The 72,089-nt window shown below is 40.5% G+C and overlaps 3 protein-coding genes and 2 pseudogenes across 5 annotated transcripts; 1 reads left to right on the forward strand and 4 right to left on the reverse strand.

The window, feature by feature from the left end:
• Positions 1 to 2,577: 2,577 nt before the first annotated feature.
• LOC306646164 (olfactory receptor 7E24-like) lies at positions 2,578 to 56,439 on the reverse strand. Its single transcript, XM_079114617.1, has 4 exons — positions 56,392 to 56,439; positions 9,372 to 9,500; positions 6,345 to 6,415; positions 2,578 to 3,945 (listed from the first exon to the last, which is right to left on the reverse strand). The coding sequence occupies exon 4, from the start codon at positions 3,831 to 3,833 to the stop codon at positions 3,003 to 3,005; it is 831 nt and encodes a 276-aa protein (XP_078970743.1). The 5' UTR covers positions 3,834 to 3,945; positions 6,345 to 6,415; positions 9,372 to 9,500; positions 56,392 to 56,439; the 3' UTR covers positions 2,578 to 3,002.
• Positions 5,110 to 6,116, forward strand: LOC306646170 (proteasome subunit alpha type-1-like; annotated as a pseudogene). Its single transcript has one exon. The product of its transcript is annotated as a proteasome subunit alpha type-1-like (transcript).
• On the reverse strand, positions 19,434 to 20,390 carry LOC306646180 (olfactory receptor 7E24-like; the record flags this gene model as incomplete). The annotated part of the gene is made up of 1 exon (XM_079114631.1): positions 19,434 to 20,390. The coding sequence occupies exon 1, from the start codon at positions 20,361 to 20,363 to the stop codon at positions 19,434 to 19,436; it is 930 nt and encodes a 309-aa protein (XP_078970757.1). The 5' UTR covers positions 20,364 to 20,390.
• On the reverse strand, positions 25,726 to 28,531 carry LOC306646909 (cyclin-dependent kinase 8-like; annotated as a pseudogene). Its single transcript has one exon. The product of its transcript is annotated as a cyclin-dependent kinase 8-like (transcript).
• Positions 33,909 to 34,949, reverse strand: LOC306646355 (olfactory receptor 7E24-like; the record flags this gene model as incomplete). The annotated part of the gene is made up of 1 exon (XM_079115014.1): positions 33,909 to 34,949. Exon 1 carries the CDS (start codon positions 34,737 to 34,739, stop codon positions 33,909 to 33,911), a length of 831 nt encoding a protein of 276 aa, XP_078971140.1. The 5' UTR covers positions 34,740 to 34,949.
• Positions 56,440 to 72,089: the final 15,650 nt, after the last annotated feature.

Here is a 72,089-nt window from a genome sequence, read left to right on the forward strand (position 1 = left end):
CTGAAAAATAAGCAAACAATTGACAGATGAGGTAGACAGGCTTTATACTCTCCACCTGTTGATGGATTCTCAGAATGGAGGAAATAATTTTACAGTAAGAGAACAGGATCCTTGAGTTGGAGGGGAGCCATAAATATGACCAATAAGGTACTTTATAATGTTATTAGGAAAGGTGTTCAACAGGTAAGATAAAGAAGTTGAAACTAGAAAATTTCACACCCTTGAAGTCAGTAAATTATATGACAATCAAATTTTAAGCTAATAATCCAAAAAGCCAAACAAAAAACATGAAAATTAATAAGCCACAGAGGCCAAAGTTCATGATGACTAGGTAATGCAGGATGACAGAAGGCCAAAAACTCGTCAAAGGCCACATGGTCAGAAGCAGATCAGCCATGTACCCAATAATGATAAAAAGAGACATCTGTGTCAAGCACTGCATACAAGTTATGACTCCGATTCTGGATGGTGGTGATTTTAAAATTCAAGGAAAAGACATTTTGGAGAGGAAGAAATATATTAACGAGGATGTGGCAGGTCATGTTTGATGACCAGAATGATGAGCAGGTTCCCAACCAATGTGGCCATGAATAGGGACAGGAACAGCCCCAAGAGGGTGGGCTGTAGTTCTGGGTCCTCTGAGAGTTCCAGGAGATGTGATTTTGAGGCACATGTTGGATTCTCTGCCTCTATATTGCTTCTATACATTCCAGCTAGAAAAGAGGGAGGCAAGAAGGAAACATGCAAGCCCAAACACTCTGCGTATATTTTTCATAAAAATATTTATGATTAAAGTATTCAGGCATGAGGTCCATACAACCTGAGTCACATCTCACAGTTGTGAGGAACCCAACCTTTCTGGGATTATTTCATGATTTTTTGACATATCGTTCACCTCCTTATACACATCTCCATTTTTTAGTTAAGAGGGAGAGAACCCTCAAAGCCTGTGTCCAAAGTATCCAAAGCCTGGATAGCACCCTCTCCTTTCTACCCCCACCTAGCTTCTCTCTAGGCCCATTTTTCTACTCTTCATCGACCCTTCTTATGTTCTGGAGCAATATTCCCCACCTGAAATCATCATTTTTTCCTAGGCACCCTTTTCTCTGTTCTTCGACCCCAATGCAGGCTTCAGTACTTCCTTCCTGCCTTCCAGTTCTCTTAAGCAAGCCATCCACAAGTGACACGTTAAATGGCTAATTGGGTCATAAAAGCCCAAGGAATGACCTCTGCTGCTTGGTTTTGGATGGCATTGCAGGGATCTTATTTTGACACACACATCTTCAGTCATGTGATTTTTAACTGTGGCATTCGTCCTGTGGTATTTTGGAGATGGCTTGTGAAATTTAGCATGTTGGTGTCCTCTAATTTGGCTAACCAAACTGTGATGTTTGGCCTGAGGAAGAGGAAACAACATTTCTAATGGACCCCCCTCCATACCATGTCTACCTCAGGACTTACCAGTGTAGGCTGCATCTCTGCTGGATCATAACCAAAGAGCACAAATCTATTGTCCCTCTCCTATCTGGTGCCCAATGAGTGCCTGCACAGTCCCCCACACTGATATCAATTCAGTCTCAAATAGGAGCTTCCTGATACAGACAACCATGGGAGGAGGAAACACAGGCATGGAGACCAATGGATCAGAGATCAAGCTGAAGGGCTACAGGCACAGGCTGATAATTGATATTCATATGACCTTGGAGGCTCAATGCAAAAAGCTCAGAGTTAGATAAATTGGCCCATGTTACCCCAATCCTGAAGAACTTCAAAATTTCAATACATTCAGTATTGCGATGCCTCCAACTCTACTCTGCTTTGGTTATTCTGGGTCTGAGTTGCACTAGCTAATTTGGGTCTTTTGTTCTTCCACATAGATTTTAGGATGGTTATTTCTAGTTCTGCAAAGAATACCATTAGTATTTTCATGAGTATTGCACCGAATCTGTAGATTGCTTTTGGTGATATGGCCATTTTAACAATATTAATTTTGCCTATCCCTGAACATGGGAGGAATTTCCATTTTTTTGGTACCTTTTTTTCATTACTTTTTTCAGCTTTCCATACTTTTCTTTGAGGAGGTCTTTCATCTTTTTGGTTAGATTAACTCTAAAGTTTTTATTTTTTTTTAGGTTATTGCGAATGGAATTATTTTCCTGATTTCTTTCTCAACATATTCATATTGGTATGAAAGAGGGCTACTGATTATTTTTAGTGAGGGTACGGGGGATTGAATTCAGTGGCACTTGACCACTGAACCACCTCTCCAGCCCTATTTTCTATTTTATTTAAAGACAGGGTCTTACAGAGTTGGTTAGCTCCTTACATTTTCTGAGGCCAGCTTTGAACTTACAACACTCCTGCCTCAGCCTCCCGAGCCACTGGGATTACAGGCATGTGCCACAGCACCTAGCAGTTGCTGATTTTTGTATACTGATTTTGTATCTTATAAAATTGCTCAATTTTTTATAAGCTCTAGAAGTCCATTGGTACACTTCGTAGGATCTTCTAAGGTTATGATCATGTCATCAGCAAAGATACAAATGGACTTCTTTCACTCTATTTTTCTCTTTAATTTCCTTCCCTATAATCAGGAACAAGACAAAATGTACACTTTCACCACTTCTATTCAATAATGTCCTTGAAAGTTTTGTTAGAGAAATTAGAAAAGAAAAATAAATTATGATAACTTTAAATCTCAAAACAGTTTTTGCCATTTTCAAGTTCACAGCACAGCAGCATTAATCACATTGACATTGTTCTCAAACTATCACCATCATCCATCTCTAGAAATTTTTCACAATCCCAAAGTGAAATTTTGTTCCCATTTTGAAAACTCCCCAGGCCTCCTTTATCAATACTGGTTAAACCATTCTAATATGAGAGATGATGAGAAGTTAAAGTCATTGATGTTATCAAGAAGACAAGATTGAAAGGACTAGATGTTAAACTTTACTACATTTTCCAAAATACATAGCTGCTGGACACCAAAGTTCCTAAGATTAGACAGTTCTGCTGTGAAGCCTCCTCAGGGCACCTTTAATGTCCTTGTTCCTCAGGCTGTAGATGAAGGGATTCAACATGGGGGTGACCACAGTGTACATCACTGAAGCCAACACAACTTTTCTGGGAGAATGTGAAACAGCCGATCCAAGGTACACTCCAAAGGCTGTTGCATAAAATAAGCAAACAACTGAGAGGTGAGACCCACAGGTGGAGAAGGCTTTGTACTTCCCACCTGAGGATGGGATTCGTAGAATGGACGAAACAATTTTATAGTAAGAGAAAAGGATCCCAGAGATGGGAAAAAGGCCATATACGACACCAAGAAAATACTTGAGAATGTTATTAGAGAAGGTGTCAGGACAGGCAAGGTTAAGGAGTTGAGAAGGGTCACAGAAGAAATTAGAAATTTCTACATCTTTGAAGTTAGTAAATTGTAAGACAATCAAATTGTGCAGTTGGGAGTCAAAAAGGCTAACCAAAAAAGAAACAAGAACTAAGAAGCCACAGAGACGAGGGTTCATGATGACTAAGTAATGTAGTGGGTGACAGATGGCCACAAACCGGTCATAGGCCATCACAGTCAAAAGCATATCATCCATACAAGCAAAAATGGCAAAAATAGACATCTGTGTCAGGCAGCCCTCATAGGAGATGACTCTGCTGTGTGTTTGGATGTCCACAATCATCTTTGGGACTGTGGTGGAGATAAAACAGATGTCAGTGAAGGACAGGTTGGAGAGGAAGAAGTACATGGGGGTGTGGAGGTGGGAGTCAGAGCTGACAGCCAGGATGATGAGCAGGTTCCCAAGCACTGTGACCAGGTACATGGACAGGAACAGTCCAACAAGGATGGGCTGCAGGTCTGGATCCTCTGAGAAGCTCACAAGTTGAAATTCAGACACATGTGTTATATTTTGTGCTTCTGTATTGCTTGGACACCTTTCAAAAAAGAAAAGAGCTTGAGGAAAAGGGAACACATTAACAGGTACCTAATACATTTGAATTCATGTATTCACAAGTAATGTATTTATACTTGAAGTCCATAAGACTTCAATCATAACTCTCAATAGTGAAAAATCTAGCTCTCTCGAACACTCTCCTTGTTGCTTTATGTGTTATTCACCCCTTCCATGTGCACTTTAGAGACATTGACGAGAACATTAAGCAGAATGTTAGAAGTACGGGAGCACTAGACAGAACAAGTACATAAGCACAGTAAAATCAAGTCTATTCTTTCTGGAAAACGTTAGAGAATAATAGCCTTCCTCATTATGAAAGCAATGCTTTAATAAAGGAAGTTAAGAAGCAATCTAATATGCTTTATTGTGTTGTGGACCTTGGACAAATTCTTTTGTCCTATATTAGAAACAGTGTGTGAGGCCTCCATACTCTGACAACTGAATTAAGGTTAATGATTCATAATCAGAAGATATTGTTATGTGCCTGTCACTATCTAGGGTTTTCATCTGTCTTTGGTTTTCTGATTTTCTTCCTTTGTGGATTTAAGTTTTTCCTTTCAAATCATGTAAGATTCTACAGGTGAATGGAAAAGAAAATGTGGCATATATACACTATAGAGTTTCACTCATCCACTAAGAAGAATGAAATTGTGGCATTTGCTGGTCAATGGATGGACCCAAGAACATCCAACTAAGTGAAATAAGCTAGACTCAGAAAGTCAAGAATCAAATATTTTCTCTCTTATGTAGAAGCTAGAACAAAATAAGGAAAAGAGGTGGGGCTGGAATCCCATGAAAATAGAACATATATCAGTGGAGTTGAGTAAAATGTTTGATGGGGAGAGAGGAGGGATGGGAAATGGGAAGAATGTTGGAGTGAAATTGAACAAACTATTCGAGTACATATATGAATACACCACAGTGAATTTCACCATTATCTATATCCATAACACATTAATTTTAAAAACTATGCATAAATAGAGAAAAGACCAGTGGGCAGGTAACAGGGAGAGGAAGGAAAGAAAGGGGAAGTAATGGAGATTGAATTGGAACAAATTATATTTCATCTTCTATAATTATGTCAAAATGAATCCTAATATTATGTACAACTACAACACACTAATAAAAATTTTAGAAATCAGCGCTCCTGAATTCGTCCGCTTTGCCGGAGCTCACAGCCAGGTCCGCGCCGGAATTATGTTTCGCAACCAGTATGACAATGATGTCACTGTTTGGAGCCCTCAGGGCAGGATTCATCAAATTGAATATGCAATGGAAGCTGTTAAACAAGGTTCAGCCACAGTTGGTCTGAAATCGAAAACCCACGCAGTGTTGGTTGCACTGAAGAGGGCACAGTCAGAGCTTGCAGCTCACCAGAAAAAAATTCTTCACGTTGACAACCATATTGGTATCTCAATTGCCGGGCTTACTGCTGATGCTAGACTGTTATGGATATGGGCCCTCACATTTTCCAAACCTGTCCATCTGCTAATTATTTTGACTGCAGAGCTATGTCCATTGGAGCCCGTTCTCAATCAGCTCGTACTTACTTGGAGAGACATATGTCTGAGTTTATGGAGTGCAACTTAAATGAACTGGTTAAACATGGTCTTCGTGCCTTAAGAGAGACACTTCCTGCAGAGCAGGACCTAACTACAAAGAATGTTTCTATTGGAATTGTTGGTAAAGACTTGGAGTTTACAATCTATGATGATGATGATGTGTCTCCGTTCCTGGAAGGTCTTGAAGAACGACCTCAGAGAAAGGCACAGCCTGCACAACCTGCTGATGAGCCTGCAGAAAAGGCTGATGAACCAATGGAACATTAAGTGATAAACTTACATTATGTGTATTATTGAATATTTGAGAATGCGGAAACACATACTGATGACAGTAATGTATACTTTGAACTAAAAGATGCAGGGGTGGAGCTATCAGTCCAAACTGATTTTAGGAATCAGTCCAAATGTGTTTTTTCCAAGTAACTTCCCCAAACCATATAATGGGGTACATTTTTCTTTGAGAGGGTCTATATAATCATTTTCTAGAAAATATAGGTATACCAGTGTTTTTATATGAAGAAAATAGTGTCTTTGGGGTTTTAAAGACAATTGTGAAATAAAATTGTTTCACCTTAAAAAAAAAAAAAAATTTTAGAAATCAAAAAAAAATTTCATTATTTTTTTAGAGGAGGAAAAGTTTATTTGGGGGCTCAGCTCATAGTTTCAGAGGTCTTAGTCCATAGACATCCAACTCCATTTTTCCAGGCTGGAGATAAGACAGAACATCAAGGTGGAAGAGTGTGGTAGAGGGAAGCAGTTTACATGATGATTGGCATGCAGAAAGGGAGACTCCACTCACCAGATACAAAGTGTATACCCCAGATGGGCTGGGGTTGTGGCTCAGTGATAGAGCAAGCATCTAGCATACATGAGGCCCTGGGTTCAATCCTCAGTACCACATAAAAATAAAATAAAACTATATATATATATATATATATATATATATATACACACACACACACACACACACACACACACACACCAGAGGCATTTCTCATTTTTTTGTGCAAAAGTGTTACTTTATTTAATTCTTCTTATCAATGCTTTTACTATGATTCATTATTTAACCTTTTAGAGGTAGATTTCAGTTGTCACTTTCCATTTTATTTCTCTCATCTCTTTTTTAAATTGTTTGAACAACTATTAGCATATGTTGTTTCCATAACAATGAATCATGCCTGGAAGTGAAAACAATCATGGAAATTAAATCAAGTACCCTTGGCTTTGTTGGACTTCAAATAGTGATTGATAACTCTCATTAAATGCACCTAATCAATATCATCACTTAAGAAATGTGAAATTAGTGTACACATTATCTCTCAAAGACATAAAAATAATAAATGATAGAAAATACCTTTGAATAGTTTAATTTTATACTGGTTTATTTGCATAAACACATACAATACCAATCCATACAATTACAACAAAGTATCTGGTATGAGAGAGGCATTTGTTTCTCCCTTTTTCTTCATTCTGTATTCCATTGTGGCCTGCCAATTCTGCTACTGTTGTTCTAATGTTAACCCATCAAATTCACATTTATGTATTTTAGCACCAGAGAAAATCCCAAAGCTCAGGTTTTGTCCCAACCTTCATATATTTTCTAGTCAATCTTTCCTGATACATATATTGCAAATTCTCTTACTTCAGCCACATGAAGGAAACCCAGGTTCATTATTTGACAGCTCTGTGACCAAATTGGAAAACAAGGTAAAAGAGAATGGGACAGGAAATAATGAAAATGCTTCTGGCAAATTTTCTCAGCCTACAAAATGGCACTAAAACTCACCTAATTTATATGGATATTACAAAACCTTCTTTGAAATTCTCTAAATTGTACAAGTAATAATTCTGTCTCACTTATTAATACATTCACCTATAAAAATCATTCACTATTCAAATACCCTGACCTCAGGTCAAGCAATTATATCAGAGTTCTTGGTGGTATGTTCTTATACCAGCTTTGAGATACAATACCTTAAAATATTTCCTGGCTCTTAGAACTGGAACCATGAATATCTCTTATTATCACCAATAATATACACTACCTATACTGAAATAAAAGCATTTGATAATACTCGTCTCCACTTAAAATGATGAATAATCATCAATGAAGTCTGAGTTCTTTGGGTATCACTGCATGACTCCATTCTTTTGCACAGCTGTGTTCCAAACACAGTTACTGTCATGAATTTGGAGGTTATTATTTCCTGTCAATGCCTCCATAATAGTATTAACAAATCCATAAGCAGTTTTCCTTAAAATATGGCCTAAAATGTACTTAAAGCTCATCTAAGTAGTCTACAACACAATGCTTCTTCTGAAATGTGCTATTTCACGTGAACATGTGATTTTAAGTCTGTGAAGTACATTCCTCTACTTCAAAGGCTTTATCTGATTAAACGTGACCTAATGGAAGGACATCATTTAACCTGCAAGTTTATTATATTGTTATGGGCAAGGACCAAACAGACTCCATTTCACCCTAAGACTCCGTGTCATGTAGGAAATGCTTCTCCCATGAGAAAACTCTGCCTCTGTACCCACCAACAGTTGAACAGTTGCCTAGCATAGCATGTTTGGCAACACAAAATGACAATTCTTATACAATGTAAGATTGTTCTCCCTCTGGGTTCCATTTTTCTTGGGCAGAGTACCCTAACATTTATTTAAATGTTAGTGACCATTCTCTGATTGTCATGGCAACAGCCACTTATGATTAATGTATTAAAATGCTTTGCTTATGGTATAAAAGGTGTACTCTGACCCTTGGAAGGGGTTGAAGGGTACAGACCTGCAGCCTGCCCCTCCAGCCAGCCAGCAGGTGAATAAAGATGGTTCCACCTCCTGCTTTAAGATGGCCTCAGTGATTTATTGCCATCTCGCCATAACAATATCACAATGATTTTTAAATGCCTGTGCCTCTCCCTGATCAGAAAACTCAGTTCAAACAGGATTTCAGAGTTTTCAACCTAACATCCTACTCAAATAACATAAAAATATGTTTTTAAATTTTATTTCCTATAAAATTAAAATCATGTACTTTTAATGTCGGGAAAACTATGGGAAAAAAATTGATACAATCTGTATACAGTGCAGAGTAAAAGCCTGGTACTCAGAAATCTCCCAATAATCGTCCATGATGAGAGAAACAAGGTTCAGAAGAAGGGAGGAGTGGGGTTTCAGTGGAAGTATGGAGATTGAAGTTGACCAAATTATACTATATGCATGTATGAATGTGTTACAATGAAACCCACTATTCTGTGTCATTAATATTGGCCAATAAAAATATTTTAAAAGCTAAGATTTGAGTCAGGTAGACATGTTTTTGAATCCTAAAATTTTGTCTCCAATTCTGTGAAAGGGGTTAATTATTTATAAAGGGCTCATCATTTTAAAAGACTTGGTATGTATAAAATGCCCCCACCAATCACTGGCACACCATAGTACTTAATTATTATTAAAGGGAAAGGTGAATTTCAATAGTAAATTTAATAAAAATGAAAAATTTTAAGGACTAATTAAGGATGCTTCATGATGTTATGGTCACTATTCTCATCCTCATCATCACCTTCATAAACTTCTTGGAGAGCTTAGGAAAGTGTTTACTGGGACCTATTTTCTGTTATTGTCTGAGAGCTGTCCATGGAAAGTAGAACCAGTGTGGGAAGAAAGCAAGACTCTGAAGAGATTTCCAGGACCCTGCCACAACCAAGACCTTAAACAATCCTGGTAACCGAAAATTTACACATCCTTTTTCTCCCTTCTGGCCACCCAAAATGCATGTTTTGGAAACAATATTCAGACAGCTCATGCTCCGTCATTCACCTCCCTCGGCACTTACCGATTTGCACTGGGACTCTGGTGGGTCATGGCCAAGGAGTGAAGATCCAAAGCCCATCTAATGCCTGGTACTCAATGAAGGCTCAGGCTTTGTCCCCAGGATTTCTATCCCTGCAGTCTCAGATAGGAGCTTCCTGATGCAGTCAAACACAGAAGGAGGAGACACAGGTATGGAGCTCCCTGGACTTGGAGCCATCAACCTGAAGGGCTCTGCAGGCACAGCCTGATTGTTGATTATTATATGGACTTGGAGACTCAATGCACACTTCCTAATTAGCCAAATTGGTCCAGGTTATCACAAACTCTAAAGGCTTCCTCATGTTAGTGGAAGATGAGGAAGAGAAAATAAATGTCCACAAATGCTCTTGGGCTCTTCCTCTACACAGGAGAAAGCTCCTGGGTATTCTTCATTTTGTTCATTAGTTTTTGTTTTTTTTTTCCTTTGCCTTTTCTCCATTTTTATGATGGTGAAATTTAATTTTGTTCCAAAAATGACAATTTCCTCCAGATTATCAGCATTAATCACACTCACACTGTTGGGCATCCATCACCAACACCCATATCCAAACTGAAAATTTCTACACAATGTAAAACACTTTTCATTCCTCCCAGCCACAAAATTGACTTCCAACATTCTGCCATCAAAAAGAATGACTAATTGGAACCTTTACACCACAATGATAATGTGACCGAGAGGCTGGCTAGATTCCAGGTCTGTATTTGTAGTTCAGTTGCCTTTTCTACTTTACACTTAAACCCATTGCTCAGGTCCTGACAGTTCTGCTGTGAAGGACACTTTTTATGTCCCTGTTCCTCAGGTTTTAGGTGAAGGGATTCAGGGTAGGGATGAGCAAGGTGTAAATAACTAAGGTCACCAAATGCTTTCTGGGAGATTGACACAACAGAACCAAGGAACACTCCAATGATAGTTCCACATTATAAGCTAACAACTGACAGAAGAGACTCAGAGGCACCTCCCACATGATGATGGGATTCTCAAAATGGAGGAAACAATATTTTAGAAAGATAAAAGAACCCAAAAGATTGGAAAAAACACAAATATGGCTCCATACCTAACAATGTTATTAGAGAAGGTGTCAGGACGGGTGAGATTAAGGAGTTGAGAAGGACCCTTGAAGAATTGGAAATTTCTACATCCATAGAGTAAAACAATTATAATACAGTCAAATCGTGTACCTGAGTGTCCAAAGGCTTACCAAAAAGACACCAAACTAAGAAGCCACAGAGTCAAGGGTTGGTGATGATTGGGAAATGCAGGGGGAGACACACAGTCACAACATGTCCTAGGCAATGATAGTAGCATGTGATCTATATTTCAAAAGGCAAGACCAAAAGAGCCATCTGTGTAATGCACTCCACATGGGGGATGATTCTACTGTGAGTTCAGATGTTCATGATCATCTTTGGGACCCTGGCAAGGTGAAACAGAGTCAGCCAGTAGCAGGTTTGGAGAGAAGAAGTACATGGGGGTGTGGAGGTGGGAGTCAGAGCTGACAGCCAGGATGATGAGCGGGTTCCCAAGCACTGTGACCAGGTACATGACAGGAACGGTCCAAGGAGGGATGATTAACCTGGACCACCAGAGGTTCCCAGGAGAAGGAACTGTGTGACACATATAAGGTTTTCTAATCTATTGTTTGGAAACATTCTGGGAAAATAAAGAGTGTTGGATAAAAGAACAAATAAACAAACCCCACCACTCAGTGTATATTTTGAGTAGGTATTCAAAGGAAGGTACTCACTCCTGAGGTACATGCACCCTCTGCAATACTGCTCAGCTGTGACTAAATAAATCTTTTTACAACCCTTACGTGATTGTATCCTGTGTTATTGTCTGCAAACATCTACTTTAGAGACACTCAGCTGAGCATGCATAAAAGGCCAAGAGCATTAGAGATAAATTCACGGTAACTAAAATAAATACCACTCTTTGAAGAAAAATATAGAGAACAGTAAATATATTTCCCCTTTTAATAAAAGTCACTTTTAGAATTGGGATGTAACTCAATGGTAAAGTGTTTGCCTAGTATGCACAAGGCCCTGGATTTTTATTCCCAGGACCATCAAAAAAAAGAAAAAGAAAGAAAGAAAGTTACTTATTAAGGAAAGTTAAAGAGCAGTTCAATACACCTAACTTCTTCTACAAAAATGGCACCTACCATTTGTGTTTAGAATGCTTGTGAACGTATTCCCAGCAGCTCAGGTGGCTGAGGCAGGAGAATCACGAGTTCAAAACCAGCCTTAGCAACTTAGCAAGGCACTGAGCAACTCAGCAAGAACCTGTTTCTACATAAAATATTTTTTTAAATGACTTGGTATGTGGCTCAGTGATTAAGTGCCCCTGGGTTCAATTCTCAGAACAAAGAAGAATAAAAACAGAATGCTTGTGAACACTCTGTGAGAATTAGGGCTACCTTATCCAAAACCCTTTTACAATCAATAGTGAACAGAAAACACTGTCGTGTGCCAGGAATTCCAGCAGGTTTTCAACATTTTGAGGTTTTCTCACTTCCCTTCTTTCTACATGAAGTGCTCAGTCAAATAATATGTATCTTTTAAAAATCAAATGACTCATTTGCCATGGTGTACTTTGATACAGTTTAGTTAAAGCTACAAATACATCATACATCGCTGACCACAAATGTAGCATCAGTGTACACTGTACCTCTCAATAATTAAAACATAATGAAGTTTGAAGTAACATTTTTGAAATTTTTATTTAATCCAGGTTTTTTCGCATTTTTATCGGTGCCTTGTAGTTGTATAAAGGTGGAATCTGTTACACGTACTCACGTATGCACCCAACAGGACAACATGATGTGGTCAACATCATCTCCAGTATTTCCACTTTCCCTCCCCCCACTCTCCCTGGTCCCTTTCCTCCATGCTACTGATCTCTTTTCAATATTCATGAAGTCCCCCACCTTTCTTTTCTTTTTTTTCTCCTTAGTTTTCGCATATGAGAGAAAACATGAGACCCTTGACCTTCTAAATTTGACTTATTTCATTTAACATAATGATCTGAAGTTCCATCCATTTTCCTGCAAAAAACATAATTTCATTTTTACTTATGGATGAATGAGACTCGTGTGTGTGCATGTGTGTGTGTATGCCATTTTCTTTATCCACTCATCTGTTGATGAACACCTCGGCTGGTTTCATAGTTTGGGTATTGAGAATTGTACTGCTATAGACATGGGTACGCATGTATCACTGTAGCATGATGACTTTAATTTCTTAGGATAAATACCAAGGAGTGAGTACAGCTGAGTCTTATGGTGGTTCCATGCCTACTCTTTTGAGGACTCTCCATACTGATTTCTATAGTTGTTGTACTAATTTACAGTCCTATCTAGTGTAAAAGTGTTTCTTTTTCTCCACATCCTCTCCAGCATTTACTATGATTCGAATTCTTCATAGCTGCCATCCGTATAGGTTTGTTTTTATCAGTCCATTAAATCTTAGTAAAGTATTTGTTGTGTAAGATATCTCTTGGCAATTTCACATTGATTCTCCATTTTATTGTCATCTGGTAATACTTTTCTTTATTTTTGTTTGTTTTTGTTGTTGTTTGTTTACTTTTCTCCTCACAAACCCTCCGTTTTGTAGTTGAAGACTTTGGCAACAGGGAAACCCCTAAGCCCCAAAGTTTGGGTGCTAATTTTCATGTACCTGCTTACTAGACTTTCTGGTCAGTACTTCCTGATATATGGACTACTTGCTTGCTTGAGAGACCTGAAGGCAACTCTGATTTAGTTGGGAAAAAAAAAGCAAAAGAGAAAATAACAGGAAAAAATATCAACATACCTGGGCAGTTTGCTCATGTATAAAATGGGAATAACAATTGCTTAAGTTATATGACTGTTTTAAAATTTTTATTAATTTTGTGGTTTTGATGGTGCATTATAATCATACATAATACTGGAATTCATTGTGAAATATTCATACATGCATATTTTTTTTAGTCTCATTCCCCAGTACCTCCCCTTTCCCTAATCTTCTCTCTCACCTTCATCCCCTTCCTCTACTCTGCTGGTCTCCCTTATGGTGTTTTTTAATTAGTGCAGTAAAATTACACACATCAGTAGAATTCATTGTGGTGTGTTTGCGATGGACATAACATAGTTTGGTCAACTCTGTTCCCTAGTACCTCCCCTACCTCTCCCCTCCTCCCTGCTTCTCAATCCCCTTCATCTCTTGGGCACTCCATACAGGGAAGGAAGAAAATTTGTATTAGAGCTCTTAAATCAAGTAGAGTAGTGGTCCTTAGTTCTATTTAACAATATATTGACCTGTGGATATTTGAAATATCTAGATACTTTGGCTTCACACACCACCAACTTAATCATAACATCTGCTTTGTTCTATGGTTGTACACAATGTAGATTCATACCCATTTGTTTAATCATACATGTACATAGGGTAATGATGTCTGTCTCATCCCAACATGTTTCATCCCCTCATTTCCCTCTACATAATCTAAAGTTCCTCCATTCACCCCTCACCCCTCCACACCCATTATATAGCATCATCCATTCTTCAGGGAAAACATTCGACCTTTGGTTTTTTGAGATTGGCTTATTTCACTTAGCATGGTATTCTCCAATTCCATCCATTTATTTGCAAATGCCATAATATTATTCTTCTTTATGGCTTTAATAATTTTCCAATGTGCACATACACCCCATTTGTGTACAATGAATCAAAATGCAGTCTGTAAAAATTTTTTTTAAATAAATAATTAAATTTTTTTTAAAAATTTTAAAAATGAAAAACCTAAGAAAATCCACACACACACACACACACACACACACACACACACACAAAAAAAATCTGCTTTGTTTTTTGGTTTTTGTTTTGGACTTTTTTTTTTTTTTTGAACCAGCAATTCAAAGTTGCTTAAGGTCACCCTAAGTTGTTGGGGCTGGCTTTGAACTATACCCTTCTCTTTGTGCTACATTTTCTTTTCTTTTTATATTCATGGTAATAGCCTTTTTTTTTTTTTTTTTTTTTTTTTTTTGCTAACAAGTTCTTTATTGAGGATGACTTGTTAAAATGGGATACATACACATGGAATTATTGTGGAAACAAAGAAATGATTAATAAGGATGCCCTTATATCAGTATTTAGGGATCTTTATATTATTTAACAAGAAAAGCAAGGTGCCAAACAGTGTAACTTGTTAGACTTTTGTGTAATGTCTGAAAGAATGAGTGTGATTTTTTGTGTATGTGTTTGTGGAAGTCAGCAAGGAACTAATGAAGATAATCATGCATGCAGAAGAGGAAAAGGAGTAAAGAGGAAGGTAACTGGGAAGGGCACCCCACGCCCCAAGTTTTCATAAAGATGCCAGCAGGTCAGGAAGCATTCATTTTAGGGGATGAAATGAAGCAGATGTGAACGTAGGTGAATGTAGCCTCATGTAGCCTCGTATGAAGACACATTCTTTCCTCACTTGTAAAGTCTATACATTTATAAAGAGACCAACAAAGAGAAACCTGGAAAAAACAAAGCCCTCATTGCTGTTTGAGATGTTCATTAAAACACTTTCAAATTGATAATTGTAAAAATAAAGTATTTCTCTGGCCTTTTTGGAGGACTTTTTTTTTTTTTTTTTGTATAAACAAGCAGATTTTGATGAGAGGGAAGGTGTGTTTTGCAGAGGATGGCGAGTTCATGAGAGCTGAAGAGTGACACAGTCTGAATGTCATCATTTCACAATTACAACACTGGGAAAGTATTGCCAGTTAGCACTAAGATAATTAAGTAGTGATTGATGGTGGATTGGACATTTGCATAGTGTGGATGACTTCATAATTGGAATGAGAAATCTGTAACTGCAGAATGAAGGACTCAGAGTGGCGTTCTCTTGATGAAGTGGCCAATCTTAGCACCTTCACTGCTGGACTGCTAGATATCATCATGCAGTTTCTTTTATAAAATAGTATCATCGGTGACATCAGATTGGAAGAGGATTTGAAGGGCAACAGGAAATTATCTCTCCATCTCTTAATTTACACTTCATCTTATTGAAGTGATAATTGGCCAAATGAAGTCATTAAACTGATTATCACCACTCTCCTAAACATTTATTTTACGGTATCACAATGATTATTTTTCCATAGTTGAGCTCATGCAATTTGCAGGAGCCAAATTAAACACAGACTATGGATTGGTTGTGTTTGCATTGAAAAAATATTTCAATTCACCCGAAAAGAAGCCCCATATTTGATAAGAAGAACTCCAGAAATGAAAGGTTAAAAAACGTAGAAGGCAGACTGTATTCTTTTTAGACTTACTGAGAAAGTAGAGAGCAAATATAGTTTCCAGAGTTGGCCATCACTTCTCTCAGAATGCCTTTTTCTTTTCAAATTGATGCTCATATTTAGATGTCATCAGGTTTGTGTTAGAAAAGGCCACATTCCTACAAATATAAAAGTAAACCAAAGGTGTTGTATCAAGCAGCAATGAGAGAAAGAATCTGCCTCTAGTTCACAATTCTTTTTTATTTTTCTTATTTAATATATTAGTGACATTCTAACCCATTATTCATTTTGCATACTAAAATGCTGTTTTACCTTTAAAGGAAAAACTGTTAGCAATATAATTGCTATTAAATGATAAACATAAGCATAGAGTGAATTTTTCATAACATCAACAAGAGTGTATTTGAAATCTTATTTTATTAAAATACAATAAAAGAGATAATATTTTATTTTGCCAAACATAGTTGTGAAAAATGTAAATAGAGCCTTTTGGGCTTCTGCAACTTATATTTTGGGCTTGCTTTATTCACACATGTGAAGTCTGTATTCTCCTACTACCTGTATATAATGACCACACAGCTTGTCCTTGACAATGTTGCTCCATCTTATTTCCTTTTTTAAATCCATGAATTTTCAAAGCAACTTCTAGGTTTCTATCAATTTCAGCAGTCTTTTCATTGAAGATAATGTTTCTGGCATCCAGTTTATAATTCTAGAGTGATCTATTTTTGAAACATTTGTAAACAACTGGGCTATTGAAATTGGGTGCATTTCTATGATACAATCTGTTTTAAAAGGAGAAAACAAAAGACAATATCTACACTAAATACAGCTGCCAAAATAATTTGACATTGAGAATGCTGTGGCTACAAAACATGAGATAAACATGAGATAAAAATGCAAAACATCCTAATGTTTAATTCATTGTGACTCTAATTTTCTGTAAACAGGAAGGTCAAGTATAGAACGACCTTTATCTCATTTCTAGTCAGGAGGCACAATCCTGGTAACATCTGGGTCTCCACTGACTTCCCAGCATATCGGCTTTAGCTTAGGAATCTATCATCAAATCTCTCAGGAAGTCCACTTATATTCCAATAAATTTTCTTTGCAGGTTTTTACACTGAATTGTGGAGTAATAGAATTCATAATCATTATAGATAGAAACTTTATTTTCTCTTCTATCTCTTCAGTAATTTTTGGATGGCAGATACTGGTAAACAACTGATACATATTATACAAACCTGCTGTCCATCAATTGTTAAAGAATATTCATTACTCTAAGTCATAGCCTTTGAGCAGCTAATCCATGTGCAGCTCTGCAGCTCAACACCACTGTAGTGATGCTCCTTCCCCTTGTCTGTCCATCTGTCCACGCAGTGGCTGGCATCAGGTAAGGACGCAATGCCCCTTCCCACCACTGCTCTGCTTGAGCCATCTAGTCAACATGCTTTCCAAGGGAGGATTGCTTGCCTTAGATGGCAGGAGGAAAGGAGTTTATGTTTTGGAATCAGGTTTGGTTCCAAATTCTCCTCTCCTGCTCCGCCTGCTGTTTGACCTTAGATATATAACTTAATCTCTCCAGAGCCCGCCTCACTCCCCTCTTCCCAAAGAAGGATGGTAAGACTATTCCATGCTGACTGTTGATGGAGAAGTGGTAAAGATAAAAACCAAGACAAATGCAAAGCACTTAGTAGAATGATTGTGTCTTTATAAACACTCAGGGATCACAGTTTATCAGTAGCATCAGGGTTTTTAAATTAAAATATCCCTGAGATACCAGCGCTGGCCTGCAAAGGTGCCCACAGCACAGCTTCTCTGGTAAGGAGGCTCCTGGACTCATTTCGGGGCAGCTAGGTTAGATAGATGTTGGATACCACTGTGGTGGGAAGGGTATCTGCATTTCTGCATAGATTATGCAGACATTTCCAACAAGACTGATGTCAACTCTAAGGCTCAGTTATCCTGAGTTTACAGCTGTGCTGAGATATGGAACCCTAAGACCGGGCCAGAGCAGCAAGAACCCAGAGCAGGGTGCCTGCCATTGTGGGCAGCTTGTGTTGTGTGCTTCCTGTATATGATCAATTTTTCTGGGTGCTGGAGTCTGAAGAAAAATACATAGTACAACACATTTACTGTTTTGTTTTATTTATTTATTTATTTATTTATTTAGTGGCTCAATCAAAAAACCCAAAATGTAAAATCTAAAGATGGTATCATTCACAAAATACAAAAGAATAACAGACATATCAATAGTTTGTATATCAAAACATTTAATTTTGTCTATCTGAGGATGCTTTGGAAGTATTGAGAAAAGTGATCATGATATAAAGGGTGAATGACACCTAAATTCAACTTATTCTTTTGATCAAACCATAGATTAAATACCAACTAGTAAAGCGATCTGACCATAGACTGGGAAATCTTACTTTCTAAAACCAGTTGATAAGTTGTTCTGTTCACAGCTAGGCCCCGATATTTAATTATATAACATGTATTGCTTATTTAAAAGTAATTTTCTTAACTCCTTAAACTGCTTTTGTTCTTTCTGCGTTTTTATTCAGATTAAAAGTAAATTCTTTCCTTGCCCTGTTTTCTTAATAGACTTTCTTAGTGCAGTTGTAGTTTAGTTAATTAGAAAAACTGAGCAGAATGTACAGTGTTGCCACGTGTCTGCTTTATTTCAGCAGTTTCCCATCATTGGCACCTGGCATCCATGTGCTGCACATGCTCAAATGCATGAAGCATTAGTGATATATTTTTAAATAAAGCACACATTTCAAATTGTGTTTATATACTCAATTTCCGGCACATGTACAGTGACACTTATCCACCAATACGGTGTCATACAAACAAATTCTCTGCCCAAAAAAATCCCTGAGGTTCCACTATTTGATCTCTCTCCCACTAAATGCCTGGCAGTCACCAGCTTTCCACTGTCCCTACAGTTCTGCCTCTTCCAAACTGCTGTGAAGCTGGAAGCCTACAATAGGCAAACTTTCACATCAACTTCCTCCATTAATAATAGGAATTGAACTTTCTTCCATGTCTATCTGTGGTCTGACTTCTCCTTTGCAAAGATTATTTTTATTGGGAATTTTAAACCAAATTTACAAAATGTTAGCTAAACTGATAAAGGATCAAAGAGTCGAAGACATAAATAAATGAATGGAAATGGAGATATTACCACAAACCTGATAAAAATAGAAATATGGAGGAATACTCAGAAGAATTGTATTCCATCAAATTAGATTGCATAGGTAAAATGAACAGATTCCTAAAAGCATAACAAAATAAAAAATCAAGTAAAATTACTCAAGAAAATATAAATAGATTTTTAGTAAGAAAAGAGAATGAATTGGTCATCTAAATCCTGCCCAAAAAAGAGAAGTCAGACTGACATCAGCTGTTATTCTAGTGTAATAGCCTTTTTATAAATTTAAGATCTGTCTGATAATAATTTACATATTCTATTGTACTAAAATATACATAATAGAAACATATAGTTTTAATCATTATTAAATTTACAGTTTGATAGCATTAATAACATTAATCATAAAGCTCTAGAAATTTTGCACATTTCCTAACTTAACCTTTATATTCAATTCTAAACTCCCCATTAATCTATCCTCCCAAACTTTATAATTACAATTCCACTAATTAAAGTTTTTAAATTACAAAATAATGTAACCAAAGAGGCAAGATTCACAGGTATCAGTATTCAATTCTATTATTTTTCCAAACTAAAAATGAAATGTATGTCACTGAAAATGAGATTAGACTATCCTACTAAGGAGCCTCTTTAGGGTGCTTTTAATGTCCCTGTTTCTCAGGCTGTAGATGAAGGGGTTCAGCATAGGAGTGACAACTGTGTACATCACTGAGGCCACTGCACCCTTTCGAGAAGAATGAGACACAACTGAACCAAGGTACACACCAATCGCCGTTGCATAAAACAAACAAACAACTGCCAGGTGAGACCCACAGGTGGAGAAGGCTTTGTACTTCCCACCTGACGATGGGATTCTCAGAATGGAGGAAACAATTTTATAGTATGAGAAAAGAATCCCTAAGAGGGGTAAAAAGCCATATATGGCACCAACAAAATACATGACTAGGTTATTGGTGAAGGAGTGTGAACAGGAAAGACTGAGGACTTGAGAGGGATCACAAAAAAAATTAGAAATTTCAACATCTTTGAAGGTGGTGAACTGTAATGCGATCAAATTGTGTAGCTGTGATTCAAAAAGGCTAATAAAAAAAGACACCAGAACTAAGAAGCCACAGAGTCGAGGGTTCATAATGACTGGGTAACGCAGGGGGTGACAGATCGCTACAAACCGGTCATAGGCCATCACAGTCAGAAGCATATCATCCATACACGCAAAAATAAGATAAAAAGACATCTGTGTCAGGCAGCCCACATACGAGATGGCTCTACTCTGAGTCTGGATGTTCACAATCATCTTGGGGACTGTGGTGGAGGTAAAACAAATGTCAGCCAAGGACAGGTTGGAGAGGAAGAAGTACATGGGGGTGTGGAGGTGGGAGTCAGAACTAACCGCCAGGATGATGAGCAGGTTCCCAAGCACAGTGACCAGGTACATGGACATGAACATTCCAAAGAGGACGGGCTGCAGGTCTGGATCATCTGAGAGGCTCATGAGATGAAATTCAGAAACATGTGTAAGATTTTGTGGGTCCATATTGATTGGACACCTTTTGAAAAAGAAAAGAGGATACAGAAAAAGAAATACATATGGACACCCAGCACTCTGCATGCATTTGAATTCAAGTGTTCACAAGAAAAGTATTCATGCTTGAGATCTATGCACCCTCAACAATACTTCTCAGTAGTGAAAACCCCAGTCTTCCTGTACTGTTTGGTTTTTGCTTTCTGCATCATTCACCCCTTCCTTCCACACCATCAGAAGTCCAGGAGCAGTGGTGGGAACAAGTTGTGATCACAGTAAAATGCAGCCTCCTCTTTATGGAAAAATGGGGCAAAGTAACAAGCTTCCTCATTAATTAAAAAAACAATTTTAATAAAAGGAATTTAAGAGGCAGTCCAATATACCTTATTTTGTTCTAAGACCTTGGGGACTAATTCCTTTGATTTGCAATATTTAAAATGCTGTGCCTCCCCATGCCAAACAAAGCATAGGCTCTGAAGAATCAGAAATGAAAGAAGGAGATGTCTTTCCCAAATACAGAGCATACACGTCTGTAGGACTGAAAATAAAATGTCCCATCGAGCAATAAGAAAACAGCAACTTCCGTCCAGTGTTGTTTTAGCTGAATGACATGAAGAATAAACTTATCATTAGTAATAACAATAATGATATCTAAATTTTATTTTGCCCTAAATTTATATAAGGACCACCACATTTATTGCCTGCAGAGTGCCTATTATCTATTTAATCCTTCCCCACTGGAGTTCCCTCAACTAGAAATCTACTAAGATGACAATGCTGAGTCACAGAGACATCAACAATTTCCCCGACATGACGGAAGTGATAAGTGAAGTAGGAAAGATTACAAAAGAAGTGGCTAGACTCTGAATTAGGTCCATTAAGTGTTTTATTATTTCCCAACTGACAAGAAGTTTCCAGCAGGTCTTAACCACAGGTACTTCACAAATATACTTTTAAAGTCTTCCAGTTCTGTGAGTAGGAATGAAATCAAAACCTGACATAAGGCGAACTTTTGAGATTCAGTGGGCTATTTACAAGCATGGATGACCATGTGGTCAGCTTCAAGGATGTTCTGGAGTGGACACAAGACAGAGATCTGTGCTGAATGATCATGAGCCTCCCCTTCTGGGACCTCTCCTGTGACCCATGGCTGTTTGCTTCCATAGTGCATGCAGTGGGGGCCCCCACCGCTCTGCCCTGTGATCACCATGAATCCCGAAAGGAAGAACACAGTGGGCAAGGCTCTCTCTCTGCAGTGACTGGGAAGAGGAATGGCTGGTTGGCTTGTTGATGGGACAGCCTGCCAGGATTCTCCTGCATGATGCCCTGAGTCCATAGTCAGGCAGCCCAATGCAAACATAGTTTTACTATTTTCTACCTAACAAATGAGTACAAGTTACATAAATATAATGCACCTTTTCATTTGCATGCTTTATAGTTACACATCGTAGTTGGATTTATTTTGATAAAATCATACATGCAGGGAATATAATTTGCTTCATTTCAGTACACAGTACTACCTCATCTCCTCCCCATCTCCCATTCCTCTTCCTCTATTCTATGGGTCTTCCTGCTATTGATTTACTGTTTTTAATTGGTGATTTATAGATACACAGCGCAATGAAATTCACTGTGGTATATTCACATATGTGCACACCAGAGTTTGGTCAGTTTCGTTCCGTGGTCCCTTCCTTTTCCCGTCTCTCCTCCCCACTCCTGCCTCTTCTATCCTCTTCTCTACTCCAGTGAACTCCCTTGTACTTTCATGGGATCCCTCCTTTTTTCCTTAGTTTGTCCTAGCTCCTGTATGTGAGAGCTGGTGAGGATATGGAGAAAGGTACACTCACACATTGTTGGTGGGACTGCAAATTGGTGCAACCATCCTGGAAAGCACGGTGTGTGGAGATTGGCAAAAAATCTAAAATGGAATCACCATATCACCAGCCATCCCACTCCTTTGGTATTTATCTCAAGGAACTAAACTAAGCATACCATAGGGATTCAGGCACATCCATGTTTATAGCAGCTCAATTCACAGTATCCAAATTATGGAACCAGCCCAGGTGCCCATCAACAGATGAATGGATAAAGAAAACTTGGTATACATACTCAATGGAGTTTTACTCAGCCATAAAGAAGAATGAAATTATGGCATGTGCTGGTAAATGGATGGAACTGGAGAGTTTCATGCCAAGCGAAATAAGCCAGACAGACACTTTTCATTTTGTATCAAATGGTAATAAAGTGGACCTGCATAACTACAGTGAGATGGCACAGATGAAATGAAACAAAGGACAGAACACAGTGTTCAGCATCTGCAACTTGGCAAGCCCTCTGTATCAGTCCATGGTGCTCTGCCTTCTGCCATCCTCCACATCATCCTTATCATCACTATCATAGACCCTTTCAGTGCTTAGGAAACACTTTAGAAGGACCCATTTTTTGCTATTGTTGGTGAGATTTCTTTGAGAAATAGAACCAGTGTGGGTAAAGAGAAAATTTTGAATAAGATTTCTGATATCCCCACCTTAAACCAAAATGTAAACTTTATGATCCCCATAGCTGAAGTTTTTCTTATGGAATCCTCCCATCTGGCTCTCCAAAATGTGATGTTTATTATTCCCATGGTGAAAACACAATATTCCAATAGTCCTTCCCACATCCACTGGCTCCCTCTGCACTTACTGGGTTAGGCTGCTTCTCTGCTGGGTCATCACGAAGAAGTGGAGATCCCAAGACCTACCCATGACGAGGGCTCAATAAGACTCAGGCTCTGTTTGCAGCTTTCATATGGATATACATGGCGTATGCTAGGAGTTTCCTGATGCAAACAACCACAGCAGGAGACACAGCTATGCAGCTCACTGGGACGGAACCATCACAGAAAAGAGCTGAAGCCACAGGCTGATTATTGATTATTAAAGGACCTTGGAAGTTAAATGCACAGAGCTCATAATTAGCCAAATTGGTCCATGTTATCCTGGTCTCTGAGGACTTTCTAACATTAATGGAGAAAGAGTAACAAGAGAAAAATGAATGTCCACAGAAGGGCTTGGACCTTCCCTCTACCTTGGAGGAAGCTCATGTACTATTCACTTCTTTTACCTCTACAGTTTTTAAAGGTACATCTGCTTTTTTACCCATTTTTATTGAGGTAAAATAAAAATAACAAAAAAAATCACCATTCTAACCATATTAAATACCCACCCAGCATGGTGCGTATTTAATATGAATTCATAGTTTTAATTAATTGTGCTCATATTATTGTGCAATAATCACCATCATCCAAATTCAGAAATGTTCCATTTGTAAAACTTAAACTTAGAACCCTTGTCGAAAACTCTCCACTCCTCCCACCCCACAACCCTGGCAACCACCATTCTCCTGTGAAACATGATGGGGAATTAAAGCCATCAAAACTAAAAACAATGTGTCCAAGGAGGCAGCATTTCAGGACTGGATGTCAATATTGCTGTGTTGTGTGCTTCAGGTCTCAAGACGGAACTGTTCCACCAAGAAGACTCCTCTGAGGTGTTTAAATGTCCCTGTTCCTCAACTAGAGCAGAAGGGATTCAGCACAGTGGTGCCCACAGGGTACATCAGCTAGGCTATCACAAGCATTCTGAGAGATGTGATATGGTTGAACCAAGCACACTGAAATGTTTGATCCACAAAATGAGCAAACAGTGAAAGACCCACAGGTAGAGAATGCTTTATAATTCACTACTGTTAATGAATACACACACACACACGAACCAAGACAACACATGATGTTATTCATAAAGATATCAGGACAGGCAAGATTAAGAATATGAAAAAACTCTTGGAAAAAATTAGCACTTTTCACATCCTTGAATGGGTACATTGTAAGGCAGTCAAATAGTGAAGCTTCTAGTTCAAAGAAAAACAAAAAAAAAGATTACAAAATGTAAAAATCAAAGACCTGAGGGCTTATAATGACTGGATAATGCAGATGGCAAGATGACCATAAACTGGTCATAGGCCATCACAGTCAGGAACAGATCGTCAATACACCCAACACTGATAGATTGCTGATTGTGCCTTCAGGATAGACAATGAGGCCATCTATGACATCTGTCAGAGGAAGTGACATCGAGCAACCAAACCACACTAACCTTAACTGCCTTATTAGCCAGATTGTGTTTCCTGTCACTGCCTCCCTCAAATTTTATGGAGTCCTGAATGTTGACGTGACAGAATTCCAGTCAAACCTATCCTCACCCCACTTTTCTCTAAACACATATGCCCCTGTCATCTTGCTGAGAAAGCCAGCCATGAAGAGCTTACTGTAGCAGAGATCACCAATGCCTTCTTTGAGCGAGCCAACCAGATGGTGAACTGTGACCCTTGCCATGGTAAATACATGGCTTGCTGCCTAGTTTACCATGATGATGTGGTCCCCAAAGATGTTAATGCTGCCATTGTCAATATTGACAACAAGCATACCATAAAGTGTGTGGATTGGTACCCTACTGGCTTCAAGTTAGCATTAACCTTAAACCAGCCTCCCTCTGTGGTACAGCAAGCTGTGTGTACGCTGCGCAACTGCCCGACAATTGCTGAGGCCTGGGCTCACCTGGATCACAATTTTGACCTACTGCAGGCTAAGCATGTCTTAGTTCACTGGTACATGGGTGAGGGGGCAGAGGAAAGAGGACATGGCTGCCCAAGAGGAGGACCATTAGAAGGTTGGAAACTGATAGTGCTGACAGAGAAGATGAGGGTGAAGAGTATTAATCTTTCTGCTGCAATTTTATACTCTGTTGTCTTAGATTTGTCCTATTTCTGCTTTTTGTAGCCCTGAACTATCAATAGAAGTGTTTCCATTCAAAAAGAAAGAGATTGGTTTCAGGCAGCCCACCTATGGAGATGAGCCACTGTGAATGTTGATGTCTACAGTCATCTTTGAAACTGTGGTGGAAGAGAAACAGATGTCAACCAAGGACAGGTTGGAGAGGAAGAGCGCATGGCTGTGTGGAGGTGGGATACAGACCTGAGAGCCAGGATGATGAGCAGGTTCCCAGGCACCATAACCACACACATGGACAGGAACCATCCAAAGAGGAAAGAATGCAGTTCCAGAACACCTGAGAGTCCAGAGGAAGAATTCTCTCCCATGTATAAGATTGTGTTCTTCAATATGGTTTGGAAACCTTTTGGGAAGTATAAACAGGGTTGGGTGAAAGACATGAATAAGCAAGCACTTACAACTCTGTTTATATTTTAATTCACACTTTCACAAGTATTCACACTTGAGGTCCATACAACTTCAGCAATACTTCTCAGTTGTGTCAAACCCAATCTTCTTAGAACTTTTTTGTTGTTGTTGTTTTTGTTTTTTTCTTTTTTTTTTCCCCCTCAAAAATTCTAAGGCTCTCCGACTCCTTCTCCTTCGCTGAAGTAAGGGCACCCTAAACAACGTGCGAACAAGTTAAAAAAAAAATTAACTGAACAAAATTTTTTAATAGCACTACACCAACCAGCTTTAAAATCAGGACAAAATATCTGAATTGGATGCCGCACCTTTTTAAGGAAATTATCATTCATGCTTTTTTCATCTAAAGCATGCTCACAAATCAGCAACACCAACAGGAAAAATAAAACACTGTCTATGACAATCATTTTAGTTTGTTTGCTGAACCAAACAGGTTTATATCAATGACAACATATTTAATTACTATCAAATAGCAGCTTTAATACCAATCAAGTCATAGATTGAAAAATGAAAACAAACTTAGAAGTTGGAAATTAATCTTTGGGAGTTTTGTAACCTTTCTGGAAAAACTATGTGGCTTTTTGTACTTTCAAAAAACCCAAGCAATATTCTTGGTCAAAAAACACTGATTAATGTAGAAAACCAATCAACCCCACTGATAAGACACTAAAAAGAAAGGTGTACCAGAATAATCTCATTTTGAGTCTTGGTTATTCTGTTAACATATACTATATGTTTCAAGTACCAGTTAAACTTTGTGTCTGTGTGTACTATTGGTCAGATAATGTTGTTACACTGAAATAAGTCACCACATACAACAACAAATGCTTGCCCCTAGCACATTTCACAGCTTCAACTGCTACAGACTGTCACTGAAAAAAATGCATTGGTCAGTCTGAACCATGTCAAGTAAACTATGGAAGTAGCAAATCCACTACACAAACTGTGCTAACACTTTCTTTTCAAGTCTAACTCCAAAATAGGTACAACTTGAAGCCACTACCCCAATCTGTGAAAAATGGTGGAACTTGGCTACTGGACATTTTGAAGATGTGGTTGTACAGTACATTCTCATGGCCCATACCAGGTTCCCACGGAGAGCTGGTCAGTCCTGCAGCATTAGCAACAGGGCATTGACAAGATTCCAATGCAGCTCAGTACCGATGTGTCTGATGTGAGTACTGTGGAGGCTGCTGGGAGGTAGCTGAGTATCCCATGCTGCTCTGGGGCTGTGATGTGCTTGGTCCAGGGTTGGGATAGGCAGCATGTGGATTGGAACACTGATAGTCTGAGGTCATGATTAGTCCACCTGAGGTAGTGGTAGGAGGAACAACTCTCACTTTTTTCAATGGGGTTCCCTGTGTGTGACTGCTGTCTTGGTTCCCTGGGTGGCCAGTTCCATTAGTGTGGTTATTGCCCTGCTGCTGGTTCTTTTTGTCTCTTTTGTCATCAGGTTCTTCTTCTGTTAAAAATTCTCATTTTGGGTAAGGGATTTGACAACCGGCAAAAACATCTGATGTAGGAAGTGGGTCTTCTAAGAAATAGGGATCCTGCATAGCCTGTTCTGAGGTAATTCGCTTTATTGGGTCCATGGTAAGCAACTTCTGAAGCAAATGGAATGCTTTACTATCTGGTTTAACTTTATGTTGTTCCATATACTTGATAAGACTGCAGTTGGTATGCGTATTTCTTCTGAAATCTTTCATTAATGTTGAATGTTCAGGCATCTTTTTTATATCTTCCCAATCTTTATCTGCAGGAAATCCCATTACATTGAATATTCTGTCCAGCTGGTCATGGTGATAAGGATTACTAGTTTTGATGTCCTCTTGCCGACAGTGAAATATTGGTTCTGACGTTAGTAGTTCTGCAAATATACACCCTATAGCCCAAATATCAATAGCTTTGGTATAATGTCTTGCTCCAAGAAGTAGTTCTGGGGCTCGGTACCAAAATGTTACAACCACTGGATCCAAATCTGCTAAAGCCTTCAAAGGTGAATTAAATAATCGGGCAAAACCCATATCAGCAATTTTTACTCTTCCTCACTCAGGACCTTCACCCATAACTAAAATATTAGCAGGTTTCAAATCCCTGTGCAACACCCAGTTAGCATGCAGGTAGTGAATTCCATTTAGGATCTGATACAACAGTGACTTCACCATTCCCCGAGGTAACTGAACCGGCTTCTTGTTTACTTTAGAAGCTCTGTGAAACTTGACTATACGCCAGAGATCATGTTCAGCATAATCAAATAGAAGCCAAACTTTCCGATCAGCATGAGACAGAAACACCTTCTGAAGAGAGATGACATTTGGATGTTTAAGCTCCCGCAGTAAGGCTATTTCTCTACAAGCCGACAGAGAGATCCCTGTTCCTTCTATTTGTTTTAATGCATAGTCTTTATCATCCTTCCCATCTTTCCTCCTGGCTTTGTAGACGTGACCATAAGTGCCTCGGCCAACTTCGCAGCCCTCGTATTCAAACAGGTCCTCGACCCGCTCCCGCTGGCTGCTCAGCTTCACTTTAAAGTCATAGTCCATTGTCACAGCCTCCGAGGCCGGGGAACTGGGTCAGGGGACCGGGGGGCCGGGGTGGGGACCGGGGAAGCAGGGACAGCCGCAGCCCCCGGGAACCCGCCCGCTCTACACCCGCCGGCCGCAGCACCAGCCCGACTGATGCGACAAGAGCAGGAGGCCCCGCGAGAGCGCCAGGGACATCCAGGGAGCAGCGGGGCAGAGGCCGACCAGGGCAGGACGGAGCGGCTCCCCTCGGGTGCAGGGGAGCCGAGGGACGAGAGCTGGGCGTGGGGAGCTGGTGTCTCTGCCCTTGTCCCCGCGGGGTCCCAGGGCGCCGGCACTCCTGCTGTCTCCCGGCCGCGCGTCCTGCTCCCACTGAGGTGGGCGCGATGGGAGCGGCGGGGCGGCCACGCGGGTTCTCCTCCCCTCACACGCGCACTCACGCTTCATCCTCTCACACACGCGCTCACACTCACTCACTCACTCACTCTCCCATACCTTCTTAGAACTCTTGCATTACTGGTTTCTGTGTCATTTATCTCCCCTGAAACTGTGAACCCTCGAATAAACTTTTCCTCCTCTACAAAAATCATACTTTAGAAACAATGAACCGGGTAACATTAGTAGACCCAAAGCAGGAAAGGCAACAAGTCCCTGATCACTATGTAGTATATTCTATTCTTTGAAGAAGAAAGTACAGAAGAAAAAATGTCCATCCCCTATAAGAAAAAATATTCTCATTAAGGTAAGTTAAGAAGAGTCAAACATACCTCACTTTATCCCACAGCAGTGGTACAAAACTTCACTTAGAATGTCTGTGAACACTCTGTGAGAGCTAGGATTGCCTTCTCTGAACCCTGAGTTAGAGCTGATGGTTGCTCGTGTGCCATTTGTCCCAGAGGTTTTTCTTCATTTGTGGGTTGACAAATTTCCCTTCTTCGTGGATAAAAATGTTCAGCCAAATAGGGTTTATCTCTTAAAAATCATTTAATATATGACTCCTATCATTAATCTTGGTAGACTTTAAATTTTCGTAAATACACTTAGACTCCAAAAATCATACGTTATGGTTAGGATGTGAGGTGTCCCCCAAAAGCTCATGTGTGAGACAATGCAAGGAGGTTCAGAGAAGTGAGTGGGTTACCAGACCTTCAACCCAATCAGTGAATTAAAAACTTGATAGTAATGACTGAGTGGTAACCAAAGGCAGGTGGGGGGTGGCTGGAAGAGGAGTGGCTTTGGGAGCGTGGCTTTGGGAGTATATATTGTATATGGCATGTGGCGATCCACCTCTCTCTGCTTCCTGACCGTCATGTGAGCTGCTGTGAAGTTCAGCCTCACCTTGAACGCCCAGGGAATGGTGCCAGACTTCTGTGAACTGAGAACTCTGAAACTGTAAGCCCTCAAATACGCTTTTCCCACTCTACAGTCGTGCAGTCACAGCAGTGAAAAAACTGACTAAAACATCACGCAACATTACTCTCTACAAATGTGGCATCAGTACATACTACACTTACCTGTCAATGAATAAAACACAATGAAATTTTAAGAAAAAAATTCTTAAATTTTTCATTTTAATACAGGCTTATTTCTATCAACCTATTAAATAATACTATAAAGCAGAGCTAGGTTGTGAACCCGGATCCCTCCACAGTCCAGAAAGGAGGCAGAGAAAAAAACAGCTGACCAGAGAAGTGGACAACATAGTCAGGGCTCTAAGAGCCAATATTGGTCAGTCTGAGATTTGGAGAGACTTGAAGTTTGGTTACTGAAGCAGAAAACAAGGACACAGTTGCTTGACCCCAAATCCATACCAGGGAGAGGGGAAGGGGCTACAGAGAGAGAGAAAGGGAGAAGAAAACACATAAGCTCACCTCCTTAACAAGAGGTGGAAAGAAAAGCAGACCAAATAAAAACACAGCAGGGGCAGTGGAGTCGGTGAAGGACATCAAGCAATTTGACCCAAACTGTGAGCTGGGAGTCATGTGGGCATGGAAGTCATTTCTGGAATTCACAGCTGGTCAAAATTCCTAGAAGGAATTAAATCAATACAGTTTCTCCCCACCTTCAGACTGCAACAAATAAAACCAGAGGGAGAAGCCCTGCAGTGGAACATCTCCATAATCTGTCTGGAAGGAATCTGTAGAGGGATGACTACTCAATGAAAGTTGCTGAAAACCCCCTCCCCTGACTGTGGATAGGGGCGTGGGGACCTGAGAGCCGGCCACTCCCAGGAACTGCTCACCTAACCCAGAGCTTCACACAGCCTCTGCAGGAGCTTGGGAAGAGATGGGAGTGGAGGCCTGAGATTCGCAGCCCCTGGTAGTGAGCGCTCAGGCACAGATAGGACAGCTGTCTCAGTCCCAGGCAGCAGAGGGGCACTGCACCAGCGATTTGCAGCCACAGGCCATGGGAGCTCTGACACAGGCAGGATGGCATCTCTGTTCCAGTCGGTGGAAAGGAGTGGAGCCCCTCACAACCAGGGGCAGTGGCAGCTCAGATACAGGCAGACCAGCTGCGCCTCTTTCCAGGTCACAGGAATAGAGCCCTGGTGATCTGTGCTGCTCAGGGCGGGGTGCACTTCTACACCACAACTACCACAGAGAGCCCCCAACCACAGGTCCTGAGCTCGCAGACAACCACCCAGTTCTCCGACACTTTGAAGAGGGCCCTGTGGAGGGGACCAGTGCATGGTGTCCCGCAGCATTCAGGGCAACAGCCCTGATTCACGCACCCGGTACTCCTGCACCCAGTAGAAAGAGCCAGCAGGGGCAGCGCAGCACCCTCTGAGCATCCAGCCTCAGGCCCCCGGGCCGACAAAGGAGAATCAGGAACTGGCTGATGAGGGTCCAGAGCAACCACAGGAGTGGCTCCCATGCCCCAGCACCTTTGGGGGAGACAAAGCTGAAGAGTAACGGACATCTTCTAAATGGCCCAAATCCTGATGAAATCCAGAACAGGAAAACTCAATATGAATTTCCTCCTTCTTAGCTCTAACGTCAACTTTGACCATACACATATTTACTCATTTTGATTTGATAATTTTACCCTAGTATTCAATATTGTGCCCTTGACCTATTTGATTGTATTTCTTCTACGTTTTAAAGCATTGTCTGGAATCATTCTATCTTTGTTTTCCCGGCTCAGGCATACACTCGCTCCTCAGCCCCTCTTTTCCTCTTACCTTCCCAGCTACTACCTCAAATTTTGCCCCCATCCATCTTTTTCTTCTTTTTACATTGGTTTCTATTATTCTTTTCTGTCTTTCTCTTCCTTCTTTCTTTTTTCTTTTTTTCTCTCTTCTTTTGCCCAAATTTTCTCTCCTCCCCTTTAAAATCCTATAAAATGGGATAGCAATTTATTATCTTTAATCATTAATTTTTCAGCCTATTCCAGAATACTACTACAAGTTTATACCTGGATTAGAGGAACTGTGGAGAACACTATCAACAAGTTTTTGTTTTTCCCTTTTGAACTTGCAGTCCTTCTGCCTCAGTCTCCTCAGTTGCTGGGATTACAGGCATGCACCCCTGTGCCCCACAAGAAGTATCTCTTAAAAGCATTCCACATTGTTCATATTTCTGTTCTGGCATCTTCATACATGTGCAATAAATTATTGCCTAAAATTAGGTTATTCCAAAGTATCTCCACGTATCTTGTAGTAATTGTCATTACCATTGATATCATTCAAATAAGGTAATAGATCTCATCTAATTACGTCCCAGAAATTCTAATTTTATAAAATAATGAAATAATACATAAACCCTTTGTATTTTTATATAAAATTACTTAATTTGGAAACATCTGAAGAGAAAGCTGTATTAGTATGTGGCTTCTCTCTGAAGTGATTATAGATGATAGGGTTTGGTGTCTTCTCTCAAAGTGGTGTGATCCTGGGTACTGCAGAGGACAAACACTGAATGAAAGTATCAATACCTAGATATTCACCCAACCTGGGGATTTGATGGGAAAGGTCACTAAATAATACCTTGCATAAAAGAATAAGTTCACCTAAGTAGTTGACAACTCAATGCATATGACCCTGAAATGTACTGGTTTACATCAACAGGCGAATTTGGCTCTGTCTTTGAAGTACATCCTTTACAATAGATGTTTTAACAAAAACACAGACATTAATTGGAGGGAGGGACATGATTCATTCTGACAGTTTATTATTACCTCAATCATTTAAAAGGTCCTGTGCCTTTCTCTATATCACACTAGTGAATTTCTACATGAGGATGGACTTCATTTGTTTGACTTTCAACAATTGATGCATATTCAACTTTACTATTAGACAGGTACATTCGTTGTCCAAAGGAAAAAATCAGTCATTATTAAATACATTCTTATATTCTGAAGTTCAGTGATATTGAAATATCACTGTAGTCTGTATGGTAATAATCATGCCATAACAAGTCACCATGAAATTTTATCTGGTGTTCTGAATAATATTTGTATTTTGTTCCAGTAGAAGAGAGAACAGTCTACAATGGAAATGAGAAAATGAACACTTTAGTCTATATCATTCACCTGCTACTATGTGCAGTGAGTGTGTAAATCTCTCCACCTCTCTGCTTGAAATGATTACTGAAAGTGGGGAGAATAACAACCATCTTCAGGCCATGTGTGCTACCTAATGGAACTTTGGAACTTAATCAACACTGGGTTATTATGGTGTTATTCAGATAAAGAATTCCATTACAATAGGAAAAATTAGCTTAATTTTCAAATGCCCTGGAGTCTGGAGTAATGTGAATTTTAAAATGTGCCTTGGGCTGAATCATATTTATACCTACATCCTTCTCTTTGTATTTTTTCTTTGCTATACCCATAGAAATAACTTTTTAAAATTTAAGATCCATCTGATTTTTATTTATATTCTTTATTGTGGCAAAATATGCATAATCAAAATTTATAATTTTAATCATGGTTTAATTCAGTTTGATGGTATTATTTGCATTCATATTGATGGGTAACTATCACCAAGATCCATCCACAGAAATTCTTCACTCTTCTAAACTAAAACTTTATACCCCTTTTTAAGCCATGAGACCAGAAAAGGTATATAACAGAAAAACTGATAAATAAAATGTGGTATATATTCACAATGGCATTTTACTCAGCCTGAAGAAGAATGAAATTATGGCATTTGCTGGTCAGTGGATGGAACTGGAGATCATCATGCTGAGTGAAACAAGCCAGACACAGAAAGTCAAAGGCTGAATATTTTCTCTCATATGTGGAAGCTAGAATGAAATATAGGGGAAATGGGGGTGGAATCCCTTGAAAATAGAAGGGAGATCAGTGGAGTAAGTGGGCGTTTGAGAGGGAAGGAGGACAGACATGAAAAGGGAGGAATTAGTGGAATACAATTGACCAAACTATGCCATGAACATATATGCATATACCACAGTGAACTCCATCTTTATGTATATTTATAAAGCACCAATTTAAAAAAACAATAAATTAAAAAAAGGAAGAGAACCAAAGTAGAGGAAGGGGAGGGAAAGTAGAAGTACTGTAGATTAAAATGGAACAAATTATATTCTATGCATGTATGAAGCTGTCAAAATGAGCCCCACTAACATGTAAACTATAATGTACTAATAGGAACATTTTTAAATTCCCTTTATCCTCTTCCCTCAACCCTAATGACTACCATTCCACAATGAAACATGAGAAATCAAAGTCATCAAGTACAAAAATAATGTAACCAAAGAGGTAGGATTTACAGGTCTGGGTGCTAATTTGATTGTTTTTTCCAAACTATCCATCAAGTCCCTATCACAGATCATGAGATTAGATGAGCCTACTGTGGAGTCTCTTTAGGGTACTTTTAATGTCCCTGTTCCTCAGGCTGTAGATGAAGGGGTTCAGCATGGGGGTGACCACAGTGTACATCACTGAGGCCACTGCAGCTTTTCTAGAGGAATGGGACACAGCTGACCCAAGGTACACTCCAAAGCCTGTTCCATAAAATAAACAAACAACTGAGAGGTGAGACCCACAGGTGGAGAAGGCCTTATACTTCCCACCTGAGGATGGGGTTCTCAGAATGGTGGAGACTATTTTATAATAAGAGAAAAGAATTCCTGAGATGGGGAAAATGCCAAATAGAGCACCAACAAAATACATTACTATGATATTGGTGAAGGTGCCAGAACAGGAAAGACTGAGGACCTGAGAGGGGTCACAGAAGAAATTAGCAATTTTGACATCCTTGAAGGTAGTAAACTGTAATGCAATCAAATTGTGCAGCTGGGATTCCAAAAGGCTAATCAAAAAAGACCCCAAAACTAAAAAGCCACAGAGGCGAGGGTTCATAATGGTTGGATAATGCAGGGGGTGACAGATGGCCACAAAACGGTCATAAGCCATCACGGTCAGAAGCATATCATCCATGCATCCAAAAATGAGAAAAAGAGACATCTGTGTCAGGCAGCCCACATAGGAGATGACTCTGCTGTGAGTTTGGATGTTCACCAGCATCTTTGGGACAGTGGTAGAGGCAAAACAGATGTCAGCCAAGGACAGGTTGGAGAGGAAGAAGTACATGGGGGTGTGGAGGTGGGAGTCAGAGCTGACAGCCAGGATGATGAGCAGGTTCCCAAGCACTGTGACCAGGTACATGGACAGGAATAGTCCAAAGAGGACAGGCTGCAATTCCGGATCAGCTGAGAGACTCAGGAGATGGAATTCGAAGATGTCTGTTACATTTGGTGCTTCTATAATGCTTAGACACCTTTGACATAGAAAAGAGGGTAGGAAAAAGGAAACAAGTCAGCAAGCATTCAGCATTCCACCTATGCATTTAATTCTAGCCTTCACAACTACTCATCCACACTGAGGTCTACACACAGTAAATGATATTTCTCAGTTGTGACAGACCTAATCATCTGGGAACACTCTCATTATTGTTTTTCTGTCCTTCACCTCCTCTTTTACATACCTACTCCTTTTTCTTTTCTTTTCTTTTCTTTTTTTTTTTTTTTATTATTCCACCCAGAGCCTCAACCATACTAGGCAAGCCCTCTACACCCGAGCTATCTCCTCAGTCCCTTTTTGTTTTATTTTAATACAGGGTCTTGCTAAGTTACCCAGGTCAGTCTCTAACTTGCCTCAGGCCCCTGAGGAGTGAGGATTACAGGAGTGGACCACACCTAGCCGACCCACCTAAATACGCTTAAGTGCACAATGTTAGAAGACCCTTAACACTAGTATAACAAGTTCACAGTCACAGTAGCATACAGATTAACCCTGGATCAAAAAAAAAAAAAAAAGTGTGAGAAATACATTTTCTCCTTTTAGAAATAAAATTCATTTTAATTGAAGTAAAGCAAGAAACAGTCTAATATACCTAATCATATTCTAAGACAATGGTACAAATTCCTGTAATTCAGAATATATATCAACACTTCCTAAGGGTTAGAACTGTATAATATGAACACTAAATTGATAGTTCATAATCATAACACATACTTTTTAAATGTTTTTTAAGATGGACATAATACCTTTATTTTATTTATTAATTTTTATGTGGTGCTGAAGATCGAACCCAATGCCTCACACGTGCCAGGCGAGTGCTCTACCACTGAGCCACAACCACAGCCCATTCTTAACACATACTTATGGACCAGTTTTCTTCCAAGATTTTGTCCTTCTAGGTCTTCTGATTTACCTCCTTTGTGGATATATGTTCTCAGTCTAATACCGTGTGTCTTTTAAGAATCACTTGATGACAATTATCAAGAATACAAGCAATAATAAATGTTGGCAAGGATGTGGGGAAAAGGTATAATCAAACATTGCTGGTGGGACTGCAAATTGGTGCAACCATATGGAAAGCAGTATGGAGATTCCTCAAAAAACTTGGAATGGACCCACCATTTGAACCAGGTATCCCACTTCTAAATTTATACCCAAAGGACTTAAAATCAACATACTAGAGTGACACAGCCACGCCAATGTTTACAGCAGCTCAATTCACAATAGCTAAACTATGGAACCAACCTAGATAGCTTTCAACACATGAATGGATAAAAAAAAATGTGGTACACATACACAATGGAATATTATTCAGCTTTAAAGAAGACAGAAATTATGGCATTTTCCAGTAAATGGATGGAATTAAAGAATATCATGCTAAGTGAAATAAGCCAAACCCAAAAAAATAAGGTTTGAATGTTTCCTCTGATACATATGCAGATGCTAATTCACAATGGGGACAAGGAAGCTAGGGAAGAATAGAGTTACTTTGGATTAGGCCAAAAGGAGTGAAAGGAGGGGAGCGGGTATGTGGGTAAGAAGAATAGTAGACATTATTGCCGTATGTGCATATGACTACAAGAAAAATGTGATTCATATCATGTACAATCAGAAGAATGAGAGGTTATACTCCATTTATATACTATGTGTTAAAATGCATTCTACTGTCATGTGTAACTAAATAGAACAAAAACAATAAAAAATTTAAAATATACATGACAGCAAAAAAATAAGAAAAACATTGTTAAAGATAGCTTTTTCAAAAAATAAAACTATTCAGTAGAAGGCAAAAAGAATCATTCAATATATTACTATTATCCTTAGTTTAGGCAAACTTAAAATTTTAAGAAATGTGTTTTAGGTAGCTGCACACAGTCAAGGCCTCCCAGGTAAGTGGCGTTAGAGTACCCTTCACCTGATGCTGATTAAATAATGAAGAATTTAAAATATTTCTGAAGGATTTTTTTTAAATTTTGTTTTATACCATATCATTGCTATCAACCCCACAACTATCTAGTGAGGAAAACAGCTCTTTGCACTTTTCATTTTATAATCTACAGCAAACTGCTACTGTGCTCCACTGTTTTTCTAATCATAAATCCTCTCACAGTTGAGAACTTAAGCACCAAGGATACCCCCAAAGCCCCCGTTTTTCCGTCCCAACCTTTTTACATCTTAAACATTTTCACATCAACCTTCCTGATGCCTGGATGGTAATTCTTTTACATTAGCTATGTGAGAGAAACTCAGGCTTATTACTTTTTCAGGCCCCCCTGGGATTTAATTGGGATAAAAGGCAAAAGAAAAAAGTCCTGGAATCATAAACACATGGTGACAGATTCCCCGTAGCAACAATGGGGAAAATAAATACTAGCTTATAATGTTATGAGAAATTTTTAATTTTTAAAAATTGCTTAAATAGTGTTTCTTGAATCTCATATATCAATGTATTTACCCACGTAAATTTTAAAATAGATACCTTTGGATTAGGTCAAAATCAACTTCCTCAGAATATGTGTATGAAAAGTTCTTCGTGGACCCAAGTTTCCAGTTCTGCAAATGTTCCAATGAAATTGACACAGGTAGATTAAAATGGGTTAGAAATAATAATCTAGGGCTTTTATGTTATATTAAGGATTATTAATGTAATCATGGTATTATAGTAAACTTTATTGTTAGTATGATACACTTACATGTTATTTCATACACCATATTTAACTTTTTCTAAATGTTCCACATCTGGGATGATGAGTCAAAAAATGGGTTAAACCAGGACAATCACTGCCTAAGAATATTCCTGGCACTTAAAAATGGAGCAATAACATTACCTATAATTATCATAAATAAAACTACCAAATTTGAAAATATAAACATTGAATAATATTTGCTTCATAAATGAAAGCATATTGAGATTTGAATTACCACTGATGAAATCTGAGTTCCTGGTATCTCTGCATGATTTCATTCCCCTGCCCAGCTCTCCCCCAAAGGCAGCTGCTGTCATTGATGGTCAGAAGTTATTGTTAATGTTACCATGACAGTACTGATTTATGCATCCATATATTTTTCTTAGGAGGCTGGGGATGTAGTTCAGTTGGTTGAATGCTTGCCTAGAATGCATAAGGTCCTGGGTTCAATCCGCAGCACCACCACCATAAAAGAAAAGGTATTTTCCTTAAAAACTTACCAAGGAAGTTCCTAAGATTCATTTAGGTAATACATAATGCAACATCTACTGCCCCTGAATGTGCTACTTGACAACAATATGTGCTTTAAAGTCTCTCTCTGTAGTACACACGTTTCTAGCACTTCAGCTGATATACAGCAAGACCTGAGAGAGGGACATCATTGAACTTGTAAGTTTATTGTGTTAATGAAAATCCTTTCAAAATTTTTTTACTCTCATTTTACCCAAGTGGGAACTGTTATGTAATTCAGTATTGAAACAATAAGATATTTTTGTTGAATGATAAGAAGAAAATACTTACCATTATCAATAAGTATTAATTCTATTCAACCTTGTTTTATATATTGATCACACATTAATCACACAGTACCCATTTTCTGTTTAATCCATACTCAACTGATTCAAGTTGAAATCTATGCAGATGACAATACTTAATCTTAAGAGAAACTCACAACCTTCCCTATGTTCAAAAAATAATGAATGGAACTGACAGCAATAAATTAAATTGCCAAGCTCTCAGTTAAGATCTGCTAACATTTTTTATTGTTTCCAAACCACCTGAATATTTTAAGCAAAGATTCAGAGGTATTAACTGCAAGCACATCTTAGGTACATTTTTAACTTTAAGTTTCCTGAGTAGTAATAATGAAATCCCAAACTGACTTCATGCCTTCATTTTTTTTCCCTGCTACCTGGAATTGAACCCAGAGGTGCTCTACTACCAAGCCACATCTCCAGATCTTTTCATTTTTTATTTTGAGACAGGGTCTCCCTAAGTTGCTGAGACTGGTTTTGAACTTGAGATATTCCTGCCTCAAGCCCCCAAACCTCTGGGATTACAGGCATGTGCCACCACATCTGGCTCATGCCTCCTTTTGAGATTGAGTGGGTTGGTAACAAGAATGCAGGAGGAGGATGGCCGCTGAAAGCTTATCCTGGAGTGCCAGAGAGAAATCTGTGCTGAACGTTTGTGTGCCTTCTCTTTCTGCAGGCTTTTCCTGTGACCTCAGCCACTCTTCCTGAATTGTGGCACCAGGGGTCACACACTGATCTGTACTATAATCTACCATACACCCTCAATCAGTAGTGCCTAGTGAGTCCATCCCGGGGTGACAGGGAAGGAGAATGACTGAGTTATTTAGGAGACAACCTGCCCAGCTTCTCCTGACCAAATGTCCTGTGTCAGTAGCCAGAGCTTGTTCAAACATAGGTTCAGTGTATTCGACCAAAACTCCTAACACAAATTACATAAAAAGCTGTGCTCCTTTTTGTTCTGTAAATATAAGTACATGGCATTTATACTTTGTAGAAGACTTGGCAGATGAATGAATCTACGTAGAACACATAGCTCAGCACCTTGCTGCCCTTGGGACCCTCTCAGAACGGACTCATGGTGTGTGGAAACTATCCTCAGACTCATCCTCATTCCCATCGACACCTTCATAGCCCTTCTGTATTGCTTAGGACCCAGTTTAAAAGGATGGATTTCCTCCTCTCCTGTATGGAATCTACAGGAAATAGAATCAGTGTTAAGGAAAGCAAAACTTTGAATGAGATTTCTGTTGTTCTCACTACAACCAATTATGAAAACTCACAGTCCTTATAACTGCAATTTTGTATTCTATTGTTCTCCCACCTGGCTACCCAAACTGCATGCTTCTCCTGACAAGGAGAAAGCAATGCTTTAGACATTCCCTCTTCCATTCTTTGTCTCCCACAGCACTTACTGACTTGTGCTGTGCATCTGGTAAGTCATGACCCAGCAGAGCAGATCCGACACCCCTCCCTGCCAGGTGTGCAGTGACCTCCCGCTTCACCTTCAGGATTAATATCAATCAACCTCAGACAGCTGCTCACTGATGCAGACAACCTTAGAAGGAGGAGACACAGCTGTGGAACCCACTGGACTGGAGCCATCAAACTTAAGACCTGCGAGCCCTGGGTGATTATTGACTATTTGTCTTGGAGGCTCAATACACAGAGCTCATAATTAGTCAAATTGGTCCAGGTAGCACAAACTCTAAGGACCTGCTAATATTAATACTGGAAAAAGAGGAGGAGAAAATGAACATCAGCAAAGGTTCCTCACCTCTTACTGATGAAAAAGTTCATATGTACTCCTCATTTCTTTCATTTCTCTTTTTTTAAAACTCATACACTTCAGTTCCATTCTTACTATGGTAAATTTTTAAATTGCTTTTTAATTGGTGCATAATTATACATAGTAGCTGGTTTCACTGTGGCATGCTCATCCATGTACATTACATGATTTGAGTTTCAATTCCTTGTACCTACCTAGTCCTTCCCTCCTCCTTCCCCTTGACCACTTTCCTCTCCTATACTTTTAATCCCTTCTATTTTCATGAGATCCCTTTTGCCCTTTTACTCTCTAGCTTTCACATATGAGACAAAACCCACCACCCTGGACAGTAAGAGTCTGGCTCGATTCACTTAACCTGATGCTCTTGAGTTCCCTCCATATTCCTTAAAGTGATGTAGTTTTGTTCTTAGTTATACTTGAATAGAACGACGTTGTGTACAATATACCACATTTTCTTTATCCATCCACCTCCTGACTGACATCTAAGCTGCATCCACATATAAATTGTGTATCATTCACAAAACACATGTAAATACAATACATATGTATGGTTCCATATACAAATTAATTATGCTGCTATAAGCATGGGTATGCATGTATCTCTGTCGTATGCTCACCTTAATTCTTTCATGTAAATACTGAGGAGTTGTATACCTGGGTCATAAGATGGTTCTTTTCAGGAAACTCCATGCTGATTTCCACAGTTGTACTAATTTACAATCCCACCAACAGTGCATAAGAGTTTCCTTTTCCCCAATTCCTCACCAGCATTTATTATTATTTGTATTCTTGATGATCATCATTCCAACTTGAGTGAGATAAAATCTCAGTGTAGTTTTGTGGAAGGGTTGGGTTTTTGTTTTTGTTTTTACAATATAAATGTATTCTTTCTAGCACTTTAACCGATACATAGCAAGACCTCAGAGAGGGACATCATTTAACTTGTAAGTTTAATGACAATCCTTTAAAAATTCTTGTACCTCTCATTTTACACAAGTGGGAACTGTGTAAAATGTAGTTGGAGAACAGTATTTTAATCACAATTTATGAATATTCAATTTACTATTAATTGCTGTAAAGGTTAATTGGGGTCCAGCTACAAGGGTCAAGGGGAGAGCTAATAAAGAGGCAAGCACATAGGATGGTGAAGAGCAAGAAGTGGCTCCCATGGGAAAGCCAGCCCAGTTTATTATCTATTCCAGGGTCATATCAAGTTACATTAAGCTACCCGGTGCAGTTAGCTTTGCACATGTGCAGATCACATAACTTGCTTGCTTCTCAGAGTCCACTAGTACCGAATATTATGATAATAAGATAATGTCTCCAGGACTCAAGGACAGAGGAGTTGCAGAGCATTTCTAAGCCATTCAAACAGGGCACCTATTGTTGTTCTGAGGAGTTTGCTTGACTTGAGGACTTTCACTCCCCTGTATATTAACTGACCTGAAATCCCTACAAATCACCTACATTTATTGTCATATATATGTATATGTATACACCAACCACATTTTTTACCCATTAATCTGTAGACAGGTACCTGGGCTCATTCCAGAACTTGGCCATTGTGAACTGAACTTCTATAAACATTGATGTGTCTGTATCATACAGAATACCGATTTTAGTTCTTTTGGATAAATGCCAAGGAATGAATAGCTGGGTCATTTGGTGCATCCATTCCAAGTTTTCTGAGGAATCTCCATACTGCTTTAAATAGTGGTTGTACTAATTTTTAATCCCACTAACAGTGTATGAATGTACCCTTTTCCCCAAATCCTCACCAGCATTTATTATTTGAATTTTTGATAATCGTCATTCTGACTCAAGTAAGATGAAATGTCAATGTAGTTTTGATTTGCATTTCCCTAATGGCTAGGGATGTTTAACATTTTTTCAGTATATTTTTTGATCGTTTGTATTTCTTCTTTTGAGAATTGTTTGTTCAGCTCTTTTGCCCATTTTTTAATTGGGTTATTCAGTTCTTGGTGTTAAGATTTCTGATTTTTTATGTGTTCTGGATATTAATTTCCTGTCAGAGGAGTAGTTGGCAAAGATCTTCTCCCATACTGTAGTCTCTTTCTTCATACTCTTCCTTCCTTTGCTCTGAATAAGTTTCTAATTTGATGTTGCCCCACTTATTGATTCCTGGCTTTATTTTTTGCACTTTAGAAGTCTTATTAATGAAGTCAGTGTCTGCACCAATATGTTGGAGTGTTCAGCCTGTGATTGCTTCTAGCCATTGCAGAGATTTGGGTCTAATTCCTAGGTCTTTGACCCACTTTTGTGAGTTTACCTTTGTGCAGGGTGAAAGACAGGGATCTAGTTCCATTCTTCTGCACATGTATATCTAACTTTCCCAGCATCATCTGTAAAGAGTTATCTTTTCTCTAATGTGTGTTTTTAGCACCTTTGTCGTGTATCAGAAACTTATCTATGTGGGTTTTTCTCTGTCTTCTATTCTATCCCACTAGTCTTCATGTGTGCTTTAGTGCTGATGCCATGGTGGTTTTGTTACTCTAGCTTTGTGGTATAATTTGAAGTCCAGTATTCTGACGCCCCCAGCATCACCATTATTCTCACGATTGCGTTGGCTATTCTGGGTCTCCTGTTATTCCAAATGAATTTTAGAACTATTTTTTCTAGTTTTGTGAAGAATGTTATTGGTATTTTAATGGAGATTGCATTGCATAGAATCTATATAGAACTTTTGGTAGTATGGCCACTTTGACAATATTAATTCTGTCCCTCCAAGAACATGGGAGGTCTTTTCCATCTTCTAAGACCTTCAATTCCTTTCTTCAGTATTCTATAATGGTTTGTTTTTCCTTGAGATTATTATAAGTGGGAAAATTTTCCTGATTTCTTTCTCAGCAGATTCATTATTGGCACATAGGAAAAGCAATTGATTAATATATCAAGTTTTACTCAGCCATAAAGAAGAATGAAATCACAGTATTTGCTGGTAAATGGATGAAATGGAGAACATGCTAAATGAAATAAGCCAGACCCAAAAAATCAAGGGTCAAATTTTTTCTTTCATATGCAGAAACTAGACCAAAGGGGGAAAAAAAGTGGGGGGTGGAATTAACCAGATTATGATATGTACATATATCAGTGTGCCCCAGTGAATTCCATCTTAATGTACATCTGTAAAGCACTAATTTTTTTAAAAAGTATAAATAAATAAAAGGAAAACCAGTACAGTAGGGGGAGAGGAATGGAGTGGGGAGAAAGGGAGGCAAAGGGGAGGAACTGAAGATGGAAACGGAGCAAATATTCCAAGTGTGTATAATTACATCAGAATGAACCCCCATATTATATACAGCTCATGAATTTTAAAAATGTGTTTTGGGTGTAGAGGCATGCATGAAAAATCCATATATCACTTCCATTCACATTTTATGAGCTTCTTTGTCTTATGTGCCCTGAACTTGGTGAACTCTGATGGAATACATTGTTTGATTACCACCATCAAAGTCAAGATGTGGAACCTTTCCATCAACCCTGTGTACCCTTAGTATCACCCTATTTTAAAGCTCTGTATTAAATTTATTACAATCTAATATTCTTGCTTGTTTATGTATATGCCTGTATTTTCAGTTATGTGTCATCATTTTGCTAGAGTAAAGGGGTCTTATCCCCTGTTTGACCTTTGAATCCACTGTGCCAAAAATATGCCTGACACATCATAAACTCTCAAAAAGTGTCTGTTGGACATTATTATGCTATGTACATGTATGATCACACAAGTGGTGTGAATCCATATCATGTACACCCATAGACGTGAAAAGTTGTACCCCATTTGTATACAATGAATCAAAATGCAGTCTGTAAAAATTTTTTAAAAAGTGTCTGTTGAAGGAAAGAAAGGAGGGAGAGAGGAAGGAAGGAAGGATGGAAAGAAGAGAGGGAAGAGCTGGCTTCTGTCTTCATATGCCCAACAGGGGTATGTAACATAATCCCTTTTAGAGTGCTTGTGAGGACTACAGGAGATGTTGACTCTAAAAGTTCCTGTCATTGTGCCTGGCATTTAGTTGGTGTAGATCTTACTGCCTTTGAAGACAGTTTATCAATCTTTTTGACCCATATGATGTTTTCAATAGGACTGGTCTTCTTATTCTTCTTTTTCCTACTTTGTTTCATGAATTCGCCCTCCACTGGTCCAGGGTTTCTCTCTCACTAGTGTCAACTCTTTAAGTCAGGGTAGTTCCTGACCTCCCTCAGCAGCCTCCATAGTAGCACCAGAGAGAGGTGTCCAGTCTCCTTCCTGTGATGGGTGGCCTGTGATTACATGAGTTTCTTTCACAGGACATGCCGGATTAAGTAGTGAGATAAGGAATTCTTTGTTGTCTTCTATTTCTATGGCACCAGTGATTCAGCAGAGGGGTTCTTCCTGTGCCTATCAGGAATACCAGTGATTTGAGAGGCTGAGACAGGAGGATTGCAAGTCACTCTGCAATTTAGTGAGACTCTGTCTCAAAGTTAAAAAGGGACAGGAATATAGCTCAGTGGTGGAGCATTTGCCTAACATGAGCAAGGCCCTGGCTTAAATCCCCAGTACAGGAAGTAGGGGTGGCCAAGGGAGGTGGGGATGGTGGTGAGAGGGAGAGGGGTTGTCCTGCTGTGAGATTCTTGGATTCTCTCTAGGATTTACTTCCCCCTATAAACCCTCTTTGTTGCTCAGCCTTGGCCTACACTGTCAGCTCTGGTGTCCTCTCAAGTGACTACCCCATAGCTGACGCTAATTAGACCCCAGGCCTCAGTGTTTGGGTTTCCTATGGTATTCCAATGCAAACACCTGTCTCCATTCTCCACCCTTCCTCTCAGGGGGAATTCTGCCTACACTCTGGATCTTTCTTTTCATTCTTAGCTAATTTATGGTGAGGACAAAGCTCCAAGCACAAATTTTTCTCTTGAGTAGAAATACCTTAGAAAATATACAACTTCCATGGGTGTTCAGTCTAAAATTGTTTATAATCATTTTAGAAGCAATCAGAAACTGTTTGCTGAAAGAAGCCTTTATACCTATTTAAGACACTGTCACTGTACCACCAACGCTCAGAGATGTTGATGGCCTTGGGATCAAGGAGGAGGCTGGCACATTGATCACTGCTGTGACATCCTTGACCAGGAATATTCCACATATTGAGATGAAACATAGTAGCTAATAGTGATAAATGCAGTCTTTCAACACAGAATTATCTTTAAGCTGTATTATTGTCTTGGCAAGATAAACTTGCCAGGGACAAAATGTTCAGAGTAAAGGAAATGCATTTTCTGAGGTTGAGAATCTGAAACAGATCTTCTTTGGAAAACACCCAGTTCTTCAGTGGATCAGTAGTAAACTGGGGCATAGTCAGAGAGGCTGGCAAGCTTTTGCAAGGAGGCCTATTTCTCTTTGCAAAATAAGGACTTTGAATTTTATCCAGAAGGCTAGGGGACACCTCTTGAGGGCCAAGAAACTTTTTAGAACATTTTTTTTCTTCAGGTTATATGAATCATTTTACTTTTATTTTCTCATTCCTTAGTTACCTCAACCTTTATGGCAGCAGGATTGCAAACTGATTGGCAGTTGAGTAACTTTCAACACAAGTTTGCTTCCTTCCTTCCTTCCTTTCTTTCCCTTCCCTCCCTCCCCCTCCCTTCTCTCTCTCTCTCTCTCTCTCTCTCTCTCTCTCTCTCTCTCTCTCTCTCTCTCTCTCTCTCTCACACACACACACCACTTGAGGAAATAAAGAGAAGAAAAACATTCCTGGAGACAGTAATGCATTAAGGATTTTCCAAGGGAATTCCTCTTGGAAAAGCCCTTGTCTTGTTGTCTTGTGACTGCCTGCATATAGCTACCCTCCGGGCGCTGATAACATGTTCTTCCTGTAATATATAAAGCCACTCCCCTCCCAACCAGGTACAGCCATTTTGCCAGCCTCCCAACCACTTGTCAATCTGCACTCTGCCAGCCTCTTACTTTATAGGAATTTCTGGCTTACTATGCAGCCGTTTTCCTGCTTCCCATGTTCTGTCCTAACATGCTATTGGTTCATCAGTCAGCTTGCAAGAATTCTCCTCCACTATTGGTTCCTTCCAGCTGGCGAGATTCCAATATCTGGGAGAAGCCACACGCCATCTTTCTCTTTTGCCCCTTCTTTTCCCCTGAGCGGACGTGCCAATCCTCTGCATAAAAAAAGTCTCTTGCATGAGACCTCGTGTCTGTGGAACACTTTTTCTGGGAGCTATTGGTGAGCCACAACTGAGCCAAGCGAGCGGCAGTTCAGCGGAATCCACAGCCCCGGCTGCCTTACATCTCGGGAGCGTGCAGCAGTGGCTACAGCTGCATCGGCCCAAGTTGAGCTGCATTTTTCCCCTAACACTTCCCTTCCTGCCTGGGTGGTAATTTTGCTCTGCCCAAACCTTTATATTAAGTCCTTTTAGGAAATCTCCTCCATTATTCTCCTAGAATGTATCATCTCTTTTTACCAGGATTCTGGCTAAAATACTTGATTGGTAGTTTGGTTGAATATAGAATTCCCAGAAATAATTCTCAGAATTTTAATGACATTGCTTCATCGCTTCTAGCTTCCACTGTTGCTGTTGAGAAGTCTGTTTCTTTTTTTTTTTTTTTTTTTTTTCAGGGGGAGAGGTGTACTGGGGATTGAACCCAGAGCCTCAAGCATGAGTGCTGTACCACTGAGCTGCATCCATATCCCTTTTTATTTTATTTTGAGACTGTTGTGGAGGTTGTAGTCCTCCTATCTCACCCACCTGCAAATAGCTGGGATTGTAGGAGTGTGTCACTGTTCCTGGTTGAGAAGTCATGTTTTGATTTCTATCTGCCTTACCCTAAGATCTCCTAACATATTCTTTATGTTGCCAGCATTCTGAATTTTCAAAAAGTTGTGTCATTTTGGAAATTTTTCCTCCAGAGTGTTTCATGGTGTGTTTTTAAACTACGGATGTCTATGCTTTTTAGTACTGGGAATTTTTCTTGATTACTTTTGCTGATGATTTCTTCCTCTCTGTTTTCCAAGTTCTCTTTTTCTAGCATTCATATCACTACACATTAGATGTTGGAACTTCCAGTATTACTCTTTACTTTTCCTGATCTTTTCTTTTTATACTTTGATCTTTTAACTTTACTCTCTGACTTACCTAAGTTTATCTTCCAATGTTTCTGTTGAGTTTTTCTTTTCTGCCATCACCTTCTAAAAAAATTTCCAAGATCTGTCTTCTACTTCTTGAATAGACTTTTTTTTTTTTTTTTTTTTTTTTTTTTGTAGTAGGGATTGTATACAGGACCTTGTACATGCTAGGCAAGTTCTCTACCACTGAACCACATCCTCAGTCCTCTGATAGATAACCTCTTGAAGTGAACCTTGAGTCTCTGGGCACAGTGGAAATCTCACCTGTCCTAGATGCCTTCTAAACAGCATTTAGTACCTTCTAAACAGTATTTCAGGCAAGAGAGCATATTAAGGTGTTTGTTAAAACCACCATATTTACCTGTTGATTATAACTTTCTATGGTTGAAAAAAGCAATCCACATCAGTCTGTTCTTTGCTTTCTATATAAGCCCTACCTTCTCCAATATTTGACTTTTTCTTGGCTGCTGATGAAATGAGGTAACTTGGTAATTGGTTGAGACTAGAAAGATATCTTATTACAAGGAAATGAGCGGTCTTCTGGAAAAGGCAAGGGTGACTTAAGGACAGTGCTCTGAGTACTGCTAGATCATTCCAAATCAAGAATTTAATGGTATGTCCCTATTAGGGCAGGCAGTTTGTCCTTGGCCATGGCCACCATGCTAACTGTGGCATTTTGTCTCAGTACACTTATCTACCTTTTAAAAAATCTCCCAATACATGTACTCTCAACAGTTTCACCTTTGATTTGACAGATTCTGAGGACATTTGATCTTGGATAATCCTTTTGAACACTCTGCTCTATACTTTGTCATGAAAGGGATGAAGTGGGAACAGATGGAGGTTGGATTTATCACTGAGGCAGAGACCTCTTTGTCCCATTGAGTGACTGTTGCCTGGGTTTCTGTTTGACTCGATCACACAGTCACCCCTGAGCTGATTTCCATTTCTCAAGCCTTCCCATCTGGCCTTTCATTAATTCAGTCAGCTCTGATGACCTTCTAATAAATTTTCCTTTGTTTCTTTTGATTTCAAACAAAAGCCTTAACAGATAAACACTGCAACCACAGGAAGGAAATTTGCAAGTGTTACAGGAACCTGACAGGTGGGATCAATAGATAAAAATCCAACAGGTCCTCAGAAGATCAACTTAAAATGCACGCACTATTAGGAATGGATTAGTATTTTCTGACTAGGAAAACAATGGTTGACTTTTTCAATGTCTTCTGCTTACAATCTAAGAGTAGGGCAAAGGCCTACTTTGATGCCTCTGAAATCCCATGTTTGTTCTACCAGAGCCAAAGGGAATGACTCACTAATGAGGACCAGATTTGCCTTTTTCTACAACTCTGAGGGAGTTGTTTAGTAATTTTTTTTTTTTTTTTTTTTTTTTTTGGTACTGGGGATCGAACTCAGGGCCTTGTGATTGCGAGGCAAGCACTCTACCAGATGAGCTATCTCCCCAGCCCAATTTAGTAATATTTCGAACGAACAATCTCTAAAAAAAAAAAAAAACAGTACAAATCCAAAAGAGTCCAACAAATTAGATGAGATATAAGATTTTTGGCCTAGCAATATTACACTATTTCCAGGTAAATTAGATAAATTCAGTTCAATACATGACTTAATAGTAAGAGGTACTTGATGTTGGCAGAGATTTAATTTCACACACACACACACACACACAAAAACACTCACACAGAAACACACTATATCTTGAAATATACGTACTCTAAACACTCATGGAATGATCTTATTGTGAAAATAATTTCAAACAATACAGAAATATATAAGGTGGAACTTGAAGAACCAGAGAGGGCAAGGGGAGGGCTGCCCTCTCCAGGGAAAACCTGTGCGTCGGCGGGTGGCTGGGCCTCACCCAGGGCCCTCGGTGGATCCTCCCAGCGTCCATCCCAACAGGTGCACCAGTGAGCCTGCCCTTCTCTTGCCCCGTGAGCCGCAGCAGCTCGAGGATGCCAAACCCTCAGGCCAGAAGGAAGCTGCATGTGCCAGCGTGCCAGCCATTCCTCTGCGCTTCCTCCACGAGAAGACACCCGCTCCCAGGCCAGCCTCCCAGCAGGGCTCTGGGCCCAGCCCTGGTAGGCGGGGAGCAGAGGGAGACAGCTCGGCCTCCCAGGGCACCTCCACGGGGCCAGCCCACGACAGAGGCAGGGGCTGGAGGCGTGTCACCAGGAGGATCGCCACCTGCCTTCGTCGACTCTGCTGCTGCCTTCCTAGCGTCCACCGGCCAGCCTCGAGAAGAAGGGTGGCTCCGGCGGACCGAGGCCACAGACCCCCTAAGCTCCCCAATAGCGTGCTTCCAGAGATCGTGCCCACGTGACAGCCCGATGGACAGCCAGAAGACCCCGAGCTCTGAGCATCCCTCCATCACCAAACGGACTCAGCTTCAGAAGTGAGGCTGCCCACTGGCTCAAGCATCTGGGACCGGATTCCGCCCCGGAGCGCATCCCGGTGCAGGACTCTCCTCCACCCCCACCTGCCAGAGACCTCAGAGACTTTTCCCCAGGACGCCTCCTCCTGTCCCGCTCTTCTCTGCCATCGCAGAGATGTTTCTTAATAAATATCTGTTTCCCACAAATGTGTAATACGATGGATGTTCCAATGACTTCTTTAAAAAGAAAATAAGGCTTAAAATAGGAGGAGGAAGGAAAAAGGAGGGAGGCCTCAGGGCAAGGGCAGGAGCCCAGCAGCCACCCTGTCAAGGCCTGGACCCAGGTGCCTATGCCTACCCCTTCTGTGCCAGTGGAGACTCCTGCCCCTTGAACCAGTGTAGAACCGGACTCACACCTTGGGCCAGTGTAGATGAGGGAAGGTCTTGCCTTAATTCCATTTGAGCTGATTGCTTTGGTGGCAAAGAATCCCCCTCCCCGTCTTCAGGCCCTTCCCTGAGGTGTGTGGAGAGGGTGAGTGCTAGCTGTTGGAGAAGAGGCCTTGGAGACTCCACAGTGTTCTGTGGCATCATCTCCATATGCCAATGTGCAGGCAAGCGAGAGGTGGGTCAGTGGTATGGGTGGGCCTGCCAGCAGCAGTGGCTGTGTGCTTCAGCACATGCCATGCAGCCTCTGTAGCCCAGATCTCCTCTGGTCGCTGCCAGAGGTCATGGAGTGTGAGCACATGGGACGTGGGGGCTGGAGATATTACACCATGTCAGCGTTGCTACTTCATCAAAGCCAAGGGCACCTAGGTGGAATTGCTCTTCTCTCTCGGTCGTAGGGACCCTGAATTTTGTAAAGTCAAGTGCGCACAAACAAAGAGCAAGAAAGCCCCCTTTCAGTCAGGCTGGGAGGCCTCGTGTACCTGTGAGCCCTGGTGTCTCCAAAGGGCTGGGACTGGCACAACTACTCTCGCAGCTTCTTCTTGCCCTTCCCCTTAATGGGCAGAAGTGCATACCTTACACACACACACACACACACACACAAAATTGTGATAATAATAATTAAAAAGAAAAAGAAAAAAGTATGTCCCATTTGTCATTTTAATCATTTGTCGTTTTCTGGGAGGGCTTCTATAGTTGTAAAATGATGCGCAGCTTAGAAGTTTCTACAAAGTAAAGTCATTGAATATTTTTCTAAACAGCAAGAGGAGCATGGTAAATGCCCCTAAAGGAAATCCCCTTCCCATTTGAGCAGGGGCACACTGTGTGCAGTCAGGAAAGGGAAGATTTGGGGTCCAACCTTGCCCTTGGGCCTGGCTTGTCTAATTGCTGCCTGAAAGGTTGCGATGTGCAGAAGGTTCTGGGAGGCAGGAGAGGCATAAGGAGGGGAATGAAGGAGTGTGCCCAAGAAGGAATCCCCGGGCCAGCTGGGCAACTCCAGGCTGGCAGGGTGACAGCCACAACAGATATGCAGGAAGCCTGAAGGAGGGAAAGGAGGGAGTGTGGAGGAGGAATGCCTTTGGTGCACCTTGTGTGCCTTTGTCTGGGGAGTGGAAAGGAAAGGATTCCTGTGAGCTCTTCCTCGAGACCTGATGCTGGGCAGGGCTGGGGCTTGTCTGATAGGTATTCCCCCTGTTTCTCCTGGGGGAAGCAGAAGCTGGCCTTCTCATTGTGCCCAGGGCCACACTCCCTGTCTGAGTGGGGTAAGAAGGAAGGGCTGTTTTTCTTACTACATTATACAGTTATGTGAAGGCTGAGCCCCTTCATGCTGAGGCCCTTCCGTCGAGTAGCCCCAAGCCCTGGATTCCATTCCTACAGCCAACACTCACTTTACCTCCATTGGCCCCAAAGTCCTGTCTTCCCTAGGCCTCCTGTGATTCACCACTTCCTAAAGCCTCTTCTTTCCTGACGGTCACAAGTGCAGCCAAGAGAGGATGGGCTTGTGGGTCAGTACACGTCCATAAGTCAGTGGAGTTCATGGGTAGTGGTTGAGAAACCCAGAAGTGACAACCATCTTCACAGACCCTGAACAGAAGTAGGCCTCAGTGTGCTCAGTGGGAGCAAGAGCGTGTCCCTGAGAGCCACTGTGCATAGGTCGCCCAGGAAGCCCAGTGTAAGTGAACCTGAAGACCGATCAACAGAGTTTGCTCAAAGAAAAAACGGAGAGAAGAGGTTTGCTGTTGTTGCCATTGTCCCTGCTGTTGTTATTTGTAATGAAAAGATCTCCAGTGACCTGAGCAACTTAGGGAGACAGTCTTCACAAACAAGCCTAAAAAACAAAAGGGAATTTGGGAGCCTAGGGAAGTACTTCCGCTGTTGAGCACTTCCCTAACATGCCTGAGGCCCTGGGGTCAATGGCCAGTATGTTCAAAGAACACAAAAAGAAACAAAGGAAAAGCAGGGCATGAGAGAATGTGGCCACACTTCTGCCCCTCGCATCATGACAGCCAGAAGGCACTGGACCTTGAACCTGCCAGTCTCCAGAATGTGGGAAGGGGATTTCTATCTTCAATCAATCACCCAGTCCAAGGGGTTCTGTTCAGAGCAGCAGGAAGGGCCCCTGGTGTGTGGCAATGCCTCTCTTCCCTCACCTACCGGGGAGGACACTTTTGTTGGTTCTGGGATTGTCTGCTTCTGTATTGGATCCCTCGTTGCTTTGCACACATCAACACACCGCCTTTTGTGTGTTCCAGGGTTTCTAGGGAGAAATCAGATGAGAACCTTGTGGGGAAATGACGATGAACGCTCTCTCCCTCTCAACCCCATAGGTGTTAATGCCTAGCTCCAGAGCATCTTAGGGAGCAGAGCAGTCTATGATAGCATCCCGGTGTGAGTGGGCCCTGAGCACTGTGAGTTGGAAGTGGGGAACTGAATACTTTGAGTGTAGACATGAGGAGGGCTTTAAAATCTGAAAGTTATTACAGATTTTCAGGCAGCAAATGAGAAGACCATTGAAACCTCGGACCGGTTTTTATCTCTAAACATGTAAATATGAGTCTCCGTGACCCACGGGCACAGAAAGCTTTCTGGGTCCTTCCTTCTTCTTATCATGCAAGTCAAAAGGGTGCAGGAGGCCCCAGAGTGAGATGAACCCTGGGGGCTATGCCCAGGCTCCAATGGGTCATTTCTTGCTCTGACCTCACAAGGAGCCACTGTGAGGTCACCTCAAACCCCTGCTATATAAGAGAGTGGCTGAGGGTGGGCTTTGTCCATTAAGTACAGGAAGCTCTTGGTGGTGACCTGTCGGACTCCCAGGTAGTTAGTGCGTTTGGTGGTTGGTGGTTGGTGGTTGGTGTTTGTGGTGGTTTGCTGTTGGTTTTTTGATTTGGGCTTTTTGTTTGTTTGCTTGTTTTGAGTTTTGCCTTTGTTTGTTGGTTTTGGTGTTTTGTTTGGGTTTATTATTTTTTTTTAGATAGCATCTTCAGTTGGTGTTCCAGCCTAGGATGCGCAGAGAGTGTAGTGAGAGTAGTGTAGTGGCGCAGGGGCCCGGCTCCTGCTTCGAGTCGGCCCTCACCGACCATTATTGTGTCCTGAGGCCCATTGGGGAGGGGAGCTTCAGCCAGGTGGTACTGGCCCGCCATCTCCTGACCGGGGTCAAGGTGGCGGTGAAAGTCGTGCCGAAGACAGAGGGGCAGGAGCCTGTGCTCCGCGAACGGGAATGGTTGATGTCCCTGGAGCACCAGAACATAATCCAGCTCTTCCAGGTCATCGAGACCGCCCGCAACATGTACCTGGTCATGGAGTACGCACCGGGGGGGCAGCTCCGGCTTCGCATCCCGCGGGAAGGTGGCCTACCGGAGGTGAAGGTGCGCAGGGCATTCAGGCAGATGGTGCAGGTCGTGCATTACTGCCACCAGAAGGGCGTGGCGCACCTCGACCTCAAGCCAGAGAACTTCGTGGTGGATGCCACGGGCCACATAAAGCTCATCGACTTTGGCCTGAGCACCAGCATCACACCTGGGCAGCTGCTGACCGGGTTCAGGGGCACTCTCCTGTACCTCGCCCCTGAAATCATCAGGCGCAAGGCATTCGAGGGCCCCCCTGCAGACGTCTGGAGCCTGGGCATCACTCTTTATTTCATGCTCACGGGGAGAAGGCCTTTCATGGCGAGCACCAGTAAGGGGCTGCTGAATCTGGTCCTGCAGGCAAGTTACGACATCCCCCCGCATGTGTCCCCCGGAGCTCGCAGCCTCATTCAGCAACTCCTGACGGTGGAGCCCACACAGAGGCCCACCCTAGAGCAGGTCATGGGACACCCATGGCTGAGCCAGGGCGAGGACTCTTCACCCACTTGTCCCAGCCAGCCACTCCCCAAGCGGCCCGACCCCGCCCTCATGACCGTGATGTTTGACATGGGATTCGACCCCTACAACACCTGGTTGTCCCTGGCCAACCGCCAATTCGATGAGGCCATGGCCACCTACCTTCTCCTGCAGCACCAGAGAAGCCAGGGGGAGGGCTGCCCTCTCCAGGGAAAATCTGTGCGTCGGCGGGTGGCTGGGCCTCACCCAGGGCCCTTGGTGGATCCTCCCAGCGTCCATCCCAACAGGTGCACCAGTGAGCCTGCCCTTCTCTTGCCCCGTGAGCCGCAGCAGCTCGAGGACGCCAAACCCTCAGGCCAGAAGGACGCTACGTGTGCCAGCGTGCCAGCCATTCCTCTGCGCTTCCTCCACGAGAAGACACCCGCTCCCAGGCCAGCCTCCCAGCAGGGCTCTGGGCCCAGCCCTGGTAGGCGGGGAGCAGAGGGAGACAGCTCGGCCTCCCAGGGCACCTCCACGGGGCCAGCCCACGACAGAGGCAGGGGCTGGAGGCGTGTCACCAGGAGGATCGCCACCTGCCTTCGTCGACTCTGCTGCTGCCTTCCGTGCGTCCACCCGCCCGCCTCGAGAAGAGGGGTGGCTCCAACGGACGGAGGCCACACACCCCATAGACTCCCCAATAGCGTGCTTCCAGAGATCGTGCCCACGTGACAGCCCGATGGACAGCCAGAAGACCCCGAGCTCTGAGCATCCCTCCATCACCAAGCGGACTCAGCTTCAGAAGTGAGGCTGCCCACTGGCTCAAGCATCTGGGACCGGATTCCGCCCCGGAGCGCATCCCGGTGCTCCAGGACTCTCCTCCACCCCTACCTGCCAGAGACCTCAGAGACTTTTCCCCAGGACGCCTCCTCCTGTCCCGCTCTTCTCTGCCATCGCAGAGATGTTTCTTAATAAATATCTGTTTCCCACAAATGTGTAATACGATGGATGTTCCAATGACTTCTTTAAAAAGAAAAACAGGCTTAAAATAGAGGAGGAAATAAAAAGGAGGGAGGCCTCAGGGCAGGAGCCCAGCAGCCACCCTGTCAAGGCCTGGACCCAGGTGCCTATGCCTACCCGTTCTGTGCCAGTGGAGACTCCTGCCCCTTGAACCAGTGTAGAACCGGACTCACACCTTGGACCAGTGTAGATGAGGGACGGTCTTGCCTTAATTCCATTTGAACTGATTGCTTTGGTGGCACAGAATCCCCCTCCCCGTCTTCAGGCCCCTACCTGAGGTGTGTGGAGAGGGTGAGTGCTAGCTGTTGGAGAAGAGGCCTTGGAGACTCCACAGTGTTCTGTGGCATCTCCATATGCCAATGTGCGGGCAGGCGAGAGGTGGGTCAGTGGTATGGGTGGGCCTGCCAGCAGCAGTGGCTGTGTGCTTCAGCACATGCCATGCAGCCTCTGTAGCCCAGATCTCCTCTGGTCGCTGCCAGAGGTCATGGAGTATGAGCACATGGGACGTGGGGACTGGAGATATTACACCATGTCAGCGTTGCTACTTCATCAAAGCCAAGGGCACCCAGGTGGAATTGCTCTTCTCTCTCGGCCGTAGGGACCCTGAGTTTTGTAAAGTCAAGTGCCCACAAGCAAAGAGCAAGAAAGCCCCCTTTCAGTCAGGCTGGGAGGCCTCGTGCACCTGTGAGCCCTGGTGTCTCCAAAGGGCTGGGACTGGCACAATTACTCTCACAGTTTCTTCATGCCCTTCCCCTTAATGGGCAGCAGTGCATACCTCACACACACACACACACACACACACACACACACACACACACACAAAATGATAACAATAACAAAGAAAAAACAGTATGTCCCATTTGTCATTTTAATCATTTTCTGTTTTCTTAGAGGACTACTAGAGTTGTAAAATAATGAGCAGCTTAGAATCTGAAACAGATGTTCTTTGGAAAACACCCAGTTCTTCAGTGGAGCAGTGGCAAACTGGGGCATAGTCAGAGAGGCCGGCAAGCTTTTGCAAGGAGGCCTACTTCTCTTTGCAAAATAAGGACTTTGAATTTTATCCAGAAGGCTTGGGGACACCTCTTGAGGGCCAAGAAACTTTTTAGAACATTTTTTTTTTCAGGTTATATGAATCATTTTACTTTCATTTTCTCATTCCTTAGTTACCTCAACCTTTATGGCAGCAGGATTGCAAACTGATTGGCAGTTGAGTAACTTTCAACACAAGTTTGCTTCCCTCCTTCCTTCCTTCCTTTCTTCCTATTTCCTTCCCTTCTTTCCCTTCCCTCCCTTCCCCTCCCCTCTCTCTCTCTCTCTCTCTCTCTCTCTCTCTCTCTCTCTCTCTCTCTCTCTCTCTCTCTCTTTCTCTCTCTCTCTCTCTCTCACACACACACACACACACATACACACACCGCTTGAGGAAATAATGAGAAGAAAAACATCCCCGGAGAGAGTAACGCATTAAGGATTTTCCAAAGGAATTTCCTCTTTCCTCTCTTGGTGTTGTCTCTCCCAGCAGATCAGAACAGATGTGTTCAGATGTGTTCAGCAGAGTGTGAAGGTGTGCTGTACTCCCTGCCAGGACTTCCCAAAGGAGAAGAGATGGGCAGATGAAAGAGACTTTTGAGGGAGGAGAAAGTTACTCTAAACCAGGGGAGAGGAAGAGGAGACTCAGAATGCAGACAGATATTTGCTTCTCTTCTTTCACTTAGTTAACACCAGTTACTGCCATCTACCTTCTGCCTTCAGTTCTTCTTGTTGTTTTTTTAAATCCTCTTTGTGGGTCATGGTAGCACATACCTCTAATCCCAGAAATTCAGGAGGCCAAGGTAGGAGGATTGCTAGTTCCAGGCTAACCTCTGCAATTTAGTGAGGTCCTAAGCAAATTAGTGAGAGCCTGTCCCAAAATAAAAAAATAAATAAATAAAGGGCTGGGATGTGACTCAGAGGTAGAGCACCCCTGAATTCAATCCCTAGTTCCAAAAATAAATAAGTAAATAAGAAATAATTTTGAAAAACCTCTCAAGCTAGGGGTATAGCTCATCACCTGACATGCCTGAGATATTGGGTTCAATCCCCAGCAATACATACACAAAAAGCCATCCCTCATTTCTGTCACTTCCTGCTATGCTTATACATGAATGATTTTAGAAACTTATGCGTAAAAATGGCTAATATTACTTCTTTATTAAAATTGATATTTTCTTAAAATAGTCAATATAAGAATCAAGTAATTACAAGTTGCTGTGTGACATCTCTGGTTATTTTCCACTGACCATCTCACCCATTTTTCCATTCCTTGCTCACTTGCGTCACTCTTGTTGGTTTGTTGTTTTAACTGTGTGTGTGGGGGGGGGGGGTAGTAGAGCTGTAGATGAGCTTTGCTTACCTTCCCAAGTCATGCATCTTTGTCTTCAGGCACTATTTCCCAACTCTCTAGGCACCTCAATCTCTCTATTGTGGGAATAGCCTTTGTCTTTCCAGATGCTACTCATGGTCTTTCCCTCTTCATAGATAATCTCTATTAACAGATGTGTGTTTTCTTCCATACCTGGCTGTGAGTTTTTATTCCTACACAGGTAGTTGCACATTTACATATCTGTTATTCTTATGTATCATGTTACTCTGTGATATGCACTTTCATTTATCCAATATATCCTGAAGACATTTTCATATCAATACATATAGATCTCCTTCACTTAAGACTACAGTGTGCTATCATATTACCTAAACACAATTAATTTGGTGAGTTCCACTTATTGAAGTCTATTTTTGAACTTACATTGTTTGCATTTTTCTTTATTATGAAAAATGCCAACATTGATATGTTGGGTAATGTATGTACTTTTCCTACATGATAAATTATTCCTAAAGGTAGAGTTTTTGGTTAAAGGTTGTACATGTTTAACATTTTGAAAGACCCTATGCCCCTACCCCATAATCTTTCATAGTTTTAAATTGCATTTCTGTGCTTACTCTAGAGTTTGGTCATCTTTGTTCATATCTTTGATATGAAATTACTTGTTCAAATTATTTTTCCACTTATATATTAGGTTGGTTATATCTTTCTTATTGTTTGAGATATTTTGTCATGATTTAAATATCAGGTGTCCCTCCAAAAGCTCATGTGTTAGAAAATGCAGGAATGTTTTGAGGTGAAATGATTGTATTATGAGAGATGTAACCTAATCAGTGCATGGATTCATTTGGTGGATTAATGAATTGAATGGATCACTGGATGGTAAGTGTACAGGCAGGGCATGGCTGGAGGAGGTAGGTCATTGGGGCATGCCCTCAGGCATTATATTCTGTCCCTGACTCCTCGTGTGCTCTCTCTCTGCTTCCTGATGGCCACTGAGCAACTTTCCTCTGCCATGATGTCCTTCCTGCCTCACCTCAGGCCCAGAGCAATGGAGCTGGCTGATCATAGACTGAGAACACTGTGACCAAGATCCAAAATAAACTTTTCCTCCTCTAAGTCATTCTTGTCAGGTATTTTGGTCACAGTGATGAAAACCTAACACAAATGTATTCATATTAAAACACTTTTAAGGTATGCAGTAGAAATCTACAAATGGCAATCTCACCTCCTGATACCATTTTGCTTAATTCAGCAAATGAATATAAATGTCTGATGCCTTATTCAACTTTTTAATATTGTGTGCTGAGTCCAGCAGTTTCAGCTATTCCATGACCTGTGTTTTTCCATATCAGTTTGAGAATAAGTTTGTGTAGGTCAACAAATACCCTAATTTTTAAAGTAATTAAATACAGTCATTTAAAAGTGTTATCTAGGGAATGTAACCTCAGTAATTCGTTAGTCTTTTAAAATCATTTGAGATATATAGTATGAGTCAAGTTAATGCATATGGCTAATGGACAGTGATTGAATCCCTCCTTGGGTTCAATTAATTTGCTTGAGAAGCTCATAGAACTCAGGGAAACATTTACTAGTTTACTATAAAGGCTATTAGTAAGGATACAGAGGAAGGCATGCATGGGCGGAGGTTAGGGAGAAGGGGTGCAGAGCTTCCATGCCATTCTCTAGGAACCTTGATGTGTTTAGCTTTCCACAAGCTTTAGAACCCCATCCTTACAGGTTTTTATAGAGACTTCATTGTAAAGGCATGATAGCTAAAAGATGGTGGAGAGACTCAACAAAGTCTGTCTGTTCAGATTCTTCTTGGCCTCTCTCTGCAGCATTTCCCTGCCCTAGGATTTGGGACTATTCTGGAATGGGGAGAGTCTTAGGATCTGCTATTGGACATAGTAGGTCAGAGTTATTAGCCAGGAACTAAGGACCAGTGTGTGTGTGTGTGTGTGTGTGTGTGTCTCAAATCATAATGTTACAAAATGCTTTTATGCAAGCCATCATGTTTTCACCCTCATCTGCTTTCTATATTCAGAGACAACTTGTGCCTGCAATTTCTGGACCTTTAAAAGGTTTGGTAACCAACTCTCCATGCTTTATGGTATCTCTACTCTCATCCCTACCACAAACATCTAATTTCAGTTTCTTCTAGTCTGCTGTCAGTTACCACAAGTCTGTTTTGTTGCCATATCTTGGCTGCTATTAGTGCTTCTTCCATTCTCCCTGTGCTTGTGAATTTTTGAAGTTTTCCTTTAAAAAATATATGTTTTTGCTATCATTTCCATGAGAATTTGGGTGTCAATGAGAGCCATATTTGTATGGCAGTCCAAACTTCTTGCCTTATAAATGCAAATGGTGATTGCTTCCTAAAGAATAATCTTATGGTGTATTCTTAAGGAGATAGAAGACAACAGCATCATTGTCTCCTGGGTGTTTTTTCACTAGTGGAATTTCCAGGTAGGCATAAGGCTGCCTTTGTGTGCAGGGCTTGGCAAGTGGTAGATTTGATGGCCAAATTTAGAAGTGTCTATGTGACTAATATCTGGCCAATGAAATGTAAGGAAGTGATGAGTGTCAGTTTTTCTCTCTGGAACGTAGACATAGACAATTTGGATGCAGGTGACAGAGCAATAAGAAATACCACATGGCAACTCTAGGGAGCACCAAGACAGGAAATCTTGATTCTTGACACTGTGAACTGCAGCTTCCTTATGCTTGGATTGCATGTGGGAGAGAAAATAACTTTTATTTTGTACAAAACTCTCTATTTTGGTATAAGGGATTGAACCACAGGGGCACTTAACCACTGAGCTACATCCCCACCCTTTTTATTTTTTATTTTGAGATAGGATCTTGCTAAAGTTGCCGAGGCTGGCTTTGAACTCACAATTCTGCCTCAGCATCCTGAGCCTCTTGGATTATGGTTGCGTGACACTGCACCTGGCACAAGCTTCTCCTATGGATTTTTGTTCATTTTGTATTCTGACACAAAGCTCTGTGTACATATATCTACTAAAAGACAAGTCTTATTTTTGCTCACAATAAACCAGTATTTTAAATATTAAAAAATATGTTGGGAATATTAAGAACAGTGATAAAAAAAAGAGGGTGAAAAGAAAGGAAGAGGGGCTGGGGATATAGCTCAGGTGATAGAGTGCTTGCCTTGCAAGCACAAGGCCCTGGGTTCAATCCCCAGCACCATAAAAAAAAAAAAAAAAAAAAAAAGAATGGGTTTTTCCTAGGAACGAATTTGTATTTCACTAAACTAAGACATCATTCCTCCAAGATTTAGGGAACAAAACTCTCATTCTGTTTTTGGAACCCTTTCTATAAAGATCTTTTGTGTGTCATGTGACTTTTTTATTTTGGTGCTGAGGATTGAACCAGGGCCCCACACATGTCAGACAAGCATCCCACCACTGAGCCACACCCCTAGCTGGTGACATTTTTTAAATTTTAATATGAAAAAACTAGGGGAAAATAGTATTATGGTCTACTTAGTAGTTAGGTAATATATCAGGTTTATTTTTATTATTAGTGAAAAATGGAACTCCTTTTCCATTTCTATCTTCTAGTTAGACATGACATCAGCAACTCATTACATTTTCAACCCCTGAGGCAAGAAAAAATAAAGATTAGATTTTTAATACTTTTAGTAACTCTGTTACAGTTCCTTCCCACAGACCTAACAGTCCTTGAGTAAAGTAAAACCACAGTTACCCTATTAGGCGTTTCCTCCAATGTGCTGCTTGCAGAAAAGACCCAGTGGATTGACCTCAACTGATGTCATTTTTAACAGCTTTTCCCTGGTTATTCAGCATCTTTCTCATATACTCCTACACCTTGTCTAGGTTCTTGGGTTGGGAGAAGATGATGTTAGACGATTAAATTTTATTTAATTTTATTTAATCCAGAGTGCTGATATTACAACTTTTATTTTTAAGAAATATGACTGGGCTACTCTATAAGATTTATTTTTATTTTCCTTGTTGTATTTATGGAAGTATAATTCACATAAAATAAAATACACAGACAGTACATGTTCAGCTCCATGGATTTTGACAAAATGAGACACTGTCTACCTCCAGCACCTGAGAAGATTTCCTCATGCTTCTTTCCAAGCAAATGTTCTGCTTGTACTTTGTTTTCTCCAAAACTCATGTTGAAATTCATTTGCCATTGTGACAGTATTTTGGGGGGGTGGGGGGAGGTACTGGGGATTGAACGTAGGGACACTTGACCACTGAGCTATATCCCTGGCCCTATTTTGTATTTTATTTAGAGACAGGGTCTCACTGAGTTGCTTAGCACCTTGCTGTTGCTGAGGCTGCCTTTCAACTCTCCATCCTCCTGACTCAGCCTCCGGAGCTGCTGGGATTACAGGCGTGTACTACCACACCCAGCCCATTGTGACAGTATTAAGAGGTGTTTAGGTTATGAGGACTACATCTCATCAATGAATTAGTGCCATTTTCATAGCAGTGGGTTGTTCCCTCTTTCTTTTTAATTTCACCACAAGAGATGGCAGCAAGAAGGCCCTCCCCAGATACCAACACTTGCTATTGGGCTTCTTAGCCTCCAGAACTATAAGACAATAAATTTCTGTTCTTTATAAATAACCCAGTATGTGATATTCTAGTATAGCAGCACTCACCACACAGGCTGAGGCATCCTCCAAACCTCCAGAATTGTTCTGATATCTGTCACTGCAGATTGGTTTTGCCTGTTTTTGGAATTTAGATAAATGGAATCATGTAGTTTGTATTATTATTATTTTTTTCCATGCTGGGGATTGAATCCAGGGCCTTCTGTATGCTAGCTATAATCACCAAGCTACATTCCTAGCCCCTAAAGTGTATTCTTTTGTAGTTAATTTAGCTGATCATAATTGAGTGAAATTTTTTGAGATTCATCTGTGTTGCTGTGCTTGTTGGTCACCCTCCTGCCCCATTTTTCACTGATTATGAAAATATTACAAATTTAAAACCTATTTTCCTGTAGACGGATTTTGGTAGGCAGCTTTGGTCATGGCTCCCAATGACCCTCACCTCATGTTATCACGTCCTCGGATTATCCTCTCCTTGTGAGTGTGGACTGGATCTAGTGCCTTTATTATAATGAATAGAAAATACAATGACATTTCATTTCCAAGATTTGGACATAAAAGACCCCCCTCTCTCTCACTCTTTCTGGTTCCTCTTGCTTGCCTCCTCTGATGAAGCCAGCTGTCATGTTGTGAGCTGCTCTTTGGAGGGGTCCATATGACAGGAACTGAGGAGGACCTCAGCCAACAGCTGATGAGGAACTCAGGCCAACAGTCCTACAGCTTGTGAGGAAACGAACCTTGCCAACAACCAGCTCTGAATCGGATCCTTCTCCAAATGTGAGATGACTGCAACTCCATTCAACGCATTTATTGGAATCCATGAGAGAAGAGACTGCTGCTTTTTTGGTGAGATTCCTAACCCAAAGAAATTGTATAACAACAAAAGTTTTAATTCACCAAGTGCTTGGGTAACTTATGATGCAGTAGTAACTTTACAATAGACATGTATGCTATTTCCAATTTGGGGTATTATATATAAGACTATTATAAACCTTCTGTTCAGTCCTTTTGTGAACTTAAGTTTTATTTAAAATGTGTTTCTTTTTTTTAATGAAAATTTGTTTCTTATAAATGGCATACAGTTGGGTCCTGCCTTCCCCCACCAGCCTGACAGTTCCCATCTTTATTTTTTAATTTTTTTAACTTTAAGTACCTGTCTTTTAATTGGAGTGTTTAGTCTACTTGCATTCAATGTAAGGTACTGAAATGGTAAGGGTTAAGTTTACATTTCATTATTTTTTTTATATGTGTTCTACTTGTTCTTTATCTTTGTTTCTTTTCTGACTTCTTTTGGATGATATCAATTAACTTAAAATATTTCCTCTTATCTGTTGGCCTTGTTAGCTAAACCTCTTTAGTGTTATTTTTAGTGGTTGCTCTAGGAATTACAATATCCATCTTTAATTTATCACTAAGTACAAATGATATTTTCCTATTTAATGAAAATATCAACATTTTATAACTGTGCACCTCTATTTACTACTCTAGTCTTTTGTGTTCTTATTGTGTTACTTCTACAATACAGGGCTATTCTTTTTGTTTTACATTTATTTATTTATTCATTCATTCTCTTGGGGGTGCTAGAGATTAAACCCAGGGCGTTGTGCATGCTAGGCAAGTGCTCTACCTCTAACCTACATCTCCAGCTCTGATTTACATATATTTTATATATATTTAAAATACTTGAAGCAGAAAGAATAACAGTGTAGTGTGTAGTATATTTATAGCAAATATAATAGTAATATATGTAATTTAAAACAACATTTTAAGTTTTATTTGTCTAGATATTTATAGACATTTTGTCTTGGAAATACAGGATTCCATCTGAATCATTTTCCTCAGTTTTTAGCTTGAAGAATTTCCCTTAGCATTTCTCTTAGTGTTGGAGAAAATCTTTTACCCTTTGCCTGAAGTGTCTTTACTTCTCTTTCATGTTTTTGTTTGTGGGGGTGGATACTGGGGATTGAACCCAGGGGCTCTTTAACACTGACCTTTATCCTAGCCCTTTTAAATTTTTAAATTTTGGGGCTGGGTTGTGGCTCAGTGGTAGCATGCTCACTGAGGTCCTGGGTTTGATCCTTTATAAAAATAAAATGAAAGTATTGTGTCCACCTACAACTAAAAAATATTTTTTAAAAATTTAAATTTTGAGACAGGGTATCATTGAATTGCAAGGGCCTGGCTAATTTGCTGAGGCTGGCCTTGAACTTGTGATGCTTCTACCTCAGCCTCACAAGCTGCTGAGATTACAGGCATGAGCCACTATGACTGCTTTCATTTTTGAAGTATAATTATAGCATATTATTAATATTTCATTTTTGAAAGTCTCTCCCTACCATCCCAGGATTTTAAGGGTATCATTCACTTGTCTTCTGGCCTTTATTTTTCAATGTCAATAGTAATTCATATTTTTGTTTCCTGTATATAATTTTTTTATAGTTTGTTTTAGGACTTTTTATTGTGTTTTTTTTTTTTCAGTAGTTGGACTATAAGATTCTTAGTTGCGTTTTCTTTATAGCTGTCCTGTTAAATTTTATCTAGCTTCTTGAATATTTTTTTAAAATTAATTTTGGGATTTTTTTTTTTTTTTTCAGTTCTGGGGATTAAACCCAGAGCCTCACACATGGTAGGGAAGCACTCCACCATTGAGCTATACCCTCATGCCTAATTTTGAAAAAAAAAATTTTTGAAGTTTATTAACAACAGAAACTTATTTCTCATGATTCTAGAGGCTGGGAAGACCAAGATCAAGGCACTAGACTGATTGTGAAAATCTGCTCGCTGTTCAGAGTGAGGACTCAGCACCTATTAGCTGAGTCTCACAGGATGGGAAGGACTCTAGGAAGAAAGAGCTCTTTGGGGTCTCTTTTATCAGGGCAGTCATCCCATTCGTGAGGACTCTGCCTTCATGACTTAATCACCTCCTAAAGGCCTCACATCCTACTGCCATTAGATTGGTGACTAGGTTTCAAAAAAGTACTTGGAGGGAACACAGATATTCAGCCCATAGAAGCTTGCCGAAAATTTTGGAAAATTCTTGACCATCGTCACCGCATGTATTTCTTCTGCCACTATCTTCTTCCTCTGAGGATCCAACTGCATACACATTAGACCACTTGTTGTCCATCAGTTTTTAGATCCTCCATTCTGTTTTGTTCACTCTTTTTTCTTTTTCTGTTTGACTTGTCTTCAAGTTCATTGATCCCTTCCTCTTTTATGTTGGGACTGCTGTTGAGCCTATTAAAATTTACATATTTTTAGTTTCTAAATTTCTAATATTTCTACTAGGTTCTTTTCTACAGGTTCCATTTCTCCAAAGATTTCCCCATCTCTTCACGTATATTGTCCAACTTCTTCACTAAATCTGAACGTATTTATCACAGCTACTTTAAAGTTCCTATCTTTGGGTCTACAATGTCAGTTTTGGGCTTACTCTGTTGACTTTACCTTCTTTAGATCTTAGATCACATTTTCTTGCTTCTTTATGTGTCTTGGAATTTTTTATTGTAGGACAAGGCATTTTGTGCAGAAGCCCAGTAAAAACAGAGGTAAACAATATTGCTCCCTATGTCAGGCTGGTGTTCTGGTTGCCCTTGCTCATCTAAGGTGGGGATTTCTCCTTCTCTGCTCTATGAGTATTTAATGCAGCTATGCGTTTCATCTCTTGTCGGACAGGCTTATCACTTTTGGGAGTTTAGTAATTGAGAGGCTTTGGGAGGTGTACTTAATTCTTTGATGTGTTTTAAACACTATGATTCTGTGACCAATATAGCTTTCACTTGCTGAACGAGTGGGTGAATATCCACAGTACTTTCTAAGTCTTAATTTGAAGTAGAATTCTCTATTTTTTTCTTAACAGATTTTAATTGTGTAAATACAATGTGGGCTTATGTCACTCAAGTGTCAGTTTTTCTCTCCCTTTAAGGAATCAAGAAAAATTATGAAATATTTCGAAATGGTCAAAGTATACTGTTGGTATTTTCAGTGGAATGTTAGGAATTACCTAGTATACTCCCTAAGTTTTCAGATTTTATGAGTGTTTCTGTTTTTTATTGTCCTTGAGCTATTTTACAACTTTTTTCTTTACAACTTTGTAAGCTATATAAAACTGAAAATAACGCAACTTATTCTTATCTATAGAGATGTAAATGAATTTTGGTATATATGTATATTTATTGTTCTGAGGATATTGGCTAGTTTTGTTTATTAGTTACTTTATCTCAGCATTTCTGATTGCCTGTGTCTATGTTTGCTCTTTCAATTAGCCTTTGAACTATTTTATTTCATTTTATTTTTGGTACTGTGGATTGAACCTGGGGGAACTTTGCCACTGAGCCACATCCCAGCCCTTTTTATTTTTTATTTTGAGACAGGGTCTTGCTAAGTTGCTTAGGGCCTCCCTAATTTGCTGAGACTGGCCTTGAACTTGAGATTTTCCTGCTTCAGCCTCCCAAGTTGCTGGGATTAAGGCATGCACCACCATGCCTGGCTTGCCTTTGAACTATCTTTTAGATTTTTGGCGGGGAGGGGAACTGGGATTGAACCCAGGCCTGGCACACACTGGGCAAACTTCCTATCACCTAACCACATTCCTAGCCCAGCCCTTTCAAAAAATTTTATTTTGAGACAGGGACTCCTGAATTGCCTGGGTTAGCCTTGAACTTGTGATCCTCCTCCTCTGCCTCCTGAGTAGCTAGGATTATAGGTATGTATCACCATGCCTGGCTATTTTTTAGTTCTAATTTTTTTTTTTTTTTTACATTTTACTGATTAAATAATGAGTTAAATAAAATCTTTGATATAGATTAATTTAATATTTAGTTGAGCTTTATGATTTTATCATTTATAAAATGTATTACTTGGCAAGGCTTATCATTTTCTAGAATGTCATCAGTCTGGAATTTGTATTTTCTCTGCTGTTCCAGGTCATGTATGGACCCCCTTCATTGTGTTGCTTTTTCCTGGGCCTCTTAGGCACAGGCCTTCAGTAGCATTTATTCCTCTGATTGTGCACAGATGAATGTGCACAAAGCATGGCTTCCTTTTACTGCTGTATTTCTTTATTTTCCACAACACCCCCACTTAAAAGGTTTTAGATTCTACTGAAAAATCTTGTTGGTAGCAGGCATCTATCATTTGTAATTAACTTGATTTTTTTCAAAAACATGCATATTTTAATAGTGAAAAATCTTTCATTTTCAATGAAGAATCCAAATCAACTTCCAGCTTCCTTGCTCCCAGGTGCAGATGTGGGATATAAATTATACCAGTCAGATGCATCACATTAAACTGGCACAGAAATTAATTTCTTGGTGAAAGAGACAGAACACAGAACTACTGGCATAGAGTGAAGCACCTTGAAAGGAACAGCTTTACTTCATCATGCACTCCCTACTCTGGGGTTCTGTCTCATCATAGTCCTAGAAACAACAGAGCTAAGTGACCACGAACCTTTGAAACTGTGAGCCAAAATAAATCTCTCCTCCATGTAAATCTATCATCTCAGGTATTTTATCACAATGACAGAAAGCTATCTAACATAGTCCTTATGTATCGTGACCTTGTAATCAACTAGAGACAGAAAAGGAAGGGTCCAAACTTCCCCAGAAGTTGTCTTTCTGCTTTTTCCTGTGTTTTAAAAATAATTTTTTTCTTTGCTTGTATGTAAATTGTTTTTACAGAAAACAGAAGCTGTTGGAGCCAGTGGCAGTGGAAGCTATTGTGACCAACTGCTCAAAGTAGAACTGGTGACACTGAGAGAGAGCTGCTAGCACTCAGAGTTGAGTTAAAGGGCTCATACCTGCCATTTTGTGATTTCCATCTAAATAGAACTCTGAGTGGATTGGTAACAAATTCATCAAGAATTGGAGTCTATTCCTCTACCTTTTGGAACTTGGGATGGCCTTAACTACCATACTTTGAAGATACACAATTTATTCTGCTGAAAAATGATGGACTATATGGAGGAGAACAATGTTCTCCAGCCAGCAACAAACTCTGAGGTCTTGGAAATGTGAGTGAGGCCATCTTGGACCTTCCAGGCCACCCTGGTTTCCACCTGAATATAACCATGACAAGCAGTCCAGAGCTCATGTAAGACTGTCAGAACCATCCAGACTGCCAGCCAACAGAATCAGAAGAAAAAATAAATTGTTATTTCAAGTCACTGTTATGGTTTGGTTATGAAGTGTCCTCCAAAAGTTCCTGTGTTAATGTAGAAATGTTCAGAAGTAAAGTGACTAGATTGTGAGAGCTGTGACCTAATCAGTTCATCCTAGTTTGAATGCCTGGGTGGCAACTGTAGGTAGGCGGGGCATGGCTGGAGGATGTGGGTCACTGGGGATGTGCCCTAGAGGGGAGCATCTTCCATGTACCACCTCCATCCCTCTCTCTCATCTTCCTAACCCTTCCATGAACTGAGCAACTTTCCTCTGCTGGGTCCTTCCCCCACGATATTGTGCCTCACTTTAGGCTCAGATAAAGGAGTTAGCCATCTATGGACTGAGACCTTGGAAACCAGAAGCCTCAAATAAACTTTTCTTCCTCTAAGTTGTTCTTGTTGGGTATTTTGGAACCAGTGACATAAAAGCTACCTAATACAGTTACTAAAAAATAATAAGGTGGTTTCAGGTGGTTTTATTATGTAACAATAGATTACCGAAACAGAAATTGGGATATTGCTGCAATAAAAAACTGAACCTTAACTTTGAGATTGGCAGAGGACACAGAATAGAAGGTAAGAGATCATTAGTGGAGCCTGGAAGAACAGCAAGGATAATTGCTATTGAGGTTGGAAAGGACAACTGGTTTAATGTCCTGGTGGAAAAAGAGATGCCATCACCTTTTATGACTTGGAAAAGAAAAAAAAAAGTACCTAATAAAGTTATAATTGGGTTATGAGAACATGAAGGTGCCAAATGACTTTCTTTAACAAGAGGGTGTTACAGAATAAAGGACTAAATAAGGAACCATTCTCTTTACAAGAAGAATGCAGAAGAAATATGGGAATCTCAGGATTGATGGTTGAAAAACAAGACAGTTTCTCAACCCTAGATTCTAGAAGAGAAAACACAACACAACACAACACAACAAAACAAAACAAAAACACAGGTCAGAAAGAGTAAAGATAAAATCAGAAGGTGCCTATATAAGACCTCTTGTTAAGAACCCTGAGCACTTTTTTTGTGGTTTCTGGAGGACCTCAGCTAGACAAAAGGTTTGGAAGACTTTTAAGGGTATTGTTCCATGGCAGCCTCACGTGAGACCATAAGGAAGGAAAAATCATTTTCTTAATTTGTGCTTGTAATACGCAGGGCCATTTCTTTCAACATGCTGGCATTGACGTAACTAATGCACATTCCCAAGTCCAACAATTTTTGAAACAAGAAATGACCCCCCCCCCCTTTTTTTTTTTTTCACTTTCAAGTCACATTTTTAGCTCTGTGAAAATCCAGGTGAATTTTAGGCAAGGGACGTACTTTTCCCTACTCTGTATGTATTATGTGCTATTTATTACTGCATTAAAAATTATCTCAAGCTGGGCACAGTGGTGCATGCCTGTAATCCCAGTGGCTCAGGAGGCTGAGGCAGGAGGATTGCAAGTTCAAAGTCAGCCTCAGTAATTTATTGAGGTCCTAAGCAACACAGTGAGATTCTGCCTCTAAATAAAATTTAAGAAAAAGAAAAAAAGAAAAAAAGACTGGGGATGTGACTCAGTGGTTAAGCGCCCCTGGATTCAATCCTCAGTACCAAGGGGAAAAAAAATTATCTCAAACTTAGCAACTTATAACAACAAACATATCATACAGGGTCTTAGTTTACTTTTGTTTTTTGGTAATGAGGATTGAACCCAGGGATACTTTACTGTGGAACTACATCCCCACAGTCCTTTTTATTTCTTATTTTGAAACAGGGGTTGGTCTCACCAAGTTGCCCAGGCTGGCCTTGAACTTGTGATTTTCTTGCCTCAGCTTCCTGAGTCGCTGGGATTATGTAGCCTGTGCCACTGTGCCCAGTTCTTATACAGTTTTTTAGTGAATCTAGAAGTGCCTTAACCAGGTCATTCTGGCTCAGGGTCTCTGACAAAGTTAGAGTAAAGCTGTTGGCTGAGGCTGTAGTCATCTCAAAGCTCAACTTGGGCTGGAAACCCACTGCCAAGGTCACCTGCATAGTTGTTGACTGGCCTCAGGTCCTCATTGACTGTAAACACATTCACTTCTGCTGTCCACTACTGATCACTCAGACCACCCTGTCCACAATGTGAGCAAGAACTACACAAGGTGTGGGCACCGGGAAGAGAGGAGCATTGTGTGATTTTTTTTTTTTCCCTGCTAGTAACATTTATCTGCCTTCAATATTAATAACTGAGGTTTACATATAGACTGTTGGTTTCTTGTTCTCATCACATCTATATCCCAAACTCCAAAAGCCAATATAAATTCAGACTCCCTGTTTCTTTCCTAAGTATTGCTGAACAAAGAAAATAATCATGATATCTGGTGCCACTAGAAGTTTCTGGACTTCTACTCTTCATTTAGTCTTTGTGGTTCTCCAACAAACTTTCACAAAGCTCTGTTGAGCACTTTTCATTCATGCTTCCATCACAGCTACTCTAAAATTCTCCTTAAGCTTTCTATTTCACGCTTCTGCAGATAACTTGGTCTCCCATGTAATAAAGCAAACAAAAAAACCAATAAACAAAACCAGACTACACAGAAGTGAATTTCATCACTTTTCTGCCCAGGTCCCTCTCTTTTAAAAAAATTATGAGTTACTGTTCACACTTCTGTTTTCCCTAGTAATTAAATCTAAAATCAGAAATTACATATCTGAATGCATCAGCAACTTTAATAACACAGTATTCACAGTGAACAAAGTCTTATTGTCAACTGCATCACTGAATCTCATTACTATGGAATCAACATTTCCAAAAGGAAGGAGCCAGCTCTGCCAAATACTATCACTTACCATAACCAGCATATTTCCTAAATTAGAATTGTAGACAAGTGGTTCAAGAAGCAGCTGAATCTTGTTATTGAGTGTGTTTTGTCTCATCAGCACAGTGATTTAAAATTTTGACATGTGTAAAGCACCGTGGTACATACTTGAAGTCCCATCTATTTGGGAGGCTGAAGCAGAATGATTGCTTGAGTCCAGGAGTTCCAGGCCAGCCTGAGCAACATAGGAAGACTGTCTCAAAAACAACCAACCACCACCAACACCTCCACAAAAATTTTGGAACATTCACAGGTAACCACTATACCCCACTGTACTAATTTTGTATGTGTGTGTGTGTGTGTGTGTGTGTGTTACTAGAGATTAAATCCAGGGGGACTCTACTACTGAGCTACATCTCTAACCCTTCTTATTTTATTTTGAAGCAGGGTCTCACTAAGTTGCTGACTCTGGCCTTGAACTTGCAATCTTCTTGCCTTAGCCTTCCAAGTTGCTAGGATTACAGGAATGTGCGACTGCGACTGGCCACTATATTGAATTTTGATAAATCGTGCCATTGCTATTTATTGTTTTTCTCTCCAAAATAAATCGATATGTTTTTACTTTGTTTTTTCTGAAATACACTGAATTTCTTTAATCTGAAGATTCATAGTCTCAATATCACTTTTTTCAGGGGGTGGGGTACCAAGGATTGAACTCAGGGGCATTCAACCACTTAGCCACATCCTCAGCCCTATTTTGTATTTTATTTAGAGACTGAGTTCCCTAGTGCCTCTCTTTTGCTGAGGCTGGCTTTGAACTTGTGTGTGATCCTCCTGCCTCAGTCTTTGGAGTCACTGGGATTATAGGCGTGTGCCACCTTGCAGAGATTTAAGCACAATTTTTTTAAAAATTTGGAAAGTAATTTCAAGTAAATTCATTTTAAGTAATGGATGTATCACTGAGTTTGTTCACAGTTCCCATGACTTTGCGTAGACCTCCCGAATCATATGCCCCAATCCCTGCCAGCTCCTGACACTATGGAGATTTGGGCACTCCTGCCGTAAATGAGTTTCAGCTTGCCTTTGACTTTTAAAATAGGAATTTACAGAGCAACCACTGGGGCTCCAGTGGCTGCCCAGGGGAGGAGCGGCAAGGAGAGCTGTGTGGACACAGAACACCGGGGCCTGCCCTGAGGAGGAGGAGGAGGAGCGTGGCCGCTTGGAT

The sequence above is a fragment of the Sciurus vulgaris genome (assembly GCF_902686455.1).
Source record: "Sciurus vulgaris genome assembly, chromosome: 16".
NCBI lineage: Eukaryota > Metazoa > Chordata > Mammalia > Rodentia > Sciuridae > Sciurus > Sciurus vulgaris.

Bases quoted from the DNA above. Each gene is read 5' to 3' on its own strand.
- LOC306646164 (XM_079114617.1), bottom strand. From the start codon at position 3,833: ATGTACCTGGTCACAGTGCTTGGGAACCTGCTCATCATCCTGGCTGTC.